Source organism: Silene latifolia, chromosome 5, assembly GCF_048544455.1.
Source record: "Silene latifolia isolate original U9 population chromosome 5, ASM4854445v1, whole genome shotgun sequence".
NCBI classification, from domain to species: Eukaryota; Viridiplantae; Streptophyta; class Magnoliopsida; order Caryophyllales; family Caryophyllaceae; genus Silene; species Silene latifolia.
The window spans coordinates 12,875,442-12,945,606 of NC_133530.1; the positions used below are offsets into that span (position 1 = coordinate 12,875,442).

At 39.3% G+C, this 70,165-nt stretch overlaps 7 protein-coding genes and 2 long non-coding RNA genes across 18 annotated transcripts; 8 read left to right on the forward strand and 1 right to left on the reverse strand.

The window, feature by feature from the left end:
- The first annotated feature begins 703 nt into the window (after positions 1 to 703).
- LOC141656765 (syntaxin-related protein KNOLLE-like) lies at positions 704 to 2,712 on the forward strand. Its single transcript, XM_074463812.1, has 3 exons — positions 704 to 970; positions 1,071 to 1,459; positions 2,040 to 2,712. Exons 2-3 carry the CDS (start codon positions 1,077 to 1,079, stop codon positions 2,581 to 2,583), a joined length of 927 nt encoding a protein of 308 aa, XP_074319913.1. The 5' UTR covers positions 704 to 970; positions 1,071 to 1,076; the 3' UTR covers positions 2,584 to 2,712.
- A 2,431-nt stretch (positions 2,713 to 5,143) lies between these two features.
- Positions 5,144 to 10,797, forward strand: LOC141654850 (uncharacterized). Its single transcript, XM_074461964.1, has 3 exons — positions 5,144 to 5,152; positions 5,273 to 6,671; positions 6,968 to 10,797. The coding sequence occupies exons 1-3, from the start codon at positions 5,144 to 5,146 to the stop codon at positions 10,795 to 10,797; spliced, it is 5,238 nt and encodes a 1,745-aa protein (XP_074318065.1).
- Positions 10,798 to 22,174: 11,377 nt separating this feature from the next.
- LOC141656766 (uncharacterized) lies at positions 22,175 to 31,334 on the forward strand. Of its 7 annotated transcripts, none has more exons than XM_074463814.1 (16): positions 22,175 to 22,762; positions 22,896 to 22,946; positions 23,048 to 23,293; positions 23,386 to 23,484; positions 23,579 to 23,634; positions 23,754 to 23,865; positions 24,016 to 24,186; positions 24,631 to 24,897; positions 26,848 to 27,057; positions 27,148 to 27,348; positions 27,424 to 27,549; positions 28,519 to 28,812; positions 28,921 to 29,019; positions 29,480 to 29,943; positions 30,058 to 30,093; positions 31,023 to 31,334. In XM_074463814.1, coding segments are annotated over exons 1-16 (2,550 nt in total). In that variant the 5' UTR covers positions 22,175 to 22,645; the 3' UTR covers positions 31,024 to 31,334. The 7 variants fall into 7 exon arrangements, with proteins under 7 accessions (XP_074319915.1, XP_074319918.1, XP_074319920.1 ...); XM_074463817.1 differs by having other exon boundaries at positions 22,354 to 22,762; positions 23,054 to 23,293; XM_074463819.1 differs by having other exon boundaries at positions 22,357 to 22,762; positions 23,057 to 23,293.
- A 1,227-nt stretch (positions 31,335 to 32,561) lies between these two features.
- On the reverse strand, positions 32,562 to 35,270 carry LOC141656768 (GRF1-interacting factor 3-like). Its single transcript, XM_074463820.1, has 4 exons — positions 34,936 to 35,270; positions 34,700 to 34,776; positions 33,274 to 33,421; positions 32,562 to 33,170 (listed from the first exon to the last, which is right to left on the reverse strand). Exons 1-4 carry the CDS (start codon positions 35,011 to 35,013, stop codon positions 32,865 to 32,867), a joined length of 609 nt encoding a protein of 202 aa, XP_074319921.1. The 5' UTR covers positions 35,014 to 35,270; the 3' UTR covers positions 32,562 to 32,864.
- A 2,164-nt stretch (positions 35,271 to 37,434) lies between these two features.
- Positions 37,435 to 40,895, forward strand: LOC141656769 (uncharacterized). Its single transcript, XR_012548561.1, has 2 exons — positions 37,435 to 37,794; positions 40,482 to 40,895. It is a non-coding gene; the product is annotated as an uncharacterized LOC141656769 (long non-coding RNA).
- Positions 40,896 to 41,265: 370 nt separating this feature from the next.
- LOC141655909 (protein CANDIDATE G-PROTEIN COUPLED RECEPTOR 7-like) lies at positions 41,266 to 43,061 on the forward strand. Its single transcript, XM_074462908.1, has one exon. The coding sequence runs from the start codon at positions 41,388 to 41,390 to the stop codon at positions 42,723 to 42,725; it is 1,338 nt and encodes a 445-aa protein (XP_074319009.1). The 5' UTR covers positions 41,266 to 41,387; the 3' UTR covers positions 42,726 to 43,061.
- Positions 43,062 to 43,454: 393 nt separating this feature from the next.
- On the forward strand, positions 43,455 to 45,424 carry LOC141656770 (uncharacterized). The gene is made up of 2 exons (XR_012548562.1): positions 43,455 to 43,932; positions 44,851 to 45,424. It is a non-coding gene; the product is annotated as an uncharacterized LOC141656770 (long non-coding RNA).
- An 11,862-nt stretch (positions 45,425 to 57,286) lies between these two features.
- Positions 57,287 to 58,883, forward strand: LOC141656771 (heat shock 22 kDa protein, mitochondrial-like). 2 transcript variants are annotated; one of them, XM_074463821.1, is made up of 2 exons: positions 57,287 to 57,633; positions 58,379 to 58,883. In XM_074463821.1, exons 1-2 carry the CDS (start codon positions 57,357 to 57,359, stop codon positions 58,639 to 58,641), a joined length of 540 nt encoding a protein of 179 aa, XP_074319922.1. In that variant the 5' UTR covers positions 57,287 to 57,356; the 3' UTR covers positions 58,642 to 58,883. The 2 variants fall into 2 exon arrangements, with proteins under 2 accessions (XP_074319922.1, XP_074319924.1); XM_074463823.1 differs by having other exon boundaries at positions 57,293 to 57,603.
- Positions 58,884 to 63,026: 4,143 nt separating this feature from the next.
- Positions 63,027 to 65,941, forward strand: LOC141656772 (heat shock 22 kDa protein, mitochondrial-like). Of its 3 annotated transcripts, none has more exons than XM_074463824.1 (2): positions 63,027 to 63,371; positions 64,109 to 65,941. In XM_074463824.1, exon 2 carries the CDS (start codon positions 65,060 to 65,062, stop codon positions 65,657 to 65,659), a length of 600 nt encoding a protein of 199 aa, XP_074319925.1. In that variant the 5' UTR covers positions 63,027 to 63,371; positions 64,109 to 65,059; the 3' UTR covers positions 65,660 to 65,941. The 3 variants fall into 3 exon arrangements, with proteins under 3 accessions (XP_074319925.1, XP_074319927.1, XP_074319926.1); XM_074463826.1 differs by having other exon boundaries at positions 64,109 to 64,813; XM_074463825.1 differs by having other exon boundaries at positions 63,033 to 63,341.
- The last annotated feature ends 4,224 nt before the right edge of the window (positions 65,942 to 70,165 follow it).

Genomic DNA, 70,165 nt, shown 5'->3' on the forward strand with positions numbered 1-70,165 from the left:
GACCGTGATCCAAATAGGATTAAATTGACATTTTTCATCATTTTAAATAAAACTAACATATCATATGCTGATATGCACTCAACAATAGACCTGGCATAATGACACGACCTGAATAACCAGACTCTACATCAAAAATCAAATTGGTTTGACCGAATGTTTATTGTTGCAAACTGTTTATTATTTATGAATAACTTAGACCTGAAAATAAGTCGAACTTGAAATAACCCAATCCAACCTAACCTGAAGCCAACAAACCCAAATTTGACCCGACTTTACATACCCACGGTTGACCAGTTTACAAGTTCTACTCAAGAATAACTTTAACATGAAATTATCTATCAAAATTGTACACATATCATGACTTTTACTATCATATCATTTTAAGATAATAACTTGTACTAACCCAATCAGGCAACGACTCGACACTAACCTGAACCAAACCCAAATATTGACCCGACACGTCTTACACCCCCAAAAACACGGCTATTATTTGAGATCACAAATTATTTTGCAAGACAGTCTCATGAACAAGACCGTTCCGTTCCAATAACAAAAGGTCAAATCCTATACTTGATTATTTTTATTTAAATTTGGGTTTGGAAGTAAGCATTAAGCCCAATACAACAAATTCTTATATGGCCCATTACCACTTGAACTCTTGAAGACTATTAAAACATCACATCTCACAAGTCACAACGGCTACTACATTCAATTTTACCAAATGGACAAAACTAACCTCCACCCTTTAAACGTAAAAAAACCATCTATTATCAAAGATAGTGGGCATTTATGTAATTTCAAATCCGATTATAACGTTCAAATAACCTCCCCACCCAAAGCTTAAATTCCCAACGGTCATATTTCCTTTTACAACTTAAAACCTTCCATTTTCTCCCCTCACTTGATCAACAATCCCAGATTACTAACATCTTCAACAACAAACAACAATCATCAAACTTCAATATCTCAGGTACGAAACCCGAAAAAAATCCCATCTTCACAGTTTCAAATTTGAGTATTATACTTCCAAAATTACTAACAATTTTGTGTTTATTATTTTGTTTGTGCAGAGCAAAATGAATGATTTGATGACAAAGTCTTTTTTAAGCTACGTCGACCTAAAAAAGGCGGCCGCAAAAGATGAAGAGAAGGACCTTGAGATGGGCATTGGTGGATCTAACTCAGACCCGAAAATGGAGGCTTTTTTGGAAGAAGCAGAAAAGGTGAAGACTGAGATGGCTTTAATTCAAGATATATTGATGACACTCGAGTCGGCGAATGAGGAGAGTAAATCACTTCACAAGCCGGAAGCTTTGAAGGCTTTAAGAGGAAAAATTAATGCTGATATTGTGTCTGTTCTTAAGAAGACTAAAGTGATTAAGGCTCGTCTCGAGCAGATGGATCGAGAAACTGCGCATAATCGCCGTCTTTCTGCTGAAATGGGTACTCCTGTTGATAGGTAATGAGGATTAATTTGGTTAAATTTCGGGTTTTCTTCTTTTTATTGTTTTAATTGGATTTGCGATTTAGGGTTTGTTCTGCTGAAATCTCCTGTTGATCGGTAACGACGATTAATTTGGGTTAAGTTTTGGGTTTTTTTATGTTTTAATTGGATTTGTGATTTAGGGTTTGTTCAGCTGAAATGGGTACTCCTGTTGATAGGGAATGTCGATTTATTGGGGTTAAATTTCGGGTATTTTTATCTTTTGATTGGATTTGTGATTTAGGGTTTGCATCAATTTTCTGTACAGAGTATTTTTTTGCAATTTTGTTTGTGATCTTTCTTGCTGTGATGTGATGAGTTACTAAATTGTGTGTGAATATAATTGTAAATCAGTTCATTTATGGGTCAAATTTTCGGTATGTGTTGGATTGAAATTGATACGGTATCATTTAGAAGTACGACTTTGTAAAACCGATCCTCTACAAGTAAGGTCATGATCAGATATAAAACCGATCCTATAAACTGCCATAGGATTATGTTTGGCTGCTAAAATTAGATTTTGAAACTGAAAACTGTCAAAATTTGTGAATTGTAGGACAAGGATTTGTGTGACAAATGGCCTAAGAAAAAAACTGAAGGAGCTAATGATGGATTTCCAAGCCCTAAGGCAGAAAATGATGTCAGAATACAAAGAAACAGTAGGAAGATGCTACTACACAGTCACAGGAGAACACCCCGACAACGAAGTCCTCGAAAAGATCATATCAAATGGAACAGATGAAGGGGAAATACTAGCGCATGCCATTCAGGAGCATGGCCGAGGCAAGGTTCTTGAGACGGTGATCGAGATCCAAGGCCGATATGATGCTGCAAAGGAAATTGAAAGGTCACTGTTGGAGCTGCATCAAGTGTTCTTAGATATGTCTCTGATGGTTGAGGCTCAAGGAGAGCAAATGGACAATATTGAGCATCATGTGATCAATGCTGCACATTATGTGAAAGACGGGTCGAAGAATTTGAAACAGGCTAAGGAGTATCAGAGAGGGTCTAGGAAGTGTATGTGTATTGGGATTATAGCACTGTTGATTTTGATTTTCGTGGTTGTGGTTCCGATTATTGCCAGTCTTAGTCACAGCTGATTTCGTTGCTGGTTTGGGGCTGTTTACTCAGAGCTCCATGTATGTTTTCGAATTTGCAGATAGTGCTACTGTGATGTTGTTAATCTCATCTTGTTGTTATATGGTTGGTAATCATTTTGTTTCAGAAACTGATGACTTTTGCAGCAATAGATTTTTAAGTAATGCTTCTTGATGAAGCCACATTATGCAGACCATCGACCATCTTTGATGGTTCTGTTTTGTAGACCTTAGCAGCAATATTAAGCAAGATCCATATTCACTAACAGTAAACTTGATAATGCTAAAAGCAGAAAGCAACTGCATAGAATAAGGTTTAACTAGGTTTTCAGCTTAATAAGGTAGAATTAGCTTCACCTTGTTATATACAAGCTGGTAATATAAGGTAGAATTAGCTTCACCATGTCCGATATTTGGCTCATTCCGTCTCAATCATTTTGTTTACCATGATTGAAATACGTTTAGAAAGAAAATAAAAGGTAACAAATGACTCAACAAGCGGTGTACTAGTAGAAGGGTTGTCTAATAGCATGTTCAAAAGGTTCTTAGAACTGGGGCCCATACCGATCATTTGTTTTTGTTTGCGAGCTGAATGTTAGGTTTGAGTACTATTTACTACAAAAACTCTGTTTTTCTATTATATGGGGCGTCAAATTGTCTTGTAGAACCAGTCACTCAAATCAATTTGACGGCCCAGATGTCTAGTAGTTATTAGTAGGTAGATGCAACTCTCGAAGAACCAGTCTCTGATTGAATCAATACGTAAGTAAAGCTACAAACATGTAACCTCACAAAGCATATTGTAGTCATAGACTCATAGGGACGCGATAGTTTTTGAGTCGTAGAGGTGGTGCCGTGGTGGTTGCGGGTTGTTGATAACGCAACGATGTAAGGATCTGTAAGCAACTAGCGTTGTCTACCCTAACTAAAAAGACTAATGTATGTAGTGTACTAGTGTAGGAAGTCTAGTAAACAAGTCAAAGAAAATCTTGTTCTGCATCTAGATAACAAGGAAATGTATGCATATGTGACCAAATCAAAGAAGAAAAGAGACAATATATTTGTAGTTATAAGAAATTTCGTGAGAGTAGTAATGTACTAGATATAGTATGTTGAAGCCTTGCCACAAATTTCTTGGCAAAACCAGCTCATTGATGTGTACTTATGTTTACATCGATCTATCATTTTAGAGTGCTTTATATGTCTAAAACATCGAATCGTCAAGTGGGCGATTAAGAGCGGAAAAAATAGGCAGGTCACAGATGATAATGTTAAAGTGAAAATTATTTGGGATATTTCACAGTATGCGCGAACTTTTCGTTTTCGGGTGTCACTTTTCGTTTTTCACAAAAAAAACTTTGACCGACGATAATTCTCGATTACGAGTTGGAAAATGGTAATTTTTTTCAAACAAATTATCTCGTCAAGGCCTTGAATTTGAAAAAAAATTCACCGCATTTTGAACTCGTAGCCGATAGTTATGGTTGGTCAAACATTTTTTAACGAATAAACTTTGACCGACCATAATTCCCGACTACGAGTTGAGACGTCGGTGAATTTTTTTCTCAAACTGAAGACATCTTAAAGACGGTCAATGTGGAAACAAAATTTATCGTATTCAATCAGAATGGCAAAGAGTTATTGACGGTCAAAGTTTTTTTGCATGAAAAGAGGAGTATATCGTAGAAAATGAAAAAGTTAAGGGGTACACGAGAGAATATCCCAAATTATTTCTGGCGCTCACAATCTAATATTCTTATTTTACCGCACTTAAAATAAGGGTTAAATAGGCAAATCTATCAACCAAAAAAGCTTTAATGTTGTACATTTTCAAATAAAATGGCCGACTCTTTCTTGTTCTACCACATTAACCAGGCCACAACATGGACCAATTATCCTATACTTTTGATAACATTAAATTGAGTTGGAAATTTCATCAAAATATCAACATCACGTAAATAATTAAATTCAAAAGACAACATGATAGACATAGTCAATATAGTACTCGAATGGTAAGAGTCAATATTGGTAATTTCCAATATGTACTAGTCCCGTAGTTTAATTGACTTGCCATGGTGCTTCCCTACTTTCTGGTCTTCCTTAAGACGACAATAACATCCGTTTCAATAGAAAACTATTAAAATATTACCATTTGATAATAATAAGACAAACTTTGTGTTATTAGTAATACTTCGTACTAATTTAAATTTATTGTACTATTAAAATGAATATTGTCTTTTTAAACTAGAATTTGTGCTTGAACTCATGCTGCGTTATTTTACCATACACTATAAACCAGTCAATAAAGTGCTTCTTTGTTGTATTGTACGTGATTATTTATCTCTCGATTTAAGGAGCAATTCCGCCCACTACATTCTCGCTAGAAACCCCTCTAAATATGGGGATGTATTAATGCCATCCACAATTTAATTCTCTTTTAACTTTTCAGTAGTTGTATTAAACTTCAAAATTTTATCTTTTATTCTTTATCAAATTCCTTACAGAAATGAACTAAATTAAAAACCAAAAAGATGTTGTCTAGGGTTTCCTAGGGCTCTGTCTAATGCTCTTGGTTTCCGTCTAAAAATCTTGGTCTCTAATCCTCTTGCTCGAGGCTTATCCTGCGATTCTATCGTGGGATTGGCGATCTGTTTGTTTTCTTTTCTTGTTTCTTTGTTTTCGTTTTGTGCAGGTGTCAAGGAAGAGGGATATGATAGGCCATCACCGGGATGGGAAGGAACCTATAGGGGAGGAGAGTTCATTTGATTGGGAGGAGGAGGTTGACACGGCAGAGGAGAAGGGCTCGTTGATACTGGTGGGTAAATTGTGGGCAACGCGATCGATCAATGTCAAAGCCGCAATCGAAACCATGACAAACCTATGGAATCCGTCGAAGCCTATACTGGGTAACGTTGTGGATGCTAAAGAAAAGACTTTCATTTTTCGCTTTGAGGCAGTGCGCGATAAAGATAGGGTTTTGGAGGGCCAACCTTGGCACTTCGATAAGTTCTTGTGGTGCTTCGCGGAACCAAACAGGAATGGTAAGCTTACTGATGTTTCGTTATTCCACTTTCCCATTTGGACAAGAATTTATGACTTACCAATTGCGGGGAGAACGTGTCCTGCTAATGCTCGTCGGCTTGGGGATTTACTGGGATCGTTTATCAATGTTGAATATGGTCCGAATGTGGAGCTCGATAGGGCGATCCGGATTCGAGTCTTATATGATATCAGAAAACCTCTGAAAGCGACAATTCCTATCCGTATGAGGGGAGGGAAGACGGTCAGCTTTGATGTTAAATACGAACGCCTCCCTACGTACTGTTATGGTTGTGGTCTGATAGGGCATGGAGAAAAAGATTGCGAAGACGGCCCTTATGAGGATGACGACCTTAAATTTGGGGAGTGGCTGCGAGCCTCACCATGGAAAGTTGTCAAAACAATTAAAGAGGGTCCGGGAAAGGCTGCTAAGAATTTGCGAAGTAGTTTTGATGCGGTCAAGAAACAAGAAGACGAGGATATCATCTCGAATATGATTGATAAATTAAAAGCCATTGCTATTGATTTTCGCACCAAGAAGAAGAGTCTCATTGAAGAAGCGGCTGGGCATGGGGAGAGGGTTGAGGGGCTGATGGGGGAAGAAGGAGGAGGGGGATGGTCCAAATCGTTGGAGGTAGTGAGGGAGCAGGCTACTCTTTTGGATATGGAGGAGGGTCAGGTGACAGGAGGGAGCCACGTTGAGTCACGTTTAGAGACTCTGGAAGGGGAGGTGATACGAGGGGAGACTGTGTTTGCTAGCACACATGGTGTGGGGGAGGATGTGTGTGAGGGAGGGGTGCTGGAAAAGGAAGGGGGGGGTGTTGAGATGGTGGGTCAGCATGGGACCTCAGCTGGGATGAGGAGTGCGTCGTGGACAAGGTTAGTGCGTCAACAGGGCACTCCTAACGCCCCTCGAACACTGACTGAGTCCAATTCGATGGTGAAGGAGTCGGGAAAGAGGATGCGGGATGAGAGTAGCGACATGGGGATTCAGAAGAAACTTAAGTGTGTTTTAGACGGGGGCGTCTTAATACCTGAGGCGGAGGTTGACGGTGGTCAACCCCGCCGGGCCCAATGAATATCCTAAGCATTAACTGTCGGGGCTTGGGCAACCCCGATGCGTCGCGTGCCCTTCGTGCTCTTGTACGAAGGGAAGCCCCGGCCATATTGTTTTTATGTGAGACAAAACTATGTGGTCGTGAGATGAGGAGGGTGAGGGAGAGGATGGAGGGGTATTTTGGGATGGAAGTTGACAGTGTGGGAAGGTCGGGGGGTCTGGCTATGCTTTGGAAGAAGGAGATCGACTGCACTTTTATGTCTGCTTCTGTACATCACATGGATTTTACAGTGAGGTGGGAGGGGAGGGATTGGAGGCTCACAGGCTTTTATGGTTGGCCAGCTGTGGCTGATCGTCATCTTTCTTGGGAGTTAATGCGTCTTTTGAGTGGGCAATCATCTTTGCCCTGGGTTTGCGTTGGCGATTTTAATGAAATTTTGTTCTCGACCGAAATGAAAGGAGGTTGCCGCCCCCAGCGGGAAATGGATAATTTCAGAGCTGCGGTGGATGACTGTCAGATGCGGGATGTTCCTTGGGAAGGGTATGCGTTTTCCTTCGATAATGGGCAAGCGGGAGATGCTAATCGACAATCCAGACTGGATAGAGCATTGTGCACGGCTCCTTGGCTCGATTTGTTTCCTTTTGCACGGCTAATTTACTTGGACCGTGAGTGGTCTGACCATGCACCGATCAAGTTAGTTCTTAATATGAAGGAGATGGGAACGAGGGCAACAAGACCGTTTCGTTTTGAGCAAATTTGGGTAGGGGAGGAGGGATGTGGGGATGCCGTGGAGAGGGGGGTTATGAGGGGGAGAGGAGACTTGGTGACTATGCTTGATGAGTGTGCTCGGGAGCTGAGGGGATGGCAGAAGCTGAATATCAATAAGATTGGAAAGGATTTGGAACGTAAAAGAAAGCAACTTGCGAATTTGAATGAAGGTGAACGGTCTGAGTCACGGGTGCACCAGCGAAGGGTTTTAGTCGCGAAAATTGCCACTCTACAAAAGCAAGAAGAACAATATTGGAGGCAAAGATCGAGAGCTTTGTGGCTTAAGGATGGGGATCGCAACACCAAGTTCTTCCACACTCGGGCAGGGGAAAGAAAGAGGAAGAATTTTATCGCGAAGCTAATTGACGATAATGGAGTTGAGCGAATTGGGGATGACGCGGTTTCGAGCGTAGCCAATGAATATTTCCATCAGCTGTTTACCACTTCGAACCCGTCTGATTTCGAGGGAGTTTTGCAGGGGATAGGTGGCCGTGTTTCGACCCAGATGAATGTAGTCCTACGGGCTGATTATAACGAAGCGGAGGTTATTGATGCCCTCAATCAAATGCACCCTTTGAAGGCGCCGGGTCCTGACGGGATGAACGGTCTGTTTTATCAGACATATTGGAGCTTGGTGGGTCCGGAGGTAGTGGGAGCTGTTTTAGCAATTCTCCGGGGTGAGCGTTCGCCACGGGATATTAATAAAACAAATATTGTTCTAATTCCAAAGAAGAAAGCTCCGGACAAAATTAGGGACTTCAGACCCATTAGTCTTTGCAATGTGGTGTATAAATTAGTTTCAAAAGTTCTCGCAAATCGTCTAAAGCCTTTTCTTGGAGATATTGTTTCTGAAAATCAAGGGGCCTTTACACCGGGAAGAGCTATATCGGATAATGTTTTAATTGCTTTTGAAGCTTTCCACTTCATGCGAAATTCGAGACAGTCGGAGGGGCATATGGCTATAAAATTAGACATGGCAAAGGCTTATGACAGAGTTGAGTGGCGATTTCTGGAAAGGGTGCTGCTAACGATGGGTTTTGATGAGCGTTGGACTGATCGGGTGATGGAATGTGTATCCACGGTTTCTTTTGCGGTGCTAATTAATGGGAAACCGTCTCGAACGTTCAGACCGACTAGGGGTTTGAGGCAAGGTGACCCCCTTTCTCCATATTTATTTATCCTTTGCGCTGAAGTTCTGTCTGATCTCATGAGGCGGGCGATTGAAAACAACGCTATTCATGGAGTTCGAATCGCAGCTGGAGCACCGGTCATATCACACCTCTTATTCGCTGACGATAGTATCTTTTTTATCAAAGCCACGGAAGAGGAGGCTGATGTGGTGAGTGGCATTCTTCGACAATATGAAAGTGCCTCAGGACAGCTGGTAAATTTGGATAAGACTACTGTTTCTTTCAGCAAGGGGGTGCCTAGGACGAAGCGAAGTAATTTGGCAAACCGTTTGGGTATAGTTGAGGTGGAGGAGCAGGAGAGATACCTAGGGTTACCTACGGTAGTGGGGCGGTCCAAGAAAGTTCTCACCAATATTCTCCGTGACAAGCTCAGCAAAAGGTTAGAAGGTTGGCGCGGGAAAATCTTGTCCAGAGCTGGTAAGGAGGTTCTTTTAAAGGCAGTTGCCAATTCACTCCCTACCTATGTTATGAGTATTTTTAAAATTCCCGTAAACTTTTGCGAGGAGCTCCGTTCCATGATGTCACGCTTCTGGTGGGGACACGAGGAGGGGAAGAGGGGTATTAGTTGGGTGGCCTGGAAGAAACTTTGTCAACCGAAAGGAATGGGGGGAATGGGTTTCCGTGATTTTAAGCTGTTTAATTTAGCGCTCTTGAGTAAGCAGGCTTGGAGGCTCACTACTGAAACTGATAGCTTATGGGCTCGGGTTATGAAAGCGCGCTACTACCCGAATGCCGAGTTCTTGTCGGCTTCTTTAGGTCACCACCCGAGCTATACGTGGAGGGGTATCCACGAGGCTAGAGCTACGCTGCTCTTGGGACTTCGACGTAGGGTGGGCAATGGCCTGGAGACCCGTGTGTGGGGGGATGCGTGGGTCTTGGGAAACCAGACTGGGAGAGTCATTTCTCCGTGTGCTGCGGGGAATGAGAGTTTGATGGTGTCGGCTTTGATGGGTGATGTTCCGGGGACTTGGAATGGAGCTTTGATCGATAGCATGTTCTTGCCGTTCGAAGGGGAGAGAATAAAAAACATAAGACTTAGCGAGAACATGGGACATGACATGTGGTTTTGGAGTGCGGAGAAAGATGGGATTCTCACTGTTCGATCTGCCTATCGGCTTTTGGCGGGTGGAACTGAGTTCTTGGAGGTGGGAGGGGCGTCTAATTGGGAGAGGGAGAAGTGGCTATGGAGCAGGCTCTGGAAAATCCCGGTATGGCCTAGAGTGAAACTCTTCTTTTGGCAGCTGTGCAGCGAAGCATTGGCGACAAGAGCAAACATTGCCACTCGAGTTCGAGGTGAGTCTTCTTTCTGTTCTCTTTGTAATTCTTCCATTGAGTCTAGTATCCATCTGTTTAGGGATTGTGTGGTTGCTCAACGGGTGTGGGAGGGGATTGATCTTCTTAGTGGGGAAGAGGCATGCGAAGGGAGCACTAGGGATTGGGTGGAAGAAAGGTGGAGGGACTTTGGCGCGCGGGAGTGTGGGTGGTTCATGGTTGGATGTTGGGCATTGTGGGAGCACCGAAACAATGTTGTTTTTAATGGTAAGGAGGTCGACCCTTTTGGTGTGGTGAAGAGGATACGAGACGTGATGGATGAGATTGAGGGTGGGGGTTTTGTGCGGAGCAGGCAGCGGGGTGATGGGATGGTGGAGGGCACGGTGGGGAAGCAGATGGGGTGGAGTGTGCCAAAGGATGGTTTCGTTAAAATCAACACGGATGCGGGAGTTCGAGAGGGTGAAGGCGTGTCTTTGGGTGTGGTATGCCGCGATGGAGGAGGGAAGGTGCTATGGGGTCTTTCGATCGTCAAGGAACAAGCGTGGGAGGTTCATGTGGCGGAGGCGGTTGCGGTCCTGGAAGCGGTTCGAGAAGCAGGGAGGAGAGGGCATGCTAAAATCATCGTCGAAAGTGATTGTATCCAAGTGGTGAATGCTCTTCGGAAGCCGGCTGCTGGCAGAAGCATCTTTTCTCTAGTTTTAGATGACATTATTGCTTTATGTAATTCTTTTACTTCTGTTGTTTGGTCGTACATTAGGCGTAGTTGTAATGGGGTGGCGCATGCTTTAGCTCATCCTTTTCCTAGAGTGGTTGGTCGAGTCGTGTGGTCAGAGGCCTTGCCTTTGGTTGCGAACGAACTTGCTTTTGCTGATTTATCGTTAATGCAGTAGAACCTCTGGGGTTCTTTTCAAAAAAAAAAAAAAAAAAAAATCCTTACAGAAATGAGTGTTTCGAAATACGGAAATATTTATATAAAGAAATCAAGGAGCTAACTCGGTAGATAGCAACATTTATAATTCGATCGTGAATATTTTATGAGTTAGACTGACCCAAGATTTCAATACGTTACGTTTCTTGTTCACATTGGCTCATTACGTATGGTATAGGGTTCATTGTCGGCATTCGACTTAATTAATTTAATAATAGTATCCCTCACGATCCGTACACATGTAACACACACTCTTTTATTTAATTAAATACTCCGTATTAAATATTCCGTCGCAAATGCGACCTTCCACCGCATTTAATTAATTTGGAATTTTGCTAAGCAAATAACGATCCGCAATATCAATTCATTACATTTTTATATGGTACAAATTGTGCATTGGTAGATTGGTAGTAATGAGTTTCAAGATAAAATCGAACAAAATCGTATGAAATTGTTAAGAGTAAATCCGTTTATTTAATCTAGTTGAATACAATGAATTTGGATAGAACAAATATTATTAATTGTTACTTTAGTAGAGGACAAAATAATACTCCCTAAAATATGAGTGAGATTCGACTTAAGGCATGTAAACCACCGGTTTTTAGATCAATGATAAAAAGTGAAAACAAAAAATTAGGAACTTACCATTATTTAACTAGGATAATACAAACATGTAATTAAACAACATAAAAAATAATATAGAATCGGTACAAATTCACATTTTATGTCTGTTATACGAATCATCCCCACTAAACTAAAAGAATAAGAAAACTCAATATTTTTCCCGCCTAAATGCATTCTCCTATAAGTAGGCCTATTTTTTTGTTATCTTAATTCACTACAATTCAATACATTATTGGGCCAACGAAAAATTCAATGTGTAAGTATAATTTTTTCGATAAAACAAGAAACTCGGTAAGCTCTAAACATTGATATTTTATATTAATACTGCCTTATTTAATAGTAATATAATTTCCATAACTATATGCGCAATCTTTGCCACAAATAAAATATTTAGTATCCTATATTTCTATACACAGAAAAGTTCTAACTCTAAACATTATAGTGTTTGTATAAAGTATAATATAGATTATAGAGTATAATTAATACAAATAAAATCTCCAAAATCTTACGATGTATAAATAAATTTTGATGTATAAATAAATTTTGCCATTTTAAATAACGTACAAAAATTAGCTATGATGTATAAATAAATTTTGACATTGAAACTGAGGTTGATTAAAGGTAAGTAAAAAAACCAACTGATAATATAAATAAAACGTGACAACTTCGCTCTTTTTAATCTTTCCATCTTATACAACTATACAAGCTAACATGTTTTAATGTCCAATATAAAAATGTGATATTACTATTTTTATTTTGTGCTTTTTTATATATTCTCTTCATAAAAAGATCTAGGATGCTATCATTATTTTTAATAATAAAAATAGGTTTACACAAAAATAACTTAATCTAAAAGTCCTTTGAATAATAAACTTTTTTTTTAATAATATTACATACTATTATAACTACAACTCATTTATGTAAAAATTTAAGCTCAATTAATTTAACCCTCACAAATGCCGTGCTAAAGCACGGGATCTCAACTAGTCTTTCATTAATTAGTACGGTACAATAATTTAGATTTGTTTTCAATAATGACACATATCTAATAAAGCAAATGAAAATTACTACGTAAAAAGATGTATTACCAACAGTTGTATAATTTCTGAGCATATTTTGAATTTTGTTTTAAAAATTATGAATTTTATTACTAAAAAGTATCTGAGTTGATTTACTTAAACATTAAGCTCAAAAAATTACAATATAACTCAAAAATATATATATTCCTTTTTTCCAAAGATTTACGTACTTAGGGGGCGTTTGGTTAATGAAAGGGGAAGGGAAAGAAAATTAGAAAGGGTAAGAGGGAGAAAGGTAATGAATTACCTAAAACTTAACTAGTTGTTTGGTTACATCAAGAAAATGAAGTGTGGTGGGTTGTGGTTTGTTTTGGTGTTCGAGTGATGGTTTAGGTGGGGTGGTGGTGGTGGTGGCGGTGGGGTGGTAGTGGGGTGGCTATGGTGGTGGTGGCGTCATGGTGGTTATGGAGGTGGTGTTGCGGAGGCGGTTTATGTGGGGTGGCTGTGGCGGTGGTTTTTGGTGGTGGTTTAGGTAGGGTGGTTGTGGTGGTGGTGGTGGTTGGGGGGGTGGCGGTTGTGGTCGTTGTGATGGTGGTGGTGGCGTCATGGTGGTTGTGGCGGTGGTGGTGTGGTGGTGGTTTAGGTAGGGTGGTGGTGGTGGTGGTGGCGGCGATGACGTCTTGTTGGTGACTGGTGTCGTGGGAGCTGTAAGTGTGGTGGTAGGTAAATGAGGTGGTTAAAGGGTAACAAGGGTAATGAAATCTCATACCTTGGGGGGTGGGGGGTAAGGAATTAGATGAATTGAAAGGTAAGGGAGGAAATTGCATTCTCTTTGTTTGTGTCAAACAAACACCAACTAAGAAAATCAATAACTTTATTTCCCTTTCTCTTTCTTATAGACCTCCAACCAAACGTCCCCTTAATTTTATTTCATGTCTTTCTGTGACAAAAAAAAAAGGAGGTCCACCCGTTGTATTTATCAATGCATAATTGTATGTAGGATGTTTTATCTTTACATATTTAGGAAACGGTCAACTAATTAGCAAGGAAGAGACAACATTGTAACACCACATCACATAAGTGCCAAAACATTGCTATCGGCGTAAGAAAAATATTGTCCTGTCCGTGTTATCATATATAATTATATATCCCCGTATCGATTAAATCTAGGGCACCCCCACAAAACTAATATGTGATTATCGCTTGGCTATATCCGGGATATATTTTTGTCTGATAAAGATATTTGTTTTAAATAATAAAACGGGTTATTATAACATATAGTCCCTTCACCCATTTGCTTTTGGGAGGTCAAAATTTCCGAACTTTGACCGTAAATAAGTTGGAGAATAAAAATTGTTAGATTATAAAACAAAAATATTTACACTTATTTTCATGAAATCTTTCACGAAAAAAAATTCAAGAAAAAAAAGTAACATATAAACTTCGAAAAACACGGTCAAAGTATCGTTTTGGAGACCGCAATAAAGCAAATGGGTGAAAATAAGTTTTTGGAGGGAGTATTCCATTAGACAATAAGGTATTCTTTTTTTTTATACGAAAATAATAATCACTATCACTATTTGCTTAAATTTACTGTAGTTTAGAGTTTACCCTAAGACGAACTCTTCAAAATCATCTTATTCAACCAAAGCCTACCCTAATAATATTCCACCAATTCAAAACTTTATTTGAAACATTAACCAATAAGACTTGGTATTGTAGTAAGCAACCCAAGAATAATATTATTCCAATTTTGACCTTATTACCCTCCACGTACCCTCTACTCCTCTAGTCCTCTAGGACCTCTACCCTTAAGTCCATTATATATAACTCAACACCCTTAACCCTTCAATCCCCCCTCTTCACCCCACTAAAAACCATATGTAGCTCCACACATAATTATCATGAGCAACATACCAAATTCCTTAATAAATTTCTCTCTATCCCTTTTTCGTCTCGCAATCTCTTCGTCCGACCCTTGGCCTTTTCCTCTATTTTACTTATAACACGATCCCAAAAAACCGCTCAGATTCCCACCAAATTACTCAATTATCCGTCGAATTCAAAATCCTATACTTTTGTTTCAAAAACACAAAAATTATTTTTTTTTTGTTGTATTTTGAAATATAATGGGTAGTGGTGATCAAAAGCATAACATGGTCAACTTTCATTTAAATTTATCATACATCCTCCACCATCATCATCATAATAATAAGAACAAGGAGGAGATCAAGGATGTGCCAAAGGGATGCATGGCAATTTTGGTAGGGCATGAAGGAGAGGAACAACTACAAAGGTTTATAATTCCAATTATGTATGTTAAACATCCTTTGTTTATGAAACTTCTTAAGGAAGCTGAAGAAGAGTATGGATTCAAGCATAAAGGACCCATAACTATTCCATGCCATGTTGAAGAATTTAGACATGTTCAAGGTTTGATTGATGAAGAACATCACATCCATCATCACCATCATCACCATCATCAACAACAACATAATCATCAACATCATCATAATAATTTCTTGTGCTTTAAGGCTTGAGATATAGAGTACTCTGTTTCAGTCATTTATTTACCTATTCAGAATAATTAATATAAAAAAAAAGTAAACAGATGACTGGAACTGGAAAAATATGTATTACAATATTTTTTGTTGCTTGGAAGATTGGGATTTGAAGATGTCCAACAATTGTTTGATGGATCTTTAAGTTTGGTTTCTTTTGGGGTATGTTATCTTTTCACAAGATAAATATTATTCTTGCAGTAATAGTTGAATATGTAGCTTGAAAATGACGATAATATGATTATGAATTTATAATAGTATAATAGTGTGATTTTTTCAACTTTTTTGTAGCTTTATATTGTTCCAAAGTTAGTTGTCAACTTGTCATTATCTTAGTGAATTACCCTTTTTGTTGTTGTAAAGTCCGTGAAATAGGAAACTTTCCAACCAATTCCTTAATAGAGCCTTAGAGGTGTTTTCTGGTGTTAAAAAGAAGGCACAAGGCTTATACGAAGGAGTACACTAGTCTCTTTATCCCGATTATTTATATCTCTTTTATTCCGTATATTCTTTGTTAGGACATCGGAGTATTTACCTTGAGAATTAGTTGGGTTGAATCATGTTATCAAAATAAACTTCATGAAAAATTAGTTTTCTTTATAGAATTCGATGAAATTTGTTTAAAAGTGTATAATTTGCCAATTTGGTGGTTACTATAAGAAGTTAATCAAATGAATTATTATTCCTTCATAAGAGGATAAAATAAGTCTGATTCTTACATTTTATCTTGATTTCTTGAGATATCGTAACTCATACTGTTTTAAAATTTTGTTTCATATTCGCAATAATATAGTACTCCCTCTGTTTCGGTCATTTGTTGTCTTATTCCATTTTTTGGTGTCTCGGGACTCAGTTAATTATTGTCTTTTCTATTTTAGTATTGTATTTTATGAGCAATTTGATATTTTACACTCAATTTGGTCCACTTGTCATCTTATAATTGGCCCCTCCTCTCTCATTGGTCTTTGTGCCAAAACCAAAAAACAACAATTGACGGGAACGGAGGGAATAGTAAGGTTTCAAAACCCTACATTTTGTTTCAACCAAATGAATACTCCGTATGTTTTGTTTTAACCAAACAACATTTAAGAATTGGAATTTACGCAATGACCTTACATCCGCCGGACATTTTATAGTCTCCCCCAAATTAAGGGTAACTTCATATGCTATGTTGTATGTGTGTGAATGCAACAAGGTGTAATAACCTGCAAGTAGAAGCAAAGTTCAAAGAAAATAGTAACGAGATGTGATCATATAAAGGACGACAATTATTTCTTGTACCATCTTTTTACTTAGGGGGCGTTTGGTTCAATAGCATGGAATGAAATGGATTGGAATATAAACCCATAATGGTATGGGGTTCTAAATCCATTCCTTTATAAACTTGTTTGGTTCAACTAAAATTTTAGAAGGGAGGAATGGAGTTAGATACCAAGGGGGGAAGTTCGGTATGGGATTCTAGGGGGTTGGAATGGAGTTAGAATCCATTGGGTATCTAACTCCATTCCAAAAGACTCCAACCAAACATTGGAATGGAGCAAATCCATTCCAATTCATTCCAAGAGAGCCAACCAAACACCCCCTTTTTTTTTTTTTTTTTTGACAGTGGCGAAAAGATGTATTACATACGGTTCAGACTCTCCGAGCCCATAATACATCCACTAATTAAAACTAAAACAATAACAATAATACAAACTAATAAACTTAAGATAGTAGGGAGTAAAACGGAATATGGATAACGAGCATTTGCACCAACTTCACCATCACAATCGGCGTCCAAAGACCGCGGCACATACGAGCCGCCGGGTGGCAATAACAAGGCGTACTTACGCTCTTGCGAAAAGAACGTAGATAAAAAGGGTGAAAAGCAAGACGAAGTCTGCCATCGGTGGAGATTACTCTCCTACGCCTTAGTAATCGTACCCATTGATCATAGGACCAACAAACCAAAAGAACGAGCACGTAGATAGATGAGAACAAGGCCCGCAGCCCAAGCTCCGTTCCACAGATCCAAAAGGCACCAACCTTGATTCCAAGATCAAGCAAGACCCAAAAGGTAACGGGGACGGGACACCCTATACCATAGAAGGGGACGCTTTCTCAAGGAGATCTTTATTGAGGAACAAGATAAGTAAATTGAATCGACTAAAACAAACATGACACTTATAACTAAAAACATGGCAAGAAAAAGACCACCACAACCACCCTACCCAACACTACAATCCGCCCCAAAATGAAAGCGCCAAATCGGACCAACACCTCGGACCAAAAACCAAGATGAACCGGAACAAACGACGAGAAAAGAGAGCCTCCCGTAAAACAACGGGATCGAACAAAATCTCCCACAATGGACCCAAACCGATACACGAAACCCAAAACAACAAAAGACGGACTACCCCGAAGCCCCAACGAACCTTAACAGGAAACCAACACACAACACCTACCACCCTTAACACCAAAAGGACCACCCCAAAGATTTGAAACACACTACAAAGCCACCCTTTACACCAACCGACTCCTCCCAGGACCACCGCCACAACGACAAACAGACTGAACAAAGAGACGACACTGACAGACATTAATGGAAAAGGAAAAGGGACCGATAGGTGGGGGGAATGGGGGGATCACCATATCTGACCCAAATCACGACCACAAAGCACGACAATACAATGCGAGGCGGATGAGTAGCTATACTCATCGATACAGGGGAACAAAACCAAGAAAACCAACCCGGAGATGGGGAAATGGGGGATCATCCCGGGAGGAAAACCAAAGACACGGAGACAGGACAAGGAGACGGGGGAGGGGGCATGCAAGACCACCAAACACCGGGAAAGGACATGCAAGACCATCAAAACCCGAGACAAGGAACGAAACCAAGCAAAGAGGAAGACCGTGCAACAACAAGGACCCAAACATCGAAGGATCGGACAAGGGAAGACAAAGGAGACCAGGAAAAAGATCCGATCACCTGCCGCGACGGAGAAAACAGAAACCCATCCGAAGAAAAGCAATCGGGTATCAAAGGGAAGGTTGTAAAAGCAAGAGATGAAGTAGGACCTCAGGAGACAGGCCAAAGAATGGCCACATCTCCGGAGAGGCAGTTTCAAAGAAGAGGGATGTAGAGGTGTAGGCGGCTAGTGGTGGATCAAGACGGAGAGTTTGGGGATTTTTAAGGGGTTTTTTTAGAGGAAATTTTAGAGAGAGATATTAGAGAGAAGTCTAAAGGTCTATACTTGCAATCATTTTTAGAATTGCCATTTTTGTGCTTTGTTGTATTTTTAATTTTAATAAACGTTGATGTAATCTTTAAGTTTGGCTTCGTTGCACTAGTTTAAACACCCCCTAAATAGTATGGAATTGCTTGATAAAAGATTAAAAGTAAATAAATAGATGGTTGACTGAATTAATGGATGCTTAGCTCATGATTATGACTTAATGGAGATCAAGGTTCGATTCCCTTTCATAATTCACAAAATCTCATTAAAGACGGGCGATATCTGTCACAAGTTTGTGACGGATACTGTTTCCTCTCACAAAATGTCCATTGAGAGGTGAGTGAGAAACACATGGGGGGTGCTGCACCTTGTCCCCTCTCCCTTTTTGTGAGAGGTCACAAGCTTGTGACGGGATTAGCCCGTCACAAGCAAGACTAGCTCTTCATAATTTAACTCAATATTGTTAGATGACTGGAAAATTTACCGTAAATATATAAAGAGAATTATAGTATAATGTCTTATCCACGAATTGAATTTGCCCTAAACTGAAGTAAATAGAAGTAAGCAAAGTTGTACTAATGTAAGCTTAACTGAGGTTGTATGTGAGCTGAAATTAAGCGGAAAATAATAAAACCTTACTAAAATATTAAAAAAAAATCTTCCACAATTTATTTTGTGTGGGTGGCTTCTTTGCTTGTCCAAAATTTGTGCAAGTGATTGGTGTTTAGTGACATGCAATTAATTTTATTCCACAAGAGTTTAGTAGGGTATTGATTGTTTGCAATGTAGCTTGGCACAAAGAGGATTTATTTAAAACATTTGTCCTGTACACCCTAAACTACCCTTCAACAAGCCAAACATATTGGGTCACATAAATTTGATTGCCATAGATAGACAACCAATTGATTGCATTTTGTGCATGTTCAATGATACAAAAGTCATGGACATAATCTTTTCTTCTCTACCACAAACCATGCCAAAGTTATGCTCAATTTCACTATAATGGAGACTAAAGAAAAGGTAATGATTTCATAACCCATGTGAGTTGGTATTGTTAAAAGGCAACATAGCATTTGTTGTAATCACTTTATTATCTTTTATTTTCATCCCAAGTTACCTTTGATTATTAGGGGTTCTATCTATCACAAATAGTATCATTCCGGAGCATTTATCTAACACTAGTGAAAGACGATGACACGACGTCTGGTAGTAGAATTAAGTTAGTGAAGTACGGAATAAGAGACCATTTTTAACTATTAAGAAATTAGAGAACACCTATGAGTCAAATGTAATAATAATATGTGTTTGTTATATACGAGTACAATTGTCTCCTCTAAGTAATGCGTAATCATAAAAATTAAAAAATTATGTCGATTAACATAAAATTTTACCGAGTAATGTATGTTCTACAACTTATTCTCTCCGACTATTTGGATTCATATGCTACTGATACCATCAAATTTTGATACATGCATAGATACAAGTAAGTTTTCAAATAAACAAGCAAAAATGTAAAGAAAAAGGTTGTAACACCGATAAAATACAAATAAGAAGTAGAACTAGAACTTACTCTATTATAAGGAATATATATTATTTCTTCTTAATTGGTCTTAAAATTAAAACTTTTTTATATAGGTAAAGAAAAAGCTTTGCAACAGCGGGAAATATTTCGAATTTATCTACTTTATTATGTTATTCCTTTGCTTTATAGTTATTTTCTTTATCAATTACATAAAAAAGAATCTTATTCCCCCTACTTAAAAGAACTCCTAGGCCATATTTCCGCAGCTACTATATGTATGTCTAAATTCATGTTGGTCTCCATATTATTGGTGCCTATAAATTGTACTCCATCCAAGATTGTAGGAACATGGACACATGGTCTCCATTTCACGGTTTTGTACGATATTTAACATGATCAAATCTTTACGTTTTATTTATTGCCTGCAAGACGAGGTTGGACCAAGGAGCAAGCAAATGACACGTCGTAGAGGCAATATAATCTGCCAGTCGTATTGTGAAGACATTATTTTAATAGTGTAACTTTTCAAAGGAGTATGACCGTCCTTGAAAAATCCTCACCTAAGTTCCTCTGGTTGCCTTCCTGTTCAAAATGAATTTATAGGAAGATAATAAGGTGTGGATCAAAGGGTAAGGAGGGTGTCAGATGAACGAAGCCTGGCTTTTGTATTAGCAACATAAACAGACCGTTCCAAATCACCCAAGATGATTTGACTAACTTGTAGATGTTTTGTCATTTGTAAGGGTGACCTTCTAATGTTAAGACAACTTACACTTGTTTACCTTAACTGTCGACAATAGTTGAAGTTGGTGTATTAATACGAGTATCCGACTGTGGGTTTTTAGTTCAGGTTAATGGACTCAGTTTAAGTGTTTTGTACTTCATCCGTCCAAAATCCCAATCATTTGTTTACCTTTAATTAAAAACACTTCTGATAAAGAATATAAAAAGTAAATAAATGATTGAGTCTGAGAGAGTAACCACTTAGGTGGTACTCATCACGACTCATGAATTCCAAAAGTTAGGTAAAACAGTAGGCAATTGTTCTTGCAAAAAACACTTTAATCAAGTAGGCACATTGTACGTACCATAACACGAGATTCAGGCCTGGATTGTGAATGGTCTGAAGAAATAAGCGTACTTGTTAGTTGTTAGAAAAGTCCGATTGTGAATGGGCTTAAAGGTGCTTTTCTTTTGGACTTGATACACAATTAAGCCCGTCTTACAATTCATCCTCATGCACATACCTCTTTTTAAGTTCAGTTTAAATTTTATATGTTCGATTTAGAAAATTAAGGGGGTGTTTGGTTCGATTATCAAAGGTATGAGGTATGAGTTTGGAATGAGTCAAACTCATACCAACTGTTTGTTTTGCGAATTTGGAGGTTTTATACTCATATTTCAAACCCATGAGGTATTAGTTTCTCATACCAAAGGAGGGGGGTGGGTATGAGATTGATACCTATAGGTATCAAATTATAATTAACAAAAATGTGAAAATAAATATTATAATATATTGAAAATGAAATATTTTATATAATTATTTGATTAAATCTTTATTTTCGTGATTTTATATGATGAAATTATTATTTAAAGTCTTGGATGTTACATATTTTAACTTTTACTTAGTTTCAAACTCATACCGTTTACAATTGAAACAAACGCAAAGTATGAGGAATGGAGTTCCAACGCGATACCACCCAGGTATAATTCCTGATTCTAAACTCATACCCATGCGCGAAACAAACGCACCCTAAGGTCTTATAAATTATGTTCAGAAACTTTTAACTTGTATTTTTTGGGTGTAGAACTGTAGACCATCCGGTTTGATTCGAGACAGGTAGCCCGCTAAGGTGATAAAACTCTCCCTCGCAGGTTTAACACGACTGAATTTCCAAGGCTCCAGCCCGAGACCTCTGGTTAAGCTAAAATAACGCCTTACTAGCTGATCTTTGTGTCCATGGGTTAAGTAACTTATATTAGGTTATGTTATTTTCAACTTTGTTTCGTTAACTTATACACACATCTCCTTTCTATACTTTTTTTGTCATACCTGGAAGTGATTGAAGGAAGGAAGATGACGCTGTTAGCCTGTTAGATGGACCAAGGTTGGAGTAGGGTGGCCAAGGTGGTTGCAGTGACATTCTGATGGACATAGGGCTAGGTGGAGGTAATTTGCCTTGAGAATGATAGAGGTGAAGTTAGATTGGTGATGTGGGGGGCGGCGATGGTGGTGTTGTCGATGGTGATGGCAGGGTGAGATATATGCGAATTTAATTTAACATTTTCCGCAAAATTTAATCAAATTTACTCATTTAAAAATATTCTTCTAACTTCAAATTTTTAAAGGAGGCATAAAACTAATTCGATATATCAAGAAGGCTGGAAGGGATTCATATTTGTGACCCTATTGTCATAACTCTTAACACGTCTCTATCTTAACCATTAGGCTAAGACTTCTTCGATAGCCAATAGGCCATAGCCCAAAATTGATTATGTGATTGACCCATACCAAACAGGTACCTTGGTAGGAGTAGTAATTAATTGTACCCTATAAATGGCGGGAGTCTGTTTACTATCCGATTTCCAGTCTCACAATTCACCTTCCTTTCTCTCTCTATTTATCCCCCTTTTTACAGCTTCTTGTCAACGATCTACCCTAATTATTAACCCTTAAAAAACCCTTCCATTCCCAAAATCGCTTTCATCCCACTTCTCACTCTCATCCATACTTACTTTCCCCCAATTTAATTCTACATTTTCGTCTCTTTCGATGCCCTTGATTTCTAGGGTTTTGGTTTTCTCCATTATCTGAAAAACCCAGAAAAATTAGGGTTTGATTTCTGTTATTTCTATTTAATCTGTAATGGAGGCTACCGCAGCGAGTGCTGCGCGTGGCGTTTCGATGTCTCAGTCGTCTTCTCCGTCTCGTAAACAATGGAGGGTCGTTTCGGAACACCCGGCTCGAAACGCTGGAAATGAGGTATAATTTTTGAACAATTATGCATTAGGGAGATTGTTACTTTTTGTTAGATTGTTGTTTGCATTGTGGTAAATTAGGGTTTGGTTGTAAAAAGTTAGGGTTTTGACGATGATTTTGGTTTATTTTGATATAGGAGGTAGACCGGTCGAGATTAGGGCAATCTGATGAACGTACCATATATGAGGTAACCCGTTTGTTAGCTAAAATAGATTATTGAGTTAGTTTTCGGTTTTGTGTCGAAAAAATGCGAGTTGTTTAATGTGGTGGGTTGTGTTTTTGTTTAAGGTACAGCAGGGACAAGAGCTTCGTGATGTAATGGAATTCCATTCTATACAAATGGATGGCATTGTGAGTGTCGACGACGGAATTGTGCAGCAAAGAATTCAGAATTTGGCTAGGCAGAGAGAGGAGATGCAGCAGGTGGAGATTGAACTTAGGGCTCAGTTGATTGCGAAAGCGGAGATTGTTGAAATGCAGAATACTTTTGAAGCTCAGTTTAAGGAACAATCTAGTACTATGTCTAGGCTTCAGGTGGTTGAAAAATGTTATATAATTGATGGATCATGTCGTTTCTTTGGTTACGGAGTTGGGAATTGTCAGGTTGATCATGTTTGTTTTCGCAGGAGCAACTTCGTGAAAAGGAACAGTCGATACATGAGCTTGAGAGGAAGATGGAAGAGAAGGAAAGAGAGTTGCATGCAGTGAGATTGGATAATGAAGCTGTATGTTATAGGAAAATTGGGTTGTATTATCCTTTGTGTTGTTAGGGTTTGCGCTCTTCGTAGCTATTTTGTTTGACACGTCTTTGATTGACAGGCTTGGGCTAAGGAAGACCTACTGAGGGAACAAAGCAATGAAATAGCCAACTACCGGTGAGCCTCGCTAGCTTGTCTGATTCTCTTGGCACATAGTCGGGATTGTGCTTTACTGTGTATGGTGATATTCTTCCCAATGTGATTTAAGGAATGAGTTTACCGGGTTTTTCATATAGGAGGGAACATGATAGCATTGAAGCTGAGAGAGCTCATCATAGACAACAGATACATGAACTACAAGAACATATACAGGAGAAAGAGAGACAGATGTTGGAATTGCAAGATCAGGTATGCTGCAAGCACAGATTGTTTTGTTTCCGTGTTAAAGCCATGCATATGATATTCTTTGTTCGAGTGCAGTCCTTTGTCTGTAATGATTTGTAGGCAGAGCTGACATTATGGTCGCTGATAGATTTTGTGATATGCTTATTATGACAGCATAGGGTAGCTCAAGAGACAATACTTTACAAGGACGAACAGATTAGGGAAGCACAAGCTTGGATGGGTCGAGTTCAGGAAATTGATGTTTTGCAATCAAGTACATTGCAAGCTGAGCTAAGAGAACGGACTGAGCAATTTAATCAGCTTTGGCTTGGCTCGCAAAGACAGGTTGAATTAATGGTCTTTTAACATAAAATATTTTGCCATATGAATTTGGTTGTTTCTACATGGTTGCATCATTTCATTGCGTCATGTTAAATCATGTCAAAACTCAAAAGCTATCTTATGGGCGTGTGCCAATTTTATGTGTATGCCTAAACTTTAGTTTTATTAAAATTAGTGTTGGGTTAGTATTTTTAGCCTCAATAAGTGCCTTTTTCATTTCGATCATATGGAAAGAACGTTTATGTGTGTAATCAATCGACACAATGGGAAGGCTGTGAGAATTTGAGCAGTTAAGGCTTTGTTACAATAATGCTGGTGATTGTTTGTGATTCTCCTTTGTGTTAAGTTAGAATCTCAGCTAATAATTTCTAGAGCTATTGCTAAAGGAAATACATATCTTCGACAATAAATATCAACAAACAATTTCTGACCTATATTCAATACCAGTTTGCAGAGATGGAGAGAATGCACATGCAGGCCATTCAACAATATCAGCTTGAACTGGCTGCTGTAAGAGGAAACACAGGAGTCTATAATGGTGAATCCAGCATGTCACAAAATGTATCAAGTGATGGATCTCAAATTGCACAGAACAATGGAAATCTCGTTGAAGCTAATGGAGGTGGTACACCAAATGGTAACTCTGGAGGTCTTGCTAACGGAAATACCGAATATGGTCAGCAATATGCTTCTTCCGGCAATTCATCTTCTCAGGTAGGTATCATAACACCTTGATTCTCTGTTCAATTTGGTAATAGATACATTTATTCTTATTTACTTTCACCGTCTTAAAAGATAGAAATAATAAATTTTGAAAAGTTATAACTGCTTTCATGTTGGAAATTATTGTAATTGGTATAATGGTAAAGCTGGTGATTACTGCTTACATTATATTTCGTGATGATCATATTATTCTATTTTTTTTTCATTCGTCTAGTGTCATTAGTCATCGAGTGGTTTAGTGACTGTCTGCTTCTACTGCCCAGTACATGGTTAAGACTTTTTTGTGTCTGCGATCTTCTTAGCTGGTCTAGTTTAAGCTCTGCTAACTATTTCTCCGTAACTACTAAAGACTGACCTGATGAAACTTTTGGTTCTGCTCAACTATAAGAGTTTTTATATAAATTATGGAGTTGAGGAGTCGAGGTTTATTTTCGTTAGGCTGATGTCACATAATTCTTGGTATGCTATCACATGGGAAATGTATATGGGATGAAGTTTGCTGCTCAGAAATGGAATAAGTCACTGTGATGGATGGATTTATGAACTGTGAATTCACTTTGTTTGAAAAACATTTATATGGGGGAGCCAGGCAAATTCTGTAGTAATGCCTGAGAGTACTGAGATATCTTATTTTCGGGATGAAAACCTGTTAAAACTTTGTAGTTAATAGTGTAGTTTAGGCCCCATGATTTGTCCTCTGCTTTGCTCTCTTTTGTAAAGCGGGTTTCAGGTTAGAGTGGGGGTGGGAGATGGATTGGCTCTTGGATTGAATTGTGGATGATTATAAACAGAGCATTTGGACAGTCACTAGTTTTATGTAATTTGGTGATTTTGGGTTAAGGATTAATGCTTAACACTCTTAATGTTTGTGCAATATTTAGATTTTAAGCAAGTGCCATAATTCGATATGAATACGTAACATATGATACATGATACTTTGGTAATAGTTAGTGATACATAGATTTTAAGCAAGCGCCATGATAGAATAGACTTGCACGATTAGCCGAGGGTTGAGTGATTCCGATAACCCAAGTTTTCAGGGCTATGGTCCTCACATTAAAATATTAGGATTTTGAGATTTCCTGAATAGCATCTAAACCAGCAGAGCGGGGTAGTTGCTTTGTCAGATGGATCAGTTAGCGGGAAATTTCAGGATTTTCTTTATGAGAGGTGGAATGTATCTTTGTCATCTTGTAGGAAATTGGTTTATCTTGGAATACTAGATAGTCTGGATTGGAAAATTAATTATGTAAATAGGTTTAGTGAATGATCTTTAATCCTCGCTCTCTATATCTTTCTCTTGCTTCTTTATTTCTAAACATGTATTGCATTTTACTTTAAAAGAACTATTCTTAGACAGACCTCCAAGCATATTTTAGCTGCATTTTTAACATTATCAACTGGCCATACATTTGAAACTGTCATATAAGATGCAGCTCCCTAGGTTACATTTTTTTTTATTTTAATTATTTGGAACATTTTCACTGATCCATACGTTTACAAATCAGCTACTTGGATAGATATATACCTGCGCTTGGGGAGGGTCCACATCTTTTTTCTTGTAATACTTTCTTTAAAACCTATTTCGACTTGTTCAATTTTTGGATAAATCATCAGTTCTACTCAACTTAAGCCTACTTGTGCCAATGTTAGGTTGTCCCTATACAATTAATGTTACCATTTGTGATTTGTAAGATATTTTGTCATTTATTATAAGACTTGTTTTTGTGGGCCTGGTTTTTCTACTGTTTAAGGATGGACTTTAGCTTGTAGTTTCTTTCTTGCAACCATTACCACTACCTTTGCTTGTGTTTTGTGTTTGGATGTTTATGATTGTATGACATAGTCTATTAAAAAATTTCAAATTTAGTTTTCTACCCTGAAGGCCGCTAATTGTGCTTTAAGTTTATCTTCTGAAATCACTTTTTTTTGTTATGGTAGACCAATCATACCCCAAGTCTCCCAATTACCCCGTCTATCATCGGGATTCCTTCATATCTTCCACCTGGACAAGTATCAGCAATGCATCCTTATGTTATGCATCAACAAGGAGCTGGTCAGGCTGTAGGATCACATATTCCCCAATCCCATGTTGGCCATTTTCATTCAGTACCGGCAATGACATCTTTTCACCAGTGGCAGAACCAACAGGTAAAACCATAGACGTTTCATATGCTTTACTTAGACATAGGTTTTTTTTCCTCATTATCAAACCTTGCTGATTATTCTCGTCGTTTTTAGGCTCCATCAGAGGGTCTCACAAAGTCGTCGGCAGATCAGTTTTCACTGTCCCAGGCTGAAGAAAATTCTTCAAGGTCTGGGTTCAATTACAGTTATGGGTTCTCTATCAATGAGCGGACTTTGCAACAAGACTATCTCAGTAACTCTATGAGTCAGAGAGTAGATCCTAGCTCTCAAATATCATCTACTGAGGAGGCACAGGTAATTTTACTTATATGTTAAAGGGATTCTGTTTATATAGTCAAATTTTTTGACATACATAGTTTTTGCCTGCAGACTCTCGAGTCAGTTGAAAGAAGCTATTTTGTTGATGCTGAAGCTCAGCACAACTTGCAGCAGATCTCTTCACAATTCCATGAGGCTTTACGCTTGGAACCTCTCAATAATACCACTGACATGAAGGTTTTGCTTTACACCCATGCCTTTAATTGTTTAACTTTATTAAATTCATTCTGCATGCTGTAAAAGACTAGGGGTTTATTACTTTATTTGGATACAAAAGTAGGAAGAAAGGAGAGGGAGGAGAATGGATAGGAGGGGGATTTCCTTCTCGTGTTGGAAGGATTTTAATTTGGCTTGTGATGGTTCAATCATATCTTTTTCCTTTCCTTCCCTCTCCTTTCATTTCAATGCTTTCCTCCTAACAAGGGTTAAAAATATATAACCAGAAGCTAGAAAAATGGAAATTGGGTAGCATCTGCAGTTATTAGGGCTTACTTTCTCGATTATTGGAGACAATCTTAAACGAATGTCGAGTTTTTACCTTGGAATTTAGGTAGCTAGCTGAATCTTTATTTGTTATCGTCATTTCTGGTGTAGGCTGTGTGGTGTGATATTGATTTTAATGTATGTTTGAAAAGTTCCGAGCTGCTAATGCTGAATTGAGGCCTTTTGAAAAGCCATTATAGACTGTCAAAAATCTCACTGTTTTTTGTATAGAAGTTGAAGTTCTTAGGGTTAACTTGGTTGCTTCTTGGAGATAATCTCAAATTTGTGCACTTTTTTTAACCTGTGACCGTTAGGCTATTGCCAGCCAAGCCGAGTCACTTTTTAGTATGGATATTACTGGTGCTAGTGTAATTTGAATGCAATCTACTCGAAGTTCAAAACTGTTATTTGCTGAGTTGGGGTAAATATTGGAAGGCCTGAATAAATTGACATAAATTTCTGACTTTGATAGCTTGTAGTCTTCTCTTCTTTTATATACTACATCTCTTGCCACACTTAGAGGCAAGTATATGAAGCCAAAAGTAGCACAGGTGTCTTATCACGTGACTAATAGTCTAGTAATATATTTTGGTTAATAGTTCTCATAATCTCGTGTAATGCGTTTAATAAAAGTACCAATATACTGATATGGTATCTCGATAGGCACATGAGAATGAGGTTGGGAGCATTGCGGCTAATGAGCCTGTGAGTCAAGATGTGATGACAGAGCAACCAAGTTCTACCGCCAGTCCATCTCCATTAGAATCATCAGTTCAGCCTGTACATGTTAATGAAGCTTCCTTAAACTGTGCTTCTGATGCTGTTTTGTCAACTGAGCAGACGAATAGTTTAGCATCTGGAACTGTACCTGAGTCCGCACTTCTGGATGAAAGAGCGTTGCTAGCGTCCATTGTGCGTACCATTCCACCTGGAGGCAAAATTCGCATCAGCTCAACGGTTTGTGTTAAAACAGTCAATTAGCCTTCAAGTTTCAAATTCTTGTTTAAGTGGTTTTTTTTTACCAATTGCCCTCTTATGGATGCGTTGTTGAACATGTTGATACAGCTGCCAAATAGACTTGGAAAGATGCTTGCACCTCTGCGCTGGCATGATTACAAAAAGATATATGGAAAACTCGACGACTTTGTGGCTAGTCATCCTGAAGTATGTTACCTCTGTCCTTTCAATACATTTTATTTTTGAATTACACAGATATTTCCTCACTGGTCTCGATTTTTGGTTGGTTTATGAATTTCCTATCCAAAATCACCCTTTCTCACAAGTATAAAGCGCGACTTGGAAGCTGTCCTGATCCAAACCTGAATTATATCCGAACTTGAACGAACCCAAACGACTAATTACAAATGAGACCTAAGTTTATTTAACATAGCAAATAACAACCTTTGTAGGCATGGGATTCATACCCTTTACTGGTATCCCCGAATCCAAAAATGACCTGACTTGTACCTGACAGGCGATACATACCCAAAATTATCAGCTTACTCTAAACAGACCCTACCGTGGACCTGACTCGAAGACCCATTTGTCCGGCCTGGTAAATTTACCTCAGTCAAATTAGGAGTTTAGGACATTACGGTCTTATGGAGCTCATCTGCATGTGCAGCTTTTTGTCATTGAAGGAGATTACATCCAACTTCGAGAAGGTGCACAGGGAATTATCGCTGCTACTGCAGCTGTTGCAAAAGTTGCAGCAGCAGCAGCTGCTGCATCATCGCCTTACTTGTCATTTTTCCCTCCTGTTGCTGTTACACCAATGGCTGATTTTGGCCGAGTTAAGAAGATGCCATCAACTGAGTCTAAGCCTGTGAGAAATGTTATGAGCAGCTCACATCCATCAACAATGCAGACCCAGTATTCCAACGGTTCTGCATTCAATGTTACTGGAAACCTTTCCAATGTTAAAATCTTAAGTAAGCCAAAAGACCCTATGGAGTTCAATGGCCAGCCCTTACGTGTCCATGCTGAAAACGGCACGCACTCTGATAGATCTGGTTTGGGCAACCCTCAAAGCAAGGTTCCTGTTCATTCAAGACCCGTTGCCAATTTTAATGGTAAACAGCCAGGAAGGTAATCTCTTCAATTCCCTTTTAGGTACTAATGTTTAAATTTGTAGACTGCAATTATCATTGACGGCTTGACGCTAAGTTGCTAACGTTTAATTGCATTTTTGGCCACTCACAGTCACAGGACAGCTACAGCACTGCCATCCAGAAGATAGTAAGTGTTCTCTACTTTTCTATCATACTTGTTTTATTGATTTAATCTGAGTACCTTGTACTTTGCATTCTGTTTGAATTCGTGATTTCTTCCTCCCTTTCTTAAAAAATGTTGCATTTTCTAAAATGTGAGGGGCATTTTAAAAGTAATAAACCTATTGCAATGAACGAGTAGAGATTCTAAAGGAAAAATGCATCCCGCGACTTGCATTTACTAAGTCCTAGAATTGGGAGAAATGATTGTATGATTATCATGCTAAGCTTTGGAGTCTCAGTAGTTCCTTCTATCTTCTCCTAAATCATAATGCTATTTTTTTTAAAACTCTCGTATTTATTGTGACTCAAATGAGTATGACGGTACAAGTTTGTACTACTGGGCATGGTATCACTGCACCGAAACACGACCCTTTTGTAGAGGTTTTAAAATTTACCTTGACTACATTTTGAGGTATTATTCAGTCGTAAATAACGAGATTAAGCCGCAATAGCTGATACCACAACCATTGAGATTTAAAACCATGTGGTTTAGTGGTAAAAACATAATTTCCATTATTATACTGTACTTCGTTTTAATGTGATATTGTGATCCCTTCCTTGTGACGAGTATATGGATACATATGCTTGTGACGGGTCAAGTATCACCCACATGGATACATAAGACAAAAATTAAAGTGCATAGGGAGTCGCAAACGATTTGTCTTATCTACCCATGTGGGTTTTACTTAACCCGTCACAAGCTTGTGGCGGATATGGGCCGTCACAAATGAGAATTGGTGTATTGTGATATCTTGTAATCACATATCCTGTATTGTTTCCGTCAGCGGCCTTTTCTTACCAGGTATCTGGGAATCCATCGAAGGCATGCAAACATTTGGGAGATTAGGAATGTAAAATTAAAATCCTAACTTGTGAATGACTATCATTTGACAGGATCTCGTCTGAAGTCGACTACTCAAATATGCATTCTGCTGCCCAGTACAATCACTTATTGGAGAAGAATCCTGTCTAAGTTTAGGATGCCATTATCTTGTGAAGAAGCAATTTCCTAATCGGAATGTCCATCCAATTTATGCTTCACTTTTGTCAAACTCGGGATTTATTTATGTCATTTAAACTTAAACTAAACTTACTAATTTCACCTTGTGTCTCTCATTTAATATATTTCGCGGTGAATTTGAAATCTGGAGAATGCAGTGTCTGGGATACCAACTATTTTGGTGAAATGTTATATCTTTCATTATCTGAATCTCGAATGAGCCTTCCTGACAGTAGTGGCACCTAATTACCGAGAACCAACAACGAAAAAAGAATAATGGTTTAAGAATCAACATAAATGAACCATTATTTTGTTGATATTCGTACTCAAATTCTTACTGTCAAAAAAAAATTCTTGTGTTTTATTCATTTTTCATTAATACCTCTCATGATGTTTGAATAGGGTTAATAAATGACGGGATGAACGGTAAAAAAAATCAAGTTATTTTTTTTACTGCTCATATGCAATCTGTAGAAATCGATTGAATCATCAAGCTCAAATGAGATTGTACCAAATATTGATTATAAAGATTTAAAGAGTAAGGATCTTTTCATTTTTTTTCTCTACATTTTCTCTAAATGAAAATTTTAAGTTACTTATTTCTTAATTCCATTAAATAATTAACCGTTTGATCGTCCTGAACAAAATTTGGACCATTGAGAGGAAATGATATTCAAACTCCATTGTAAACATCGTTACAAATATATCATTTGTTCACATCAACTCTTTACTACATTCAGTTTTGTAAGCATCGTTTATGTAAGTAAACACACGCAGGACGAGAAGGTATCAAATGTAAATGCAATATCTTAGTAGTCTAACTAGTCACAAGTTCACGAACCTATCCACCCTTTTTTACCAAGGAAAATGTGTTGGTGACTTGGTGTCATGGCCAATAGGCTACGGTGGGTTTGGTTCTGGGTGTGCAGCGAAATAGAGTTAGGTGGTAGTTACGTAGTGTTCAAGGGGATTGGGGTTGATGGTGACTAGAGTTGGTGATCAAAGGTGCATTGATGATAGTCGGATGGTGTTAATAAGTGGCTAAGGTCGTGGGGTGCACTTGGCAGTGCTACATTAAGTGGCGCTCCTTGCGCCTTAGGCTGGAATGGTAGCTGGTGCCTGGTGGTAGGTGCAACGGCGAAATAAAAACTTACTCCCCTTGAATCCAGATGCAACATAATTTCAAAATCTCTCACTGAACAGGTGCATAGGCCTAAGGCATTTGAATTTGAAGGGACAGCGCGTAAACCAATCATGGAATTCGTAATTAAATAGGAGACGAGATATTTAATCAAGCAGCTGATGGAACATTGATTTTTTTTATTTTTTTTTGGCGTCATAGTAAGAAAAATAACCAAACAGACGGTGCATCATTGCATACGGGATTCAGGGAGCATCGTTTCCAAAAAGGAGCAATAAAGCAAGAAAAAATATTTTTGGCCAACAAGAGGCGCAAAAGCCTGTATTTCAATCTTAACCACCATACCAAGGTCTTGATTTCTCTTTTCTTCTTGGATTGAATGACATCCAAGTTTTTTCTAAGGCGAACGACACACCCTTGCCGAAAGCTAATTCAGTTGACAATGTAAGCAAAATAGTCCTACCTATCTATTGTAATAATAACTCTACTATGAAACAATGATACCTGTAGGGAAGGACCTCATTGTTTTCATTTACATGCATCAAGGGAACTTGTTATACATAGGGCAAAATTCGCGTTCAAGGCATTTCTAAGTTCATTTCCCTTCGGAACCAGTTTCCGACCCATCTTGTCTGGTACGAGCATCCATAAAATGGGCTGCAGTACCGTGACCTGTTTGAAGGGCGGGATGCAAGCCACTAGGCCCGGGTCCGGGCCCACCCATCCTCATGCCCATCATACCTCCCATAGACTGCTGATGTTGGATATGATGCAACTGTTGCTCATAAGGCTGACCCATGAAAGGCAACCGTCCCCCATACCCAACTGTCTGTTGTTGAGAAAACCCAGCTTGAGGAGGCTGCATGAGAGGTGGCCCTTGCGTTGTCGATTGCATGGGCATCTGCAATTTTCTGAAACTTTTAAGCATGGAATATAACATACTTCTAACTTCCTTAACAATATACTACGTATATACACCATAGAAGGAATGAAGGAGAAGGTACCTGAGGTTGAGGTTGAGGCTGTTGGGGCTGCTGCTGGGGCTGTTGCTGTAATTGCGGCGATGCCTGAGATGGGCCGGTTGGTGCAGGTGGCTGGGCATCAGCTATAGCAGCTAAGTACATTAAATTCTTTTGAAGCTGAGCTTGATACCTATAGAACAGAAATTGCATAAAACCTTTTTCTTTTCTCCTATTTGTGTAAAGGGAGCAAGAAGGACAGATTTGCTGTTGACAGGTTTAAACAGCTTTATCGGCTAGTTGGCCGACATCTGCAAGAGCCTCTCAAATATGGGCAAAAGGTATCCCATAGGTAAGTCACTAAATACAGCAGGAAAGTCTATTGTCCTCCAAAGTTGAATCAATGATTTTATAGCTCATTTAACAAAAGGGTGGTGATAATTCCGCGGGTGATATGTACTAATCCACGGACATTTGCTCTTACATTTGCATGTGGGGGCCAATTTCTCTAGGCAAAATTCCCGTTTTTTGGTTGTTTTAACCCGTGGATTTAGGGCCACCCTAAAAAAAGGATTGGGGCTGTGGCTTCTAATCCCACCTTTCACCCACAAGATTTAAGTCTAATTCTTATTGGAACCACTTTGGGTTAATTCATCTCTAAACTCCCACCTTATCCATAAGATAAAAATGAAAAAAATCAGGGTTTTACCCATGTCATGTGAAGAATTCTTACTTCTTTCTGATAACAACCCGTACACGCTCTAATTGGGCAGCCACTTCTACAGAAGTGGCTGCAGACAGCTTGTTTGGACAAAACACATTCCGTATGAGACAATAGGAGGGAAGGGGAATGATCGGATGGAGGGAGAGGGAAAGAGAGAGTAGTTTGCAAAAGCCTGTCCAAGAGCACGGCTTAATAAATCACTAACCAAGACGCTTTGGGCGCCTTAGGGCACCTTTCCAAAAATAGAAAGCTAACGAGCTGCACTCGCAGTTAGAGGAAATGAGATATATTAGCCTATCCTGAATTACTAAACCGAAACCCTCAAAGGTTCAAACCAATCACATCCCTAAAGCCAACACAACAGGAAATGACAGAGATAACAAACAGCTGAAAAGAACTCTCAGCCTTGCTTCATGGTTAAATCTAATCGTATTTCTTCCGTTCCATTTGATTGTATACGCTTTGCAAAGTACTCCTCAGTCCTCACATAATTTTGAAAAACGTATACAATCAAATGAAACGGAGGAAGTATCTAGTTATCCACCTTCATTTTAAACACTAAAACACTCAATGGAACTTCAAAACAACACTAATTATAGTTTAACAAAAAATACTGCCTCCGACCCAATCATTTATTTACCTTTGAGCAAAACACCCCCTCGCAAAGAATAAAAAGGGTAAACAATTGACTGAGAGGGAGTGAGTAAAGCCACTACATAACCAAAATGAGGTAAATGAGAAACTTACTGAGCACATTCATTAATTTTACCCAAATTCTGACTTTCCATGATTGCCATAATCAACTGCTTATTCTCATCCAAATACTACAAAATCATCAAAATCACCAAAATTGATAAATGGGAAACAAAGAAAATTAAATACCCATATAAAAAAACACAAATTATTACAAATTTTTAATGTAAATTCAAGAAATAAAAATGTACCCAAAAAATTAAAACTAAAAGGGTAAATAAAGATTAAACCTTTTGAATTTGTTCAGTGGAGAGCATGGTGGGTTGTTGTTGTGTAGGCATCCCAAACATTTGAGGTGATTGTTGCATTTTCTTATGAATTATTAGGGTTTCTTGAGTGTATTATGAAGATGATTAAAGAAAGGGGGAAGATTTAGGAAAACCTAGAAATCAATTTAAGGAAGTTTGGATGAAGAAATGTTAGGGAGCAACTTTGCAAAAAGGGGGAATTGAAGTTTGGACAAAGGCGGCATACCAACAAAAAATCAAGTTTACATTTTCATTTTTCTTTAAATTTTTTTTTTTTTTTTTTTTTTTTTTTTTTTTTTTTTTTTTTGGCTTTAGGTGTTTGAAAATAGTCTTTGGAGAAAATTTGTGATCTTTAAGATATAAAATAAGGGTATTGCTTTTTTCACATACGGTCTTTACTCTTTCACATACATTTTTTCATTAAATTTCCGTATCATACCCTTTTGTCCTAAAATTAGGGTTTACAAATGAGTAACTTAATTTAATTTATCAAATACTATCAATTATGTTGATGGTTGGCGGAAGGCGTGGTGGTTTGCTGGGTGGACGGTCTGGGGTGGGACAGGAAAGGTCGGGGATGGGTCGCTGGATTAGAGGGAGGGTGGTAGTCTGTGGTGGTGGGAGAGCAGGGGAAGGGGGATTGTGGGGAAGGGGGGTTGCAGGGGGAGGGGAGTGCGTTAGAGGGAAGGGCGGAGACCACGAGTGGTGGTGGCGGGAGAAAGGCCGTCCATGAACGCCGGAGCAACGTCGACCAGCGAAGGGGGAGGCTCGCCGACAACCAGATCAGGGGCTGAACACGGGCATGGGAGTGCGTAGAGAGGAGCAGTCACGACTCACGGAGGTGGTCGGAGCGAGGGACGGAGGCCGAGGTCGGCCGGCGTGAGTTCAACCGGAGCGAGGTATGCCGGCGGGAAGACTAACCAGAGGTGGTGTTGGACGTTGGTGACTTAGTGGTAAAAGGAGATAGGAAGGGAGAAAAAATGGATTGGGTGAGAAAAAAATGACAAGGGCATAATTGTAAATGACGTATGTAATAGAGTAAAATCCGTATGTGAAAAAGCAACACCGTAAAATAAAACCAAGCATTTCACAGTGAAGATAAAATTTATCACTTATTTGGCTAATTTCAATTTAAATCTGAATTTAAATTACAATGGTGTAAATACAAGAAGAATAAGGAAACGTTAAACTCTGTTTAAATGGAGGACGAAATTGTTACATACACTGTATGCATGTGTAATGTTTGCAGTCTGTAATAGATTGCATGTATTAATTGTTTGTCATGCCATTTACGTGTTGTCAAATAGTGACTATGTTACATACACACGCTATTCTTAATGCCGTGTCTACCCCGTGTTTTAGGTTAAAATTTCCAATCTTACGTGGACAAAGGCGGCATACCAACACAAAATCTAGTGTCTGGCTCGTGTTTTTTTTCTTTAGATGTTCGAAAAAAAGTCTTTTGATAAAATTTGTGACCTATAGATCTAAAACCAAATAGAAGAAGAATTGAAAAAAAAAGCGAAGTTACTTAAGGTGGAGAAACGTTAAAGCTCCGTTGAAATTGAGGATGTAGGTTATATACGTTGTTTGCATCATGTAGTATGCATCAATAATGTTTGAAGTTCATAATAGATTGCATGTATTAATTGTCTATCATAACATTTACATGCTATAACTTATAATAAACCAATAAAAATACATTTATTAGGACAAACTTGGACCATTTGTAACAACCCCATATACTGGTTTCAAAAAAAAAAAACCCCATATACTACTTATGGTTTGAAATGAGTTTCTCGTATCTCATTATAAATTAAGCGTACTCAAGCAAAAATATACGCAAAATATTTTTTTTTTATAAAATACGAAAATTAGATTGATCCTCTAGAGTAGGTTTGGCCTATTTTATCCTGTCAGATGACACAAATAAGATTATACCTCCAGTGGTACAATAGCATTATACAACCAAGTTATATTTTGTCGAGCTTATGTGTAATTTTATTGAACTTTCTTAAAGTTAATTTTTTTATGTTTAAGTGAGTGAATTCAGAAATTTTATGGTATAACTCGACTTCTTTAAAACAAAACTCGAAAACTTTATTAAATAGCTCGTATTCTAGAGCATACAACTTGGTACAACTGGTTGTAGGATCTATTAATTGGTCAGATGAGCGAGGTAAGTTAAAGTAATCAACTTTCAAACCACCTGAAAATGACACGAGAAACCATAAAGTAAATGTTTTTGCTTGACTCACGAAAGCAATGTTAAACAATCAAGTTCACAAAAAAATCTCATTTTACCTAATCTAAGAGTAAAGGTGATCTATTTCAACACCCGGTCTTTCCGGTTTGGATGGTAAACACACAAAAATAAAACGAAATGGAGTTAGGTACAATCCAATTTACTCGCCTGAATCCGTAATTGTGACTAAATTGATCCAAACCGGTGATAATAAGTGTTCACAACTGAATTTTTATAATTCTCGCTAACACAGTTCAATTTATCGATACGAATAAAACCCCTTTGAATGAGGCTATGTTAGATTATTTATGATTTTACCGAGTACGCACCAAAAATAGCGGCTGCGGTTTCTCGTCACCCAAAAAAAAGTTGGAAAAAAACTCAAGAATGCCCAATTCCCTTCTCCGAATCCCCTAAGAAAGAAAAAGAGAGAAAATTGGAAGAGTCCGAAGAGGAAGAAGGAAAGAAGAAAGATGGGTTATGTTACAAGGCTTAAACTTGCATCATTTTTCGCAGGAATAGCTGTTGCTTCAGTTGCTGGTGTTTACATTCTTTACAAAGATTACAACATTTCTCACCTCTCCCTTTCTGATCAGGTCTATCTCCTTTTTAGTTTTCTGTACTAAAGTTATCAACTTTTGTATACCCTTTTTGATTTTGATATCAATTTGCCCTTTGATTTGTAGTTTTTTGGGTTTTTTAATGTGATTTTTGTTTAATATGGGATGGTGTTACCTTAATTTGGAAAATGGGATTTACCCATTTTCTGATTGAACTGGAATTTGTATGTATGTATCAGAGATTAGATGTAATTATTTGTGTTTATTGGAGACAATGTATTAGCTCTTGATGATTGAATTTTTGAATGGGTATTTGGGGATGTGAACTATGGTGTGATTGTGTGAAGACATTTGGAAAGTTGAGAGAGAAAGGTTACAGTTTTATGTGTTGATTAAGGCAGAATGTCTCGGGTTAACGATCTAAGGCGAGGCTAGGGACTGCCTTTGGCTAAAGCTATCAATAGAAACAAAGGATAATTAAGCTCTCTCCTTGATGTATTGAATATTGATGGTTCTTGAGTTTGTACCCTCGAATTAGGAAGGAGAGTGAAATCAAAGGCTTTTTGAACCATCTCGAAAGAGTGGATTAATGCCTTGAAACTGGCATAAAGTTTACGGCTTCTAAAAGGCATTTTAAGATTACTACGTCATTAAAGGAGGAGCTATCCATGAAGGAGATGAGGCATCTTTGACAATGTTGGAAATATTTCACGGTTTGACTTGTAGCTCTTTATTTTGTGGAGCTCATGAGTCTTAAGGGATTCATCAGGAGAACCTTTTGTGCTTGGCATAAGCGGCTGTGCTGCCGTAATCAGAACAGTGTTGTCATCTATTTATTTCTATCTTTTCTTGTAGAGGTAGCAACAACGCCAGTTTTAATGCTTAGGGAGTGAACCTTGGTCATGAGTACCACCCCTAGCTCACATTTGCTAGACGGGAGTTGTCATTTTTAGTGTATTAATTGCTATGTATTTTGGAGGAGGCTAGCTTTATATCTAGGGAAATATCTAGCTATAACATTCTTTGTATAGGCAATAAATTATTAAAATCTAGGGAAATATCTAACTAAGGTTGTTGATTTTCAGTTACTGGTCGTAGATTTGTTGTCGACATTCTTGTCAATTTTCTAACAGTACTCTGGCAAGGTCCCTGGTTTTGACAAGCTACTTAGTGTTCCATAGGTTTCTGTTTGGATCTTGGATGTAGAAATCTAGCGCTTTCATGACAGTTGAGACCTATAAATTTACTACTCTCTCCGTCCTAATCATTTGTTTACCATTTTATTCATTGTAACGGGTATTTTAGTCAAAGGTAAACAAATGATTGGGACGGAGGGAGGAAATGTTTTCATGTGTTTACACATAATGATGGTATCACTGATTCACATTTACGTAATTGAAAAAGTCGTGCCTGTGGTTCACCAATACGAGACTCACACGTTCAAGTTATAAAAATCTCATTAGAATCCAATCTTTCCTTTGTACACTATGAATTCCTCCATGTTGAAGGTGTCTGTCTCATGATAGAATACTTGATAGAGTTTACTTTTGACTTATGAGGTTTGTAGATAAGTGTCTTATTCCTTGGTAGTACTTGAAGTTGTGTTGATCCCTTTTTTGGACTTGTTAAACTTTGAGGCACTGAAGTTTTTAAATTTATTGGCCTACTAGTAGTTGTGTTGATCCGTCTTTGTCAATGGGGGCGGCTACTCGGCTAGCATAATAATGGTTGCGTACTTGCGTATGTACTCAAGTGGGAAACTGGTATAGAATTTTTGGGTTTCGCTGCGAGGGTTACATGCAGTGGCGGACCCAATTTTGACTTCTGGAAAGTGTGGGCACAATTGTTAAATAAGGAAGAGTCGCTATTAAAATATCAAGAAAAATTGATTGGATCAAATTGAATCGGCTAGCCTGCTTTGTAGATCAACAACAACGATACCACTGGGCCAATGGTCTCTTGTAGACTTCTGTGCTAGTAATCGAGTGTGTATGTCTATGGTCTACCCCTATGCATCATTGCATCCCTCTAGGTCCTTGAATTTACACCAGTCTAAGAAAAGTAGCCAGGAGAGTCGGGGTTTTGGTATTTACACAGACAGCGAAAAAACAAGAAGGGGGAAAGGGAAGAAGGCAAATATTAGCTTGAAATTTGTGCTGGGTGGTCTATCAGGGGTTGCAATAATTCTGTAGCAACTTGTCGATCCATAATTCGATTCTGAGGGATGAGAAAGGAACTAAGAGTGTAGACCATTGTATGCCTGGTTCTTGTCGAAAATTAAATGATAGAGACGAAGCCAAACTGGTCATTTTAGCAACTTCAATCTCCAAATTTGATCACATTAATTTACAACTACTTTTTGTTTGCTATTATTCTGAATAAGTGGTTCCTCTTTTTCTAAACATCATTGTGTGATCAAATGTGAAAATTGTAATTAGTAAAATGGTAGGCTCATGTTTCTAATACAAGGGTATGCGTACATCTGCCGGACTGATCCCTACCTCGCAATTTGCATGAGCCATTGAGATACTGGGATAATGTCGCTGTAAAATGGTAGGCTCCTGTTCTTGTAAGCCTGCATTGTGTTGTTTAGAATAGAGTCAGTAAATGTAGGCTCGTGTTCAGATATAAAGACAACTCAATGGCCATTTTATTAACTCCAATATTCACATTTGTACGATTCTAAGCTCATTTTCTTATGCTTCAATTTTTTCCTCGTTCAGGTGAAACGTCTTCACGATTCTCTGGATCAACGAGTGTCCTCTCTTGAGAAGTTACAAGAAGCAGAAGTCCCTCGAGAACACGTGAAATCTACATAATAGACGGTTTAATTTAGGCGATTAATGATGCTGTCATGTTAACTCCAATCGAGAATGTTTGTTTCGCTCTGCTAGTATGATTATATTTATGACATGAATCATTGGATTTTAATGTCACTGAGATGACTCTGCTGAAAATTACTGTAATCCAAAATATGATTTACCAGTAATGCTACTTTGTATCAGCAAAGTTGTTTGAGTAGAATGATGTATTCTAGGACTAGACTCCGGCAGTTCTCTCCCATATTGTACACGTGCTATTTCCGAGGTTTGTAAAGCTACCCACCTAAAATAAAATTACATGGAGTACGTTTTTAACTACACCTCTTTATGAGGGAAAGAAGTATATATTCATTTCAGGTTTTTTCCAATGCATTTTGAATTTTGATCTCATCAATAAACACGCATAACTAAAAAAATAAATTAAAACACGCATAACTGTGAAGTTTTTAGCATGACCTATCAAAAACAGAAATGCATTTTTTGGTACAAGCAATACTTTCATTTCCTCTAAGCGCACTTGTAATTTGTAAACTCCTCGAATCTTAACCAATCACAACATCGCTGTACCATCATCTATAATCAATTAATCAAACCCGGAAAAAAATTAGTACACCAGAAATTGACCTTAAATATCCCACACTAAAAGCCAGTCTTCCAAATCTCACCCACCTAAAATTTCCCTCAACCTAAAAATATCTCAATAAAAAATCCCACAATATCAGGAACAAATTAACGGAAACTTTAAAAAAAAAAAAAAAAAAAAAGCAGCAAAATTCAAAAGTTAGTTACACCATCTCCCACCAAAAAATGGTCCCTTTCCCTTACCTAGCCATCATCTTCTCCCTCCTTCTCCTTCCCCCTTACACGCTCTCCGAAACCCGACTCACGACTCTCCGTTCCGACTCACGTCCAATTATCCCTCTTGATGAATTCGGGTTTACTCATTCGGGTAACCTCGAATTAAATGGCACCCTATTATCTCTCCACCTCCACAACCCAACTAACCCGAACCCAAACTCGAACCCGGACTCGAACGATCTTTCCCTTGTCGGGTTTTTTCTCTGTACTGCTGAATCCTGGGCCCGGGTTCTCGATCAAATCGCCGTAAATGACATTGTTTGTCCCCTTCAATCCGACGTCGTTTTGCCTGTCTTTTCATTTGATCGTCTCAACAATGGCGGTCTCACGGAATTTAATCTCTCTGTTCCGATACATAACCCTAATTTATTCTCCCTTGTTTTCGCTAATTGCATCCCTAATTTACGAATTTCCATGGATGTTTACTCATCCATGTATAATTTCAATTCCAAAACCCTAATTCGTGATTATTTATCCGCCGGAAAGTCTAATTTACCAGCAATCTATTTCTCAATTGCCCTAATTTATGTAACCCTAAGTTTAATTTGGGGGTTTTTGATTTACGCGAAAAGGGTTGTTGTTTATAAGATTCATTTCTTCATGCTTGCTGTCTTAATTCTAAAAACCCTAAATTTATTTTGCGAAGCCGAAGATAAGAGTTATATTAAAAGAACTGGGACTGCACATGGTTGGGATGTTTTGTTCTACATATTCAGCTTCTTGAAGGGTATTACATTGTTTACTTTGATTGTTTTGATTGGAACCGGGTGGTCGTTTTTGAAACCCTATTTGCAAGACAAGGAGAAGAGGGTGTTAATGATTGTGATCCCGTTACAAGTGGTGTCGAATGTGGCTCAGGTTGTGGTTGATGAGACCGGGCCATATGGGGAGGATTCCGATATTTGGATGGAGGTTTTCTTGGTTATTGATTTGATTTGTTGTTGCGCGGTCTTGTTCCCAATCGTTTGGTCGATTAATAACCTTGAGGACGCGTCTAGGACCGATGGGAAGGTGAAGGTGAATTTGCTGAAATTGAAGTTGTTTAGGCATTATTATGTGGTGGTTATTTTTTACATTTACTTCACCAGGGTGATTGTTTACGGGTTGGAAACAATTACGAGTTATAGGTATCAATGGACTAGTGTAGTCGCGGGTGAATTGGGTACTCTTGTTTTCTATGTGTTTACCGGGTACAATTTTAGGCCGAAGTTGCATAATCCTTACTTTGTTGTTGATGATGAAGAAGAAGAAGCCGCTGTTGAAATGTTGAGTGTAGATGAAGATTAGCATGACTTGTAAATCGAGCAATCCTGAAGCGATCAAAAGCTTTCAACATTGTGCTAGCTTTCGCTGCCTGCAGTAATGCATTAACATGTATGCTGCCATTTTAATCTCAGTGATTCCGTTTCACTCATCTTTTGCTATTGTTATCGCTTCAGTTCAGTTCTGTTTCTTCTGTAAGTTAGTCCTAGTATTTTGTATAGAGGAGCACCAGTAGAAAATCAGAATGCAACTTTGTTTATCAGAAGAATTTCATTGGTTTAACCTCTGTGTTGAGGCGATCGCTATTGGCGATTGTTTGGTGTCATATGTGATTTGAGCTCCTTTTCCGTGAGTTATGTATGAGACAGTTTCACATGTGAGAACTACCCAAATTCTGTCTCACACCGATGATAAAATGAACTTCTATTTGATTTTTGTTTTGTTTAAAAACGCGTGCCTAGGTCAAGGCTCAGCAAAACATACACTAGAAAAAATGTCTCTATACACCTTTTAAATAAACCCTCACCATTGCAATTTGTACTCCGTATATAACAATCCAGAGTCTCGAGTCATATGTGATTTGAGCTCCTTTAATTTTCTGTTAGTTACGTATGAGAGTATGAGACAACAATACACGTGAGAACTATAAAATGAACTTCTATATGATTTCTTGATTTAAAAAAGCGCGTCTAGTTCAAGGCTTAGCGAAACACTAGACAAAAAGCCGAATAAATTGCATTTAGTGAGGTACAATACACTGTCCATTGGTATCTAGATAAACCACTAGACAAGTGACCCTTTAGTCCTTTGCCAAGAACCAAAGCAAGGTACAGGGTTCTCAATCAACCGTTACAAACACACATCCAAGACTCCCCTGTATATAAATGCTACAATACTAAGCACATCATATAATCATTAAATATTTATAAAATTTAATTACCTTAGTTTTACTTGAAAATGGCAAACATGGTGCTTAACTGCTCGGTTTCGCCTCTAATGCTAAACAAGGTCTCATCTGGGCCAGCAATTGGGCCAGGCCCAAAATCTGTAACATTTCAAGGCTTGACATCGTCAAGGAGGTCGATGGTGGTGAGAGCTGAGCTCGAGGAAGATCGATTGGGTAGGGACGTTGTTAGAAATGTTGATCCTCTTGTGCGCAAGGAGATGCTGACCCCTCTTACTCCATTGCATCTTAACAAAAGTGTTGCTATGATTGACACTTCTCCTTATAGTATGTCAACTACTCTACCTCTCCCTTTGGCATAGTATCGCATACTTCCTCTATTCCATTGAATTGTTTACGTTTTTCAAAACATGTGAGGATACTTTTGAAAAATGTAAACAATTCAATTGATCAGGGGAAATATTTAATTTAAGGGATATTCTACATGGTATCCCTCAATTTTTCGACTTTCTACATGGTACCCCTACACTTTTTAAAATATAAATGGTACCCCTAATTGTTGTCATTATCACTAAGTGTACCCCTAAATTTTATTTTCCGTCAATTAAACTTAGTTTTAGGCGTTAAGTGATTACTTAGACGCGTAAAGCTTGTCATTTATCACTCTCATGACATAAGGACTCTATTAGGCTCAATATCCATCTTTAAACGTGATAATTTGGCAGGGAATCAATAAATTTTTCGTCGAATTTTTTTAGCCCATATATATCAATAAATATTAGGATCGAGATGGATATTGAGCATAATAGAGTCCTTATGTCATGGGATAATAAATGACATGCTTGGTTACGCATCCAAGTCACCACTTAGCGCCTAAAACTAAGTTTAATTAACGAACAATAAAGTTTAGGGGTATACTTAGTGATAATGACAACAATTAGGGGTAACATGTAGAAAGTCGAAAAATTAAGGGGTACCATGTAGAATATCCCTTAATTTAATTTGTTCGATCAATATGTTCCTTAATTTAGGGGTGTCACGGTCTCTGCTAGCTAACCCCTCGCTCCACCACTCATTATCTTTGTTACGTATTTCTCTTATCTAGTCTAATTTTTACCCAATGTGTTGTATCAATTTTTCGCCATGTCGACTTACCAAGTTATAATTATCAACTTTTTATCTAGCCATTATAAAACACACATTGGAAAATTACATGAAACAGTAAATTTGTTTATGACTCGGCAGTGAGGACACCATGGAACACGACAGAGGATGAAAACGAGATAAGAATGTGGTTCGACATGCCGGGGCTAGCAGCGCAGGATATCGACGTACACGTAGTGGACAACTTGTTGGTGATAAAGGGAAGTGAAGGGGAAGATGCATTTGGAAGGAAGATACATAGTCCATTTGATTGCAAACTTCACTTGCCTTTATATTGTGCCAAGGAAGAGACACAAGCCGTGCTTAAGAACGGTGTGCTACATATTTCTGTTCCAAAGATTACCAAAACCGAGCACATGAAATTTATTCATGTTCCCGTTCGAGCTATCTAACTACCTACGGTAGATATTGAGTTAGCGGTTTTATACTCTGAGACGGTCATTTTCTTAAAAACACCCATTTATTTGATAGTGCTAAATGATGAGTTGTCTTGTATAGAAAAAGACGGTCTTGCTGTGTGAAACCGTCTTATTTAATAATTTGTGATTATGTTTTGTGTATTGATTATCTACTTAACTACGTTCATGTAACATTTAATACAATGTTGCCTTGATGTATGAAACTATGAATAAGAAGCATTTGAGTGATTAATTAATGAAGTGTATGACAAAAAATTTAGATTTATGTGACATGGATTGTGATTATTGAAATTTGTAACTGTCGGATATTAAAAGTTGTAATGGCACATTATTTCCATTTAATTGCTTCATTGTTATGATGTTAAATCACATTTAGTAAGTCACTGAATGCGATATATTTCCTCCTTATAAGAATAAGATGTTATGATATACAACATACACTATATACATACAAACATACTTCTCTAGTTGCTAAGTCCACCATCAATATGGGACTTGAAATTTGGATATGGGACTTGGGATTTGGGGCGTGGATATATTTCGGGACTCTGGTAGCCACCGAAGGTACGACATATGGTAGTGGGAATTTAGCGAGTACAACGATCTGATCGCTTCCACATAAAGGTTAATCCTTATTTTCCTACTGTGGTATCAGAGCAAATGTGTTTTGCTACTGCTCCATCCATACGTGTTATTGTGCCACTGCTAACATCATGTGTGACAAATTGTAAGCAAATTTTTTATTTGAGCGTAAAGATGCATGTTCCAACAAACATATGATTCGTTTATATGTATATCAACTATTGCCATGGTTGAAATTGTCAGTATAGGTGAGAATGAGAGAATTGTTTTGGTGAATTAAAGTTTTCTTGTATAATGAACCGTCAGACTGCATGAGACGAAGGGAGTACATCACAAAAATCTGCTATACCAGGGACGGATCCATGTTTTTTGTACAAGGGGCACAAAATTATTTTTTAACAAATTGTCTTCCATTTTACTTATAAGGCACTTTATAAATATTATAATTTATTTTTTCTATAAAATATAAAAAAGTAATGAGCTAAATATTCTTTATACATTACAAAAAAAATCTTAATTATTTACTCTTTTAAAAAAACGTAATTTATAGGATGTCTTATTTCAGATAAAACACATTTTACTTAGATATTAAACATTGAACACTTATAGGATGTCTCATTTAAGATAAAACACATTTAAAAATAACCATTGAACACTAGTGGCTTAGTGGTTCAAACATTGACATGCTACATTGAAGGTCTTGGGTTTGAATCTTGTTGGAAAATTTTTGACTAAAAAAACTATTTGCAATGAGTAGACTATGGAGATGGGCTATAGCCTGAGGCCCAACAATACACTATAAGAGTGTCATATAAAACTATTTGCAAGAGTTAAGTCTTCTACCAACTGTGCTATAATAATTGTCTAATAATTATTTGCACATAAAAATATATATTCTTGAACTTTCATGGTGAGCACGTGCCCACCCAAACCCCCTAAATCCGCCCATGTATACACCTATGCATACAGAACATATATCTTTGTGATATTTACATGAGGCTACTTTGTTTAGCTAAAATTATAGAATTTTTTTCCAAAATGGGGTTTAATAACAAACAATTTAACAAAATAGGGAGACTTTGTAACTAATTACCAAAAATGGGTCCACGTAGGCTTGGTTTTGGCGGTGCTAGGGTCGGGATTAAGGTCGCTCAGCGGGAGAGCGATTTGAGGTCAAACCGCCGAGCGACTTAACAGAAAAAAAAATGAAGGAGAAGTTGATAGGAATCGAACTAGCAATTTGAATTCATACACTTCACACCCCTAACCATAATACCCAGCATAATAATGTAAGGACTCATTATGGTAATTAAAATACATATTTAATGCTTACTCATTATGGTAATTAAAATACATATTTAATGCTAAGAGTATTTCATACTCCCTCTGTTTTTCTATATATGACTTTCTCACATTTCGAGACACACACTTCTCTCTTTAATATCTCTCAAATTATATGCTTAAATATAGTGATATGTATACTCATATGAAAAAGTTTTTCATGAGGAATTTAATGCTATAACTTTTATAATTTTTTACCAAATATATTTTTGTAAATATTAAAGTCAAATTCTCGCCTCGAAAAAACAAAACATCATATATTAAAAAATGGAGGGAGTAACTGTTTGGGATTTGAATAAGAATTACTAATTATAGTGTTTAAGGACTGAACTTTAACATGTAAATTTGCTTGTAGTGGTGGTGGTTAGCTTCTACAAGATAAGTGTTTGTTTTGTTGAAGATTATGTGTTCGATTCCGCTTAACAGCCTCCCTTTTTTTTTTTTGCAAAGACCCAAGTCGCTGTGGGGGAGGGCGATTTGAGCTGAAATCGCTCACTCCCTAAGCGACTTGCCTTGAAGTAGCATATTAAGGTTTGGGTGGACTTTAAGTGACACTTTGGGTAAGGTCGTTGAGCGGGAGAGCGACTTGAATCCGAGCCTAGCTTTGGTGATGACGTGGACCCATTTTGGGTAAATACTTTCAAACTCAACTCATTTCATTAATTTGTTTGTGTTTGAGCCCCATTTTTAAAAAAAAAAAATTCAAAATTATAACTATATGAATATGTTTCATATATGTTTTGTGTCAACATATAAATTTGTTTTATATGAATAACTAAATGTCTTTGTGATATTATGAGTTTTGTGTCAACATATAATCGGTTTTTCAAGTTTCACCTTGTTCCGGGTGTAATTCCAGAGCAGTTATTTGTTACCACCCGTGCTTGTAGAATGACGTCTTTGGTTGAATCTTCCTTTCGGTCTCCTGAAACGATGAACAAACTGAGGGCTCGGCTTTGGACCGAGCGAACTCACTCCGACGCTCAAGTCAGTAAATTTAGAGAGATAAGTTGTTGTTACTTGCCAAAGTATATATTGTAGAGAGATAAGGAAGATTATACCAGATGAATAGTGATTCTTAGGTTAAATTGTGGATCTCCTCCTCAATGAGAGTTGAGGAGTATTTATAGACTTTCACCTTTTGTCACGTAGTGGCCAAGTGGCCAAGTGGCTAGCAGGTGGAAAGACTTATCTGCCCTCGGCCGAGGGACCCATGCCAGGCCGGCGGGCCCTGTTGACTTGCCGCCGAGGGGTCTTGGATATGAGTTCGCGGATGTGTGCCCCGGCTGGCTAGTTGCCCCGGCCGGGACCCAAGAGACAGACCGACAGGCTGCGTCGGTTAGGCTGTCTAAGTCGTTGACTTACTTGTGGATATCTTTGACCTTGCTCAATATGTTGACTTGGTCAGCGGGTGCAGAATATGCCCCATCAATTTGCCCCCAACGTAGTCTATGCCGTGGTATGGACTCCGATGTGTGTTGAGCGTGTATTCTGCGTAAGACAAAAATTTTCTGCCCCGGCTTCTTCTACCTCGGCTTGGTTCTGCTTAGGCCGTACCATATCCCCCCTCCACATGGATGGGTAAAGGGCATCCGATGTGGAAAAGAAAGTGACACTGGCCGAGACCTGGGTTGAGAGTGCCGGTTGTTTTCGATTGCCCCCGGCCGGTGCTACCTAGCATGGTTGATTATGTGGCCGGCGGAGAACAGATACTTTAGGAATTTGTTGAGGAAGATGAATAGGCAAAGAGATATGAAGGGGCGTGTTGAAGACGCTTGGTCACTGTTGCATTGATTGACGTTCAACTGTTGCAACGATTGACATTCCGTGGTTGCATGTCTGACACGTGTCTCGTTTTTGATTGGTCGACGTTTCTGGGCGGGTCGTGCCCCGATTGGTCCTTCCTCATGGGCTTTCCCCTATAAATAGGGCAGTTAGTCCCTGAAATTGGCCACCAATTTCATTCTCTCTAAAATTTTCTTCTCTCTAAACTTTCAAGGGCTTCTCTCTCTTCTAATCTTCAGAGTCGTTACTTCGGCTAGTGCTTTTCTTCAAGGTAAACAAACAAATTTTTCTCTTTTTAACTTGTAAGTTTTGTTTTAAACATGTCTTCTGCTGATGCCGGACCTAGTAAACCTGCGCCGGGGGGTTCCCCGTCGCGTCTTGATGAGGAGGAGATGCTAGACGCCGTCCCGATAAGGTCCGGGGGCCCTAGGTCTCCTTCTCCCGAAGTTGACCCAAAGGTTTTGGAGGATTGGGAGGACGATGATGATGTTGATGATGATGACGACGATGCTGAAAGGGCTCGTCCTAATGAGGGGAGACAGTATGTCATGGATCACGGCGACCCTTGTAAGGTCGGCCCTGACCGTACCTGGACCCATAAGTTCGCCAGTTGTTCCGGCGAGACATTTTTCGAGGGCCATTTCTACTTTGGCAGGGGATACAAAATTGTTATCCCTGAGGAGGGTCAGGCCGTTTGTTGCCCTCCACCGGGTTGCACCGGCGTATACATCCGGCACTTGGAGTACGGGCTCCGATTTCCGCTGAATGAATATGTTATGGCCATCATTAGAGCCATGAATGTCGCCGTGGCCCAACTGCACCCGTTGGCTATTAGGACCATAGTCGGCTTTGTCTGGCTCTGTCTCTTCAAGGGGGAGGTCCCAACGGTTAATTTATTCCGTCGGCTCCACCACCTTCGGCCGTCGTTTGCTGGTCGCGTCGGATGGTACAACGTGCAAATGGAGCCGGGTTACGTCTCCGTTGATAAGCTTTCTTCCTGCAAGGACTGGAAGGATCAGTGGGTGTACGTTGAGGTGCCGGATGACTATCCACGCCCGGTCCTTCCAAAGACTAAGTTAATTTGCGGTGCGAGACTAAGGCGGAGCATGACAGATGGGTCACCCGGAAAAAGCTTAAGATGGACGCCAGCAAGGTCCCTCTTAACGAGGATGAGAAGCTGGCGATGAGGCTCTTTGAGGCGGACAAGAGTGGGGTGCCGAAAAGATGGATTCCCCCGACGCAGATCATTCTTCAGGATGAGCTGCTCTGCCATGTCGGCCTTATACCGGCCCTAGCACAGGGTGAGTGGGGTCGGTGTGAGGCCCATCTCTGCTCTCAATGTTTCTGTTTCTTGAACTTTGATTTATTTCTTCTACTTAACTCTTGCTTTATTTCCTTTGCATACCACTTTGGACCGGACCTGTCTGAGGATATCCTCCGGAGAATGGGGCTGCACAAGGATAAGACCATTGCTGATTTGCATCCTAAGGCTCTAGCCCGTGATCGCAGAACGTCGCCGAATGATCTCATGGATCAGCAGCTGAAAGGCTTGAATGTGGAGGCGGCCCAGGCGAAGGTTGCTAGTAACATGCCGCGCCGAACGCGGAAAACAAAGTCTTCGGCGGCGACGGCGTCGACATCCGTTCCACCTCCCATCCCTTCAGTTCAGAAGGAGACGGTGGTGATTGTTGACATTACCAATGAGGGGGACTCCGATGCGGAGGAATCTCCCCTTGTCCGTAAGAGGAAAGAGCCTGCTCCTGCCGCTAATGCTTCTGGTGCTACTGCTGGTACTGCTGCCGGCAAGGAAATGCGTCCTCCGACCAAGAAGGCCAAGCATGGTACAGATCTACCCTGTGGCTCAGACTTAGCCGGTTCATTAGGCGTTCCTGATGACAGGCTCTCCGATATGTCCATGTATATTGACACGGATGTTTTAATTGAATTTTTGTAGATCAACCGTCGGCAGCCGCCGTTCTCACTGTGCGGCAATTAGAGAAGCAGCCTGAGAAGGCGGGTGATAGAAATGTCACCGTTGACTCCTTACTCCAGAAGGTTTCCCCCACCGAGCTTGTGGCAAAGGGGACGAGAATATACAAGAGGCTGGCGAAATGGACTCAGCTAGCCGGCTCCCACATTATGGAGCAAGAGAAGACCATGCCTGAAGCTGCCCCACAGCTCGAGCGGCTAAGGCTTAAACTCGACGCGGCGAACAAGGAGGCTAAGAGGGCCAAGGCTGAGGCTGAAGAGGCAGTCTGTGCTGAGAGAAAACTCAGGGAGGACGCTGAAAAGGAGGTCCTTCGCCGAGAGAGCTAAGACCGAGGCGCGGCGGCCGAAGCCGCTAAGGGGCCGGAGGGGCGTGACCTTGTTCGAAGCACGCCGACCTTTACCGCACGCAGAGGGACGAATGGAGGGGCATGTTTTAGGCCTGGGGAAGGTGGTCCTAACAAGGATGCTATCATCACCCAAAGGGAGGAGGACATTGAGACGCTCCAAACCGTTATCCTCCCTAACATGTGCGCCCAATACACGGGACTGGCCGAAGAAGCCGCCGGGGAAGTGATTGGGGAGCTCTTCCCTCTTGATGGCTCCTTTCCGTGGGACAAATTTGACGAGCTGTTTGACGACAAGCTCGAAGCTAAGGAGAAAGCCGCGGAGGAGAAGGCCAAGGAGGAGGTAAGGGTAAAGAAGGAGGAAGAGGCGGCCGCGGAGAAGGCAGCCCTTGCTGAGGAGGCTAAGGCGGCCAAGGAGGAAGCCGAGAGGATGAAGGCAACCGAGGCCGCCGAGGCCGAGGCCGCCGAAGCCGAGGCGGCCAAGACAGGCTTCTAGGTCGCCCATCAAAGATGATGTCGCTAACATCGCGATGATAAGCAAAGAATAAGCATAGGGAGACGGGCGGTCGTCATCAGGCTCACCCGGCGTCTCGGATAGCTTTAGCTGTTCGGGAGCCAATTATTAAGCCTTTCCTCCCTGCCATCTTTTGGCGCTTCAAATGATATGTCTGTAACCTTTTGCTTTCCTTTTCCTTGTATTTTGTACAACTTTGGTAGGTTGTGTTTTGGCCTATCTTTATGGGGACGACCGTCGCCTGTATTCTCCTCACTTGTAACCTGTTATCACTTTTAATAAGAGTTTACTTATTTTGCCTCTGGCTTGGCCGAGGTCTTTTCTTGTCTTCGTCTGAGTTGTCTTCTTACGTTATTAATTGAGCGCTTCTTTTGTTTCCGCCTCGGCCTGGCCGAGGCAGTTTATAGTGCGTATCTCAACTGTGTTTAACGTTTCTAAGGCATGTTGATCGCTTTCGCGAGTATCGACTGCGCTGGTAGTGACTGCCGTGACGCCTGCTTCCTTATAGTGACTGCCGTGGCGTCTACCTCTTGGAGTGACTGCTGCGGCGTCTACCTCTTGGGGTGACTGCCGTAGCGTCTACTTCTTGGGGTGACTGCCATGGCGTCTACTTCTTGATTGTGACTGCCGTGGCGTCTACCTCTTGGAGTGACTGCCGTGGCGTCTACCTCTTGGGGTGACTGCCGTGGCGTCTACTTCTTGGGGTGACTGCCGTTTCGTCTGCTTCTTGATCGTGACTATGGGGGAAAATGAACACTTTGATTGAAAACTTGGACGATTCTTCATTAGATATAAACATGCGTCGGGGTGCCCACAGTTGTCTTGGGCACCTCCGCCGCTATACAAATTTTTTTCCGAGATTGTCAGTGTCCTAATGGCTCATCAAAGGCGCACCCTCCATGTCTGTCAGCCGGTGTGTCTTGAGAGAGCGTCGGACCTGGGAATGCACTGTATCTGGAAGGACTTCAATTTGGCGGTGTCGGCTTTTACCCTTTCCAGGTATCTTACCATCCCGTCGTCTCGAGCCTCATACTCTCCTCTGATTTGGTTGGCCACCAATAGTGAGCATGTTTTCACCACGACGTGCTCCGCCCCGGCAGCCCTAGCTAACTCGACTCCATTTATCACCGCCTCGTATTCGGATTCGTTGTTTGAGGTCGAGAAGGTAAATTTCAAGGCGTGCTCAAACACGTCCCCGTTTGGGCTGGTGATAAGGATGCCGGCTCCTGAGCTGTTCGCCGTGGGGGACCCGTCAGTAGTTATTTCCCATACGCCGGGATGCGGTTCTTCTTGGTCGGTCGGGGTTCCTTCAACCATGCCGACGTTGGTATTCATCGGGTCGCCCTCCTGCTGCAAGGATGGGCTCTTCCCTTCTCTCGACTTCTTTGCCACTTTGAGGGATTGCATGTTGCATCCTCCGGCGATATTTGGACGTTGACCACCTCTTCCTTCTCGTCCCCTGGAGACGAGCTTATGCGCTTCCCCGGCCCGAGACATACATCAATGTTAGGGCCCGGATGGACATCACTGCGTCGGCCTCGCTCAGAGTGACTCGGCCTATGAGAACGTTGTAGGCGGACGAGCCGTCAATGACTACGAACTCAGCTAGGACATTCTTAGCCGCATCCCCCTCGCCGAACATCACTGGCAGTCTGATCGACCCCAGGGGTACCAGGCCGGCCCCGGAAAAATCGTACAACGGATTGGTGCAGGGCTCAAGTCTTCAACCTTCAGACCGAGGTTGAGAAAGCACTCCCTGAACATGATGTTCGTGTAGGCGCTGTGTCAATCGGCACCTCTTGACCAGGTGGTTGGATATGTCCAAGTGGACTACAAGTGGGTCGTTGTGAGGGGCGATGACTCCCTCGTAGTCCTTCTTCCCAATAGTCATGTCGGGGGATGTTGGAGGCGGGGACCGCTGTTTTGGGCACAAAGTTGATGGCCCGATATGCTCGTTCAGTGCCGTTTGTGCCCATGAGCGGACCCGCCGTTCTCGTTGCCCCGATGACAACATGGATCACTCCTATCCGTTCAAAGACGGATTTCTTATTTGAACCGCCGCATCGTCTTTTGGCCTTTGGCAACATACTTGCCGAGGCCCCTTCCGGATCGCCTCTTCAATGACATTCTTCGATGCCGATTGTCGCAAGGTGACCGGTGTGGCCGTGGTACTCAAGATCGCTCGTGTCACCGTCTCCCTTTGGCTTGGGGGGCCTTTCCCACTTCCGGCCCTCGTTCTTGCTCAGGGCGAAGACCTCGGTGGCAGATACGACCAGGGGGGTGTGATCACTGTACCGCTTCTGGTAGTACGTTCCCGAACTCCCCCCGGCGCCCGCCGAGCTCTGTTTTCTGGCGGACCTGTCAGACCGTGACCTATTATTGTCACGGCGTTCTTCATCCGGGTTGTCCTCCCGGCGGCTCTTTCTCTCTGAGTGCCCAGCCTCGCTGTGGCCTACCCAGGTCTTGTGATAGTCTTCCACCTTGATGGCCTGGTCGGCCATCTTCCTAGCGGCATCTAGGCCCAGGCCTCCGTACTTGATGAGCTCATTTTTTAAGTTTCCCCTTAGGAGGCCTTTCATCAGCGCGAAAGCCGCCAGTTCGGGGTTCAGCTCTCGAATCTGCTGAACCTTGGCGTCGAACCTCTTCACATAGCTTCGTAGAGACTCGCTCCCCTCCTGTCTGATAGTCAGGAGATCCGATGTCTCCACGGCCCTTCTCTTATTGCAAGAGTACTGGGCTAAAAAGGCGTCCCTTAGGTCGGCGTAACAGTATACCGAGCCGTCGGGCAGCCCCTTGTACCAATTCTGAGCCATTCCATGCAAGGTCGTTGGGAAGACTCGGCACCAGACTTCATCGGGTTGTTCCCACACCGACATGTACGACTCAAAGGCCTCGGCATGGTCGGTGGGGTCGCTATCCCCTTTGTATGTGAACGCCGGCAACTTTAGCTTGGTTGGCACGGCGGTTTCAAGGACGAGGCACCGAGGGGTGTCCGACCACGTGTCGAACGACACGCGGCGATCGGCTCCTCGCATTCCTAGTCCGGCTCCTCTCCCCGTGGCGGGAAGGGCTTCTTCTCCGACTCTGGTGAGTCGGGCTTCTTCTCTGACTCTGGTGAGTCGGACTCCTTCTCCGGCTCTGGCGAGTCGGACTTCTTTCACTCCTCTGGGGCATGCCTCGTCGGTGCTGCGGCGACGCCGTCCTCCCGCGAGTGCGGGAAGGACTTAGGTCTACCACTAGCGCTCTGGGCTCCCCCGGCGTCTTGACTGGGCCAGCTTCCTCCAGTGCTCCGTTCAAGTCTCTTGGAGTCACATTCTGGGCCTTGGTCTCCTGGACGGGTTCCGCCGCTCTTGTCGGTGTGAAAATGTGAGCCGACGTACTACCAATTAGGTCCAGGAGTAGCTTCAGTTTTGCTGCATCAACCACATGTCTTATGATGGTGACCTGGTTGGCGGGCAGCGGCGTATCTGGTATTATTGGCATCCCGTACTCCGGTTGAATTACCCGGCCGGTGGAGGGCTGCGCAACTCCAGAATTGTGGACGGTATCGTCCTGGTAGAATTCGGTTTCGTCAGTCACGAATACCTCTTGTTGTTTTGACATCTTCTTAGCTTTTTGGGTGGGTTTTTGTTTTTGTTTGGGAATGAATGTGACTAGCTTCTAGTATCTTTTCCCACAGACGGCGCCAATTGTTCCGGGTGTAATTCCAGAGCAGTTATTTGTTACCACCCGTGCTTGTAGAATGACGTCTTTGGTTGAATCCTCCTTTCGGTCTCCTGAAACGATGAACAAACTGAGGGCTCGGCTTTGGACCGAGCGAACTCACTCCGACGCTCAAGTCAGTAAACTTAGAAAGATAAGTTGTTGTTACTTGCCAAAGTATATATTGTAGAGAGATAAGGAAGATTATACCAGATAAATAGTGATTCTTAGGTTAAATTGTGGATCTCCTCCTCAATGAGAGTTGAGGAGTATTTATAGACTTTCACCTTTTGTCACGTAGTGGCCAAGTGGCCAAGTGGCTAGCAGGTGGAAAGACTTATCTGCCCTCGGCCGAGGGACCCATGCCAGGCCGGCGGGCCCTGTTGACTCGCCGCCGAGGGGTCTTGGATATGAGTTCGCGGATGTGTGCCCCGGTTGGCTAGTTGCCCCGGCCGGGACCCAAGAGACAGGCCGACAGGCTGCGTCGGTTAGGCTGTCTAAGTCGTTGACTTGCTTGTGGATATCTTTGACCTTGCTCAATATGTTGACTTGGTCAGCGGGTGCAGAATATGCCCCATCACACCTACTTGACAAATTCGACCCGAGTTTGTCAACATTTGAGAGACTGTTGAAATTGATTATGTTTTATTGCATTTGTTCTCTCCATTTTAGAGAAAATTCTCGTCAGTTTGGATTTTCTATTTTGCGGGGATCGAAAATCAAATTCTTTTTCTCGTGACTAGAGTACTTAAAAAAAACACACACAAGTAAGACCCGGTGAACATTTATACAATACAAAAGAGAAGAAGGTAAAATATCTATTTACAACAACTCAACAACACACAATAAAATAACGCACTAATGAAAATGTAATCACACGATCACAAATGCCACTAAACAAAAACGCTCCGTGAATTTCACGGGAAACGGAACTAGTTCATAGTTATTATCCACAAGATATTGATAGTTACTGATTTAAGTATCATTTTATGAACATGTTTATGCAACTTGCACGAAATTTGGGTTTTACGATGTCATTATAGAAAAATAATATTACTCCCTCTGTTTTTTTTAATTGTCATTCATTTTTCGAGACACTCACTTCTCTCTTCAATATCTCTCAAAATATATGACTAAATATGTTGAAATGTATACTCATATTAAAGCTCTATTTCGTAAGTAATTTTATGGTGTAATTTTTATAATTTTTTTACCAATATATTTTTGTATAAATTGAATTCAAAGGCTCACCTCGTAAATTGAAAACGTCAATTATTTTAGAACGGAGGAAGTAATATTTTACTATGGAATCGGATCGTAGGATCGTATTATGGTCATATCTCTAGAAATTTTCATATGTTTAGGATCGTAAGATTCTACAACCATGATAGAATCGTAGGATCAGGGATCGGTCAAGCATTTTTATATCGTAGAATTGAATCAGGATTCTAATAACTCCGCAGGTCAAATAACACCACACTTGCATGATGGGACAAACATTTTGCTAATCTCAATGCATTATGTTTTATGTGTGATACTTGACCCGTCTCAAAATTAAGACAAATATGCACGAAGATGCTTAAATACGAATTTCCGCACTTTAATTTAACAAAGATGTCCAATAAACTCGACAAAAACAGCTTAACGTTAGTCTTTGGAATAAAGCGCACCAATCAAATAGTAAATTCAAAGAGAATGTGTAATTCCCGAAGTAATGTGTTTGTTCTTTAAGTAAAGTCTTTAGACAAGTTATACTTTTCCACAAATTAAAGCAAAGTAGCAAAGTGTACTTAACTAATTTAGCCACTACTATAAATAAGTTGCAAACACATGAAACATTTATATCATTCTAAACTTCTTATAATTACTAAAATATTAATAATCTCTCTTAATTAAATTAATCCTCAAGAAATGGCAAGCATAACATCATTGTCCTTGACCGGTTCGCCTCTAGTGTTGAAACGGGTCTCGACTGGACCGTCAACAATCGGGCTTGGTCCTCGGTCGATGGTGTTACCATTGTCATCAACTAAGTCTAAGACAAGTGCTACTCCAAGGCTTTCAATGACTGTAAAAGCTCAAAACTATGAAAGTAGTGATCCACATTCACTACCTAAGGACTTCAGTAGAATTGCTCTTTCCTCCACTGATGATTTAGGTGAAGACCTTCTTGAGACCTCTCGTTTTGGTAATTAACTCTTAACACTCTAATTAGGGGCTCTTAAGTATTTTTTCTTTGGTGTAAAGGAGTCAGAAGGGTAATTTTGATGCTAACAGAGTTTGAACCCAGATTATAAGTATCAGTGTTCATGACTTTACCAACTAAGTTAGTTGACATCTGCATTTTAATGGTTAATACTCTTAAGTGTTTTTATTTGGTGTAAAGGAGTCAGAAGAGCAATTTTGATGCTAACGGAATTTGAACTGAGATCATAAGTACCACCGTTCATGACTTTACCAACTAAGTTAGTTGACATTTGCATTTTAATGCTTAAATATTCTTAAGTGTTTTTATTTTGGTGTAAAGGAGTCAGAAGGAATTTTGATGCTGACAGAATTTGAACCCGGGTCATAAATATCACCGCTCATGACTTTACTAACTAAGCTAGTTGACATCTGCATCTTAATGGATAAATATCCCTATTAAACTTTATACAAATCACCATATTGTGACATGAAGGAAATTTTATTAGCACACACATTAAAAATGTAGGTAGGGCATCACTATTTTTTGTGCGCACTAACATGGGTGAAACTCCGATTATATGCAATAGTCTACAAACCACATATACCAGGTCAGTCACCTTTTTAAAAGGGACATATGCAGGCTGGAAGTCTAGATCAAAGACATAGCCTCAGACCATAACCCCTACAAAATTGCTCTTAATCAACGTCTGTATTTCTAATTTAATTTAACGTCTGTATCGATTCAGAATTGACACCATGGGACTACAAGGAAGAGGCAAACAAGATAAAAATGTGGTTCAACATGCCAGGAATTGCAGCACAAGACATAAGAGTTTATGTCAAGGATAACAAATTGTTTGTGCAAGGAAAACATCTTCAATTGCCTCTTAACATAAGAAAGGAAGACATTAAGTGCAAGCTTGGTAATGGAGTACTTTATGTGTCCATTCCTAAGACCAAACCCGAGTTTGAACCTCACCCGATCCTCGTCCAACCCGTTTCTTGGTAAACTTGACTTACAAGCCAAGTTACTTGAATTGAGACTGAATGATCGATGATTTAATTTTAATTTGTGTGTGAAATGTGTGTGAGCCACAAGAGATTTGTTTTATTTGTTTCGACTAAAATAACAAGCTCTTGAAATTATATACTGTAATGCTATTTTAATTTCTCGTAATATTTGTTTTTTTTTTTTACAAATTGTGTAAGCTTAATATATATGAATGATGAATCATATGATTATGTTTTGAAGTTTCACGCCTATAACCCCCTACTACTAAGAGAATAAAAATTCTTTTAGTTTTCCCTCCAAAAAGCATCTAGCTAAATAAGGTAACAAGTAATTTTTTTTTTTCCATTATATTATTATCTTTTCAATTAATATATTCTTATAATTAAACTCTAATCTTTTAATTAAAATTCATATTTATGACTTTTTTTATTAAAATCCATAATTTATTATGCAATCATTTCCATTTCCATAAATATTATTCTTTATCAGTTACACTCTAAAATTACGCAAACCTACTTCTTATGCAGTCTTTAACATAATTATTGTCATCACTTACACCTTAAAATTAAGTAAATTTGTTTCTTATATTATCATTCATTAGTTACACTCTAAATATGGTGTATATTTTAAAGGACGTGACAATTCTAATGTATTTTTTTAATTAAAAAAAATATTAGTCTACTTATTTGTAAATCGTCTTTTTAAGTGCGTGATATACTATTTTTACCTGTTTTTTTTATAAGGTTTATATGCGTTTTAATTAGATTACATTTTTACATCACTTAATTGTAATTTAATGTCATAAATTAGTTTCATGCAATGATATAGCATTATAGAGTTAATTTTTATAATAAAGTAATATAAAAATGGTTTAAGAAAAAAATAAATAAACTTTCATTTTCTACCTCTTACTAAGATTATATTAGTATATTATAACATTAAAGTACAGTTAATTTATGCAATTAGTTATATACCATGCAATCAATTTAATGAGAATGTCTTTTTATAAAAGAAAATTAAAAAATACCGTGCTGTAGCACGGGATCTACACTAGTTATATACCATGCAATCAATTCAACCACGTATTTTTGGTGTATTAGTGTAACCGTCTCTCCAAAGTTTTTGTCACATCATTTTGTATGTACCAATTGTATTCGGTATGACACTTAAGAGTTACGACGAACCTATGTTTGTCATTACCTGCTTTCGACATTTATGTATTTCACTTTCATGTTTTTCAAAAACACGTTCTTAAATAAGAATTAGTTAATTTTGATTTTTTTGACAAACTCAAAAACTTCAGTGCTAAACTAACCACGAGGTTTCCATGCTTTAGGTTCTCATTGGAAAAACTCGGATATTGATGCTCTTATTTGTTACTCGTATAGTCGTATAACATCTGTTGAAAAACAAAAATATTTTCCTTTGAACTTATAAGATTTTCAATTTATTTTTTTTTAATTGAAAAGAACTTAGGGGGTGTTTGGTTAAAACTTTTGGAATGGATTCAATTTATTCTAGTATTTGGTTGGGGGATTTTGGATTGGAGTTAGATACCCAATGGATTCTCCATTCCAACCCCGTAAAATCCCATATCCATATGGCTATGTATACATCCAAGTTTCTAAATCCATTCCAAGATCGAACCAAACACTTATAAACAAGTATGCGGTTCTAACTACATACCTTATGTTCCAATCTATTCTGATATTTTGAACCAAACGACCCCTTAAATGTCGAGGTTGCAATAGATAAACGTGGACGACAAGAAATAAATAACCGTGACATATAGTAGATTATACATAATTGTGGGCGAGCAACAAAATCCATTATGATCTGATCTGCAAACCACGTGTACCAGGTGAACCACTCAAGAGAATTTCAACCAAGTGTTAACCACTAGACTTCACCCTTGCGAATAAACATATACTTCATTCCAATCAAATCTATACATTTATAACTAAAATATACTTCATATTTTAGTTATATTTACCTACGTCCCAGTGACTGATACAAAATTTTTCTAATGTACCAATATGGATCACCAAAAAAAAAAAAAAAAAAGTTTGCAAAGATGTGACATGAATTTCCTTTACAAAAACTCCAATGTTTTACTAATTTCAATCCTAAGGGCTTGCTTGGGATGTGAGTAATAGAAATAAAATGAACTAAAAAATGGAGGGAAGGAAGGGGGGTTGGAGATAGAAATGGATAGAAATAATGAAATATAGTGTAATATTCCCTCCATTAAGGGAGTAATTGTTACCCACCTCCCCTTCCAAATAATAATTACCTCCATATAGAGGTAATAATTCCTCTCTCACCTCCTTTTTCCACCATCCACAACCACCACAAAGCACCAATCTCCTCCCATTTCTTCTTATTTTAGCTCTTATTACTCCTTTAATGATTACTCACATCCCAAACAAGCCCTAAGTTTGAATATTGGGAGGCGTGGTTACATATCCTGGTACCCAAAATGCCTAGTATCGCATAAATTGGAAATCGCAAGGCAAGCATTCATAATATTTATGTATAGTGCAAAGATCATCTCAAATTTTTAACCAAAAGTTTAAACTAATTGTAGAAGTCTAAAAATTTGTACATCACATAAATCTGCTATACACCTATACATACAGAATATATATCTTTGTGATATAACTGATATTTACATGATATGAGGCTACTTTGTTTAGCTAAAATTATAAATATATGAATATGTTTTATGTTTTGTGTCAACATAAAAATTTGTTTTATATGAATAACTAAATGTTTTTGTGATATTATGAGTTTTGTGCCAACATATAATCAGTTTTTCAAGTTTCACCTACTTGACAAGTTCGACCCGAGTTTGTCAACATTTGAGAGACTGTTGAAATTGATTATGTTTTATTGCATTTGTTCTCTCCATTTTAGAGAAAAATCTCTTAAGTTTGGATTTTCTATTTTTCGGGATCGAAAATCAAATTTTTTTTCTCGTTACTAGAGTACTTAAAAAAATACACACACTAAGACCCCGTGAACATTTATACAATACAAAAGAGAAGAAGGTTCAATATTTATTTACAACAACTCAACAACACACAACAAAATTACGCACTAATGAAAATGTAATCACATGATCACAAATGCCACTAAACAAAAACGCTCCTATTATCCATAAGATATTGATAGTTACTGATTTAAGTATCATTATATGTAGGGCTGTTCACTCAGTGGTCCAGACCAAAGACCAGACCGGAGCGGGCCATTTGGTCCGGACCAGACCGGACCGAATTTTATTTGGTCCGGTCCACGTTCCACCTATTTACTCTACTTTGGTCTTCGGTCCGATCCTGGACCAAACCAAATGGACCGCGGACCGGACCATGGAACGAAGTTATATAAGAAAAGAATTTTTAAGATTGCAATATTATTGATTTTATTTCTACTTTGTTTACATGTATTATATTAGATGTGTAATTATGTAGTTAAATTTAGTAAGAAAATAATGTTGCTTATTTTGATCGTTACGAACTTCTCGAGTTCTAGTTTTATATGGTAAAACATGTCAATGACAACAATATTTGGTCCGGTCCGGTCCATGTGTTTTTATGGTCCAGACCGGACCGGACCAATATTAATATGGTCCGGTCCTCGGTCCACCTCTGAACCCTTATTTGGTCTTCCGTCTAAAGAGTTTGGTCCGATCCGGTCCGGTCCCGGACCAATGAACACCCCTAATTATATGAACATGTTTCTGCAACTTGCACAAAATTTGGGTTTTACGATATCGTTATAGAAAAATAATATTAATATTTTACTATGAAATCGGATCGTAGGATCGTACTATGATCCTATCTCTAGAAATTTTCAAATGTATAGAATCGTAATATTCTACAACCATGATAGAATCGTAGGATCAGGGATCGGTCAAGCATTTTTGTATCGTAAAATCGTAGAATCTTAAAATCGAATCGGGATTCTGATAACTCCGCGGGTCAAATAACACCACACTTGCATGATGGGACAAACATTTTGCTAATCTCAACGCATTATGTTTTTGTTTTATGCGTGATACTTGACCTGTCTCAAAGTTAAAACGGATATGCACGTCTGGTCGTCTTTAAGGTTAAGATGCTTAAATAAGAATTTCCGCACTTTAATTTAACAAAGATCTCCAATAAACTCGACAAAAACAGCTTAACGTTAGTCTTTGGAATAAAGCGCACCAATCAAATAGTAAATTCAAAGAGAATGTGTAATTCCCTAAGTAATGTGTTTGTTCTTTAAGTAAAGTCCTTAGACAAGTTATTCTTTTCCACAAATTAAAGCAAAGTAGCAAAGTGTACTTAACTAATTTAGCCACTACTATAAATAAGTTGCAAAAACATGAAACATTTATATCATTCTAAACTTCTTTTAATTATTAAAATATTAATAATCTCTTAATTTAATTAATCCTCAAGAAATGGCAAGCATAACATCATTGTCCTTGACCGGTTCGCCTCTAGTGTTGAAACGGGTCTCGACTGGACCGTCAACAATCAGGCTTGGTCCTCGGTCGATGGTGTTACCATTGTCATCAACTAAGTCTAAGACAAGTGCTACTCCAAGGCTTTCAATGACTGTAAAAGCTCAAAACTATGAAAGTAGTGATCCACATTCACTACCTAAGGACTTCAGTAGAATTGCTCTTTCCTCCACTGATGATTTAGGTGAAGACCTTCTTGAGACCTCTCGTTTTGGTAATTAACTCTTAACACTCTAATTAGGGGCTCTTAAGTGTTTTTTCTTTGGTGTAAAGGAGTCAGAAGGGTAATTTTGATGCTAATAGAGTTTGAACCCAGATTATAAGTATCAGTGTTCATGACTTTACCAACTAAGTTAGTTGACATCTGCATTTTAATGGTTAATACTCAAGTGTTTTTATTTGGTGTAAAGGAGTCAGAAGAGCAATTTTGATGCTAACGGAGTTTGAACTCAGGTCATAAGTATCACCGTTCATGACTTTACCAACTAAGTTAGTTGACATTTGCATTTTAATGCTTAAATATTCTTAAGTGTTTATTTTGGTGTAAAGGAGTCGGAAGGAATTTTGATGCTGACAAAATTTGAACCCGGGTCATAAATATCACCGCCCATGACTTTACTAACTAAGCTAGTTGACATCTGCATCTTAATGGATAAATATCCCTATTAAACTTTATACAAATCACCATATTGTGACATGAAGGAAATTTTATTAGCACACACATGAAAAATGTAGGTAGGGCATCACTATTTTTTGTGCGCACTAACATGGGTGAAACTCCGATTATATGCAATAGTCTACAAACCACATATATCAGGTCAATCACCTTTTTAAAAGGGTCATATGTAGGCTGGAAGTCTAGAAGACATAGCCTCAGACCATAACACCTACAAAATTGCTCTTAATCAACGTCTGTATTTCTAATTTAATTTAACGTTTGTATCGATTCAGAATTGACACCATGGGACTACAAGGAAGAGGTAAACAAGATTAAAATGTGGTTCAACATGCCAGGAATTGCAGCACAAGACATAAGAGTTTATGTCAAGGACAACAAATTGTTTGTGCAAGGAAAACATCTTCAATTGCCTCTTAACATAAGAAAGGAAGACATTAAGTGCAAGCTTGGTAATGGAGTACTTTATGTGTCCATTCCTAAGACCAAACCCGAGTTTGAACCTCACCCGATCCTCATCCAACCCGTTTCTTGGTAAACTTGACTTACAAGCCAAGTTACTTGAATTGAGACTGAATGATCGATGATTCAATTTTAATTTGTGTGTGAATGAATGTGTGTGAGCCACAAGAGATTTGTTTTATTTGTTTTGTAGAAAAGACCATGCTGATAGTACAGTGACAGATGAAAGTACTACTAGAAATCCGCACCATGCTTAAGATAAATCAAGAAGAGCTTATTCACATTTAAGAAAAAGAAGCAAAGGATCCTAAGTTTATCAGTAGGATTAGACTTTTCACCTAGTTGTACAATAGTAGAGTCAAATATAGACTACAACTAGGTGCATTCTTTACTTAACTTGCTGGACAATAACCGGTCAGCTGGACAAAGACCAGTTATTGTGTGTACTTATGTTTGAAACTGTGTAGTTTGTAGCATCACAATAACCACAACAAAAACTAATGTACTTTTCTCAACAATTTCTCTGAATACAACAATTCAATGCTCAATCCTCTATCATGTCTTCTGCTTCCTTTAAGGAAATAAGTTATCAACATGGTATCATAGCCTCAAAGGATGGGGAGACTGATAACCACCATGTATTGAGCATTAACTGATCTTCAACAACACAGCATTGAATCCTTGCCTATTTATAGAGCATCTCTTATTCAGCTGAAATCACAACAACATCCTTTCTTCAAACTAACTCAGAAAAATCAACTCACATGGAAAATCCCTTCTCTGAAATTGAGAACTCTAACACTCTATCCAAAATTCCTTCCTTCATGGATCCCACGGATCCCCTCTATCTGCATCCAGCAGAGAGTGCTCATCCTCTGGCAGTTGATGTCAAACTGTCAGAGATTGAGAACTACTTGGAGTGGAAGAGACAGATGGAAATAGTCATCTGCTCAAAAAGGAAGCTTGGGTTCCTGACTGGGGTTCTTAAGAGACCCACTAATGATCCTCTAAGGCAAGATGCCTGGGATACTTGCAATTGCTTGCTGATCTCATGGATCTTTCACAATGTGGAAGCACCAATCAAAAGATATGTCCTGTACACCAGGACTGCTAAGGAAATCTGGGACTATCTTCAGAAGCAGTTCTCAGTCAGCAACGATGCAAGGAAGTTCAGGCTGAACAAGGAATTGGATGAGTTGACACAAGGGGACAAGTCCATCAATGAATATTTCACAGATCTCAGGATCTTGTGGCAAAATCTTGGAAGTTATGACAGACTGGCCCCCAGGTCACTGCAGAAACAAATACCTGGCTGGATGCTCAACTCAGAGAACAAGAGGAGAGGAAGCTGTTTCAGTTTCTAAATGGACTGAATCCATCTTACACTACAATGAGAACCAATGTCCTTATGATGTCACCCTTGCCAACTGTAGAAGAAGCTGCTGCACTGTTCCAACACGAAGAAGCTCTGAGAAGGAACTACAAAAACAATGATAAGATAGAAAATGACAATGCTGCCTTCTTTGCTGATCAAAGGGAAGGTGAGCTTACCCCTGTTGGTCCATCATGTTCTGCATGCAACAAGAAAGGACATGCCAAGGATAAGTGTTGGAGGCTGATTGGCTACCCTAATGATCATCCAGTTTCACCAGGAATGGAAATCAGGGTTCAGGATCCAGAGGATTCAAAACTGGAATGAGCAAGGGAAAAGGAACCCCTAACTACCACAGGCAAGGGAGGATGGCTGCTCATGCAGTGACAGAAGAAGGTCCAAGTGATCCAGGAAGGGCCATAACTCTAACTGCTCAACAGTTTGCTCAGTTGATGAGCAATCAAAAGGGAAATGAAGCTGTCTACCCTGAAACTGAAGATGGGTTAGAGGCCAACTTTGCAGGTATGGCATATCTAAATTGCTGTTATGCTTCCAACACTCCACATGAGTAGATTGTAGACTCAGGGGCATCAAATCACATGGTATTTGATCTAAAAATCCTGAACATTAAAAGGGAACTGAAAATCAAACCTAGAATTAACCTACCTAATGGAGAAACATCTGATGTTTCTCATGTAGGATCTTACACCTTCTCAAATGGCCTGACTCTAAATAATGTCTTGTTTGTTCCTGCTTTTAGACACAATTTACTGTCAGTTCAAAAGCTAACAAGAGATGAGCAATGTCACATTATCTTTTATGACAAAATGTGTGTTATACAGAACTCTCACACCAAGACTACTAAGGGAATTGGAAGAGAAAGGAAGGGTTTTTATTATCTACTAAATAATGACAATCTGTCACACCCTAGGCTAGGTTATGAGTCAGTTTTAATTAGTAATTCTACTCTATGTAATGCTGCTGTGTTTGTTAGTTCTTCTAGTGTTAAGGAGAAAGAGTCAGGAAGCACATCTCTTAATCAACCTTGTAGTGCTCCTGATAATGACAATATTTGTAATGAAATGCCACTTTCAATGATAAGAACACCAATGTCTGGCATTTAAGGCTAGGTCATGCTTCAAACAGCAAACTGAAACATATCTCCCATATCACAAAGCAATCTCAGTTACAGTCAAAAAGTGTGTGCATAACCTGTTCTATGGCAAAACAAACAAAATTACCCTTCCAAACTAGAACAGAAAAAGCCATAACACTTTTTGACTTGGTTCATGTAGATGTATGGGGTCCATACAGGAAAGAAACAAGGAACAAGCAAAGATTCTTTCTGACTTTGGTTGATGACCATAGTAGAGCCACCTGGGTATATCTTATGAAACATAAATCTGAAGTGGCACAACTACTTGAACACTTCTACAATTTTGTCAAAAATCAGTTCAACACAACAATTAAAATCCTTAGATCTGACAATGCCCTGGAAATAACTGAAGGAAAAAGCAAGGAATACTTACTGTCTAAAGGCATATGGCAACAAACCAGTTGTGTTGACAGACCTCAACAAAATGGGGTGGTAGAAAGAAAACACAGGCATCTTCTGGAGATTAGCAGGGCTATCAGATTCAGTGCAGGTTTGCCTCTCACTTTTTAGGGTGATTGTGTGCTAACAGCTGCCTACATCATAAATAGGTTACCAACTCCACTGTTGAACAACAAAACTCCATATGAGATTCTCTTCAACAAACTACCAAACTATGAAATGATGAAAGTCTTTGGGTGCCTGGCTATGGCATATAACCCTACCAGAGATAAAGACAAATTTCTACTCAGAGGTATAACATGTCTCTTTATAGGGTATCCTCTATCACAAAAGGGATATAAGCTGTATGACTATCAAAAGGACAGTATTTGTCTCTAGAGATGTTCAATTCTTTGAAATGGTGTTCCCTTGCAAGATTAAGAATTTTTTTCCAGCACATACCCACTCTACACTCATGGAAATATCAAGAGTTGCCTCTCCCCACCATGGGTCACTCTACTGATTTCATTGAACAAGAAATATTCCTTAAGAACACTCAATCAAGTTTCGAGACACCCAATACCGAGCAGAGATCTTTGAGCAATATTCCTGATGAGCCACATCAGAATATCAATGTTGCATCTGACTCTCCAGGTCCGCAAGTCACTCAAGCCACTCAAGACAGACCAAGGAGAGACAGGAGGGCCCCAGAGTGGACCAAAGATTTCATAGTGAACAATCCAGTAATGGCTCCCTCAAATGTTGCTAATGTGGTCCAACTACACCTAGCTGAACCCTTTGCTGGTCACACCAGCCTGTCAACCACAAATATAGACCCTCTTACATTTCAAGAAGCCATCAAGGATCCTAAGTGGGTACAAGCAATGCAGTTAGAACTGAAAGCATTGCATGACAATAATACATGGATGCTCACTGAGTTGCCTAAAGGCAGAAAAGCCATTGGCTGCAAATGGATCTACAAGAGCAAGTTTAATCCAGATGGCTCTATTGAGAGACATAAAGCTAGACTGGTTGTGCAGGGATTCAGACAACTATATGGCATAGACTATGATGAGACCTTTGCCCCAGTGGCAAAGATGTCTACAGTGAGAGCTCTCCTATCTGTCATTTCAATCAACAATTGGGACACTTGTCAGATGGATGTTGCTAACGCTTTCCTACATGGTGATTTGCTAGAAGATGTGTACATGAAACTGCCTCAAGGCTATGGCGATGGAAGGTTACAGTCTTGTGGTCAGGGGGAGCATGAAAACCTTGATGGAAAAGTCTGCAAACTTTTGAAGTCCCTCTATGGACTCAAACAGGCGCCTAGACAATGGTTCTCCAAACTATCTCAAGCACTTCTGCAGTGTGGTTTTAGACAATCACATGCAAATCATTCACTCTTCATAAAGCAGCAAAATGGCAACACCACAGTTGTGCTAATATACGTTGATGACATGGTCATTGCAGGTGACAACAGCACTGAGATACAGTCCCTCAAAACACACCTCAACTCCTTGTTTCATATGAAAGATCTTGGTGAATTAAGGTACTTCCTAGGGTTGGAAGTTACTAGAAGCACTGCTGGTATCTTCATCTCTCAACAGAAATACACACTTGATCTGCTCAGGACTTTTGGGGTGGACAAGTCAAGGGCTATACACCTGCCTGTCAATCCTATCATCAAGCTAGAACCAGGGAGGGGAACTCCTCTGCCTCAACCAGATATTTATAGAACACTAGTTGGCAAATTGATCTATCTCACTATTTCTAGACCTTATATTGCTTATCCAGTCCAACTACTCAGTCAATTCCTTCAAGCTCCTACATCTGATCACATGTAAGCAGCAAAAAGGGTCCTTAGATATCTCAAATCAGCACCTGGCCAGGGTATCCTCTTTGCTAGCCATTCAGCAGCTAAGCTCACAGCCTACTGTGACTCTGAATGGGCCTCTTGTCCCTTTAGCAGACGATCAACTACAGGGTACTGCATCCTGCTAGGTGATTCTCCCATCTCCTGGAAATCAAAGAAACAATCTGTGGTGTCCAGATCATCAGCTGAAGCTGAGTATCGTGCCATGGCCATGACTACATGTGAAGTCACCTGGTTATTCCAGTTGCTCCAAGACCTGGGTTTAAAGCATTTGGGTCCAGCTCATCTGAAATGTGACAACCAAGCTGCCCTTGCTATAGCTGCAAATCCAGTTTACCATGAACGCACTAAGCACATTGAGGTAGACTGTCACTTTATTAGAGAACAAATTCAGCAAGGATTGCTCACTACTTCTTATGTCAACACTAAAGACCAGGTGGTCGATGTCATCACTAATTCTTGCTCTATCTCTCAGCACAATCATCTTCTGTCCAAGATGGGAGTTACATCCAATTCCCACTCTCATCTTGAGGGGGAGTGTAGAAAAGACCATGCTGATAGTACAGTGACAGATGAAAGTACTACTATAAATCCGCACCATGCTCAAGATAAATCAAGAAGAGCTTATTCACATTTAAGAAAAAGAAGCAAAGGATCCTAAGTTTATCAGTAGGATTAGACTTTTCACCTAGTTGTACAATAGTAGAGTCAAATATAGACTACAACTAGGTGCATTCTTTACTTTACTTGCTGGACAATAACCTGTTAGCTGGACAAAGACCAGTTATTGTGTGTACTTATGTTTGAAACTGTGTAGTTTGTAGCATCACAATAACCACAACAAAAACTAATGTACTTTTCTCAACAATTTCTCTGAATACAAGAATTCAATGCTCAATCCTCTATCATGTCTTCTGCTTCCTTTAAGGAAATAAGTTATCAACATGTTTCGACTAAAATAACAAGCTCTTGGAATTATATATTGTAATGCTATTTTAATTTTTCGTATTTTTTTTTTTTACAAATTGTGTAAGCTTATTATACATATATATATATATATATATATATATATATATATATATATATAT

What these genes read in the sequence shown, in the direction of transcription:
- LOC141654850 (XM_074461964.1), top strand. An exon ending in ACCTGAGGCGGAGGTTGACG is followed by an intron (nt 6,672 to 6,967) that starts GTGGTCAACCCC and finishes TGGATTTTACAG; the next exon opens with TGAGGTGGGAGGGGAGGGAT.
- LOC141656772 (XM_074463824.1), top strand. Translation starts at nt 65,060, where the DNA reads ATGGAAAATCCCTTCTCTGAAATTGAGAACTCTAACACTCTATCCAAA.
- LOC141656768 (XM_074463820.1), bottom strand. Translation starts at nt 35,013, where the DNA reads ATGCAACAATCACCTCAAATGTTTGGGATGCCTACACAACAACAACCC. An exon ending in AAAATTAATGAATGTGCTCA is followed by an intron (nt 33,422 to 34,699) that starts GTAAGTTTCTCA and finishes TCTGTTCTATAG; the next exon opens with GTATCAAGCTCAGCTTCAAA. An exon ending in AGCCTCAACCTCAACCTCAG is followed by an intron (nt 33,171 to 33,273) that starts GTACCTTCTCCT and finishes AGAAAATTGCAG; the next exon opens with ATGCCCATGCAATCGACAAC.
- LOC141655909 (XM_074462908.1), top strand. Translation starts at nt 41,388, where the DNA reads ATGGTCCCTTTCCCTTACCTAGCCATCATCTTCTCCCTCCTTCTCCTT.
- LOC141656771 (XM_074463821.1), top strand. Translation starts at nt 57,357, where the DNA reads ATGGCAAGCATAACATCATTGTCCTTGACCGGTTCGCCTCTAGTGTTG. An exon ending in TCTTGAGACCTCTCGTTTTG is followed by an intron (nt 57,634 to 58,378) that starts GTAATTAACTCT and finishes GTATCGATTCAG; the next exon opens with AATTGACACCATGGGACTAC.
- LOC141656766 (XM_074463813.1), top strand. Translation starts at nt 22,646, where the DNA reads ATGGAGGCTACCGCAGCGAGTGCTGCGCGTGGCGTTTCGATGTCTCAG. An exon ending in ATGAACGTACCATATATGAG is followed by an intron (nt 22,947 to 23,047) that starts GTAACCCGTTTG and finishes TTTTTGTTTAAG; the next exon opens with GTACAGCAGGGACAAGAGCT. An exon ending in AAATTCGCATCAGCTCAACG is followed by an intron (nt 28,813 to 28,920) that starts GTTTGTGTTAAA and finishes ATGTTGATACAG; the next exon opens with CTGCCAAATAGACTTGGAAA.
- LOC141656765 (XM_074463812.1), top strand. Translation starts at nt 1,077, where the DNA reads ATGAATGATTTGATGACAAAGTCTTTTTTAAGCTACGTCGACCTAAAA. An exon ending in ATGGGTACTCCTGTTGATAG is followed by an intron (nt 1,460 to 2,039) that starts GTAATGAGGATT and finishes TGTGAATTGTAG; the next exon opens with GACAAGGATTTGTGTGACAA.